Below are 70,339 nucleotides of genomic sequence, written 5' to 3' on the forward strand. Positions count from 1 at the left end.
TGCAGAGGGGGAAACGGAGGCCGAATCACAATGTGCTGGGTCAGAGGCTTTATGGTGTGGGGACAAGAAACCAGGCCTAGAGTGGAACCTGTCTCCTAGGGCCATCTCTGACTCCCACCAGCCACGAGGCCCTGCTATGCATGACTCTACACCTCAGTGTCCCCAGCTATAAAATGGAGACAAAGCTCTTGTTCCCTCCTGGGTACCATGAGCTTAAAATGAGGTAAACAGAGATAAAGGGCCTCATATAGAGCAGCTCCTGGGGAAGGGGGTTTGCTATCTGTAGGACGAGACCCCAACCTCAGCCCTGTCCAAGCCCCTCACTTTACAAACCCCATGCAACTTCAGACAGAACCTGAAGGAGCAGATGTTGGACATGTGTCTTTCTTGATGGCCAGGGGGAATTCAGGAGGGGCAATGTGAAAGGAGGCAGACATTCTTCAAGGGTGTTTGTGTGACGGTGGCTGGCTTTGCCAATGTCCTTGAACCCCAGTTTCCCTATCTGTAAATGAGAATCCCAATACCTCAGAGATGCGCGTAAGAGAAACTCACCAAGTTAGAAATGATTATTATTATTATTTTTAAAGATTTATTTACTTATTTGAGAAAGAGAGAGAGCATGTGCGCACATGGTGGAGGGTGGGAGGGGCAGAGGGAGAGAGAAACCCAAGCAGTGTCAGGTGCTGAGCGCAGGGCCTGATGTGGGGCTCGATCTCACCACCCCGAAATCATGATCTGAGCTGAAACCAAGTTAGATGCCTAACTGGCTGCACCACCCGGGTACCTCCAGAAACTATTATTAATTATTACTATTAGTTCCTTTTTATGGATGGGGAAGATGTGGGCAGGCATCCATGTCCCCATTTTACAGATGAGGAACATAGGCGATATTGGAACCCAGCGACAAACGGCTTCTCTCTGCCCATTCTCCTGGTAGGGAAGAGCGGGCTCCAGAGACTCGAAGGTGGGTCAGGGGAGGCCTGAGAACCAGGAACAGGACCAGCCTTCAATTCTGAAAATCAGACTGGGTCATGGGGGGACAGGGTGCTGGAGGAGACAAAAACAAGCCCAGGCCATTTCCTGATTGGGCACTGAAAGCCAACAGCAACGCTTTTTGCTCCATAAATAAATTTCGCATTTAAGTAAATGGTAATGACATGACATTTTTTCCCTTCTGCAAAACAAAAGAGCATTTATCCTGTCTCCAGAAGCTCATTCCTTATTTCCAGCTCCTCTCTGACATCACCCAGGGGCAGCATGGGAGGAATTTTCTCTTCTCATCCCTTGGGGGAGTCAGGTCGGGCGCCTTTGGGCAACGCTTGGTCCCCAAGCCACAGACAGGCTCTGTTCCCACAATTCTCCTAGAGATATTTGTTGGGAGCTCAGAGTGGATTTTCCCTCTGAAGCAACATTGTCCGTGGTTCTTTGGTTCCCAGCCTAGACCAGCAGCCCATTTTGGAGGCAGGGAGGAAAAAAGCAAGGGCTTTGGAGTCAGTTTACCTGGTGTAACCCACACTCTGCTACCTCCTAGCTGTGTGACCCTGGGGGAGCAACTCACCTTCTCTGAGCCTCTCTTCCCCCATCTGTCCATGTTGGGAGCCAGTTCTCCAGAGGGCCTCTGCAACTTCTGGGGGTCCTGTGATGGCATATGTCCTAGACTATCTTTTCAAGGATATTTTTTTTTAGCAAGTAGCTTTGGAAGATAAACATCGTGTCTCCCTCTAGGGCAGAGGGTAGATTGGTTTGTTGTCCAGGATAATAAAAACCACATCTCCCTCCAGGGCAAAGATTGGGTGGTTTTGCTAGAAGCCCCCTTCTAAGATTGGGGGTTTCCTAACTCAGGGTTCCTCCACTGTGACCCAACCCCACTGTGGGTGCAGCATCCACCTGGGCTCACCTCCCAGTTGACCCTTGAGACAAGAGTGCAAAGGGAACCAATGGGAACACAGAGCTCCTGTCACCTGTTTTGTCTGCAGTTTTAAGTCCTTTGTCTTGGTCCTGGAAGTCTTGTGTCTTCTGCCAGCATTCATGGAACTGGCAGGCAGACTGCTAGCTTGCAAGCAGAGTAAAATCTCAGACCCATCACGGTTCTTGGCAGTCCGTTGCCTGGCTCTGATGCCCACCCAGTTGCTGGGGGGTGGGTGCAGGCTGTGCCTGGCCCTTGGTGGCGAGTTAATAAACGGTGGTTGAAACAATGGTGGGAAGTTGGTTACTCACCAGCTACTCAGAATTCCCACCCAGGATGCCAGCAGTGCAGCATGGCCTTGGCCCTGGGAGTCGAAATTCCATCCTATCTGGGGAAGGCTGGCCGCGGGAACAGGCTTGCCGGACGAGGGGGCCAGGGTTCCAGCGGGGTGGAGTGTAAGTCCTTCTTGAGCACCCCTTCAATCGCCTCTCTCTTCAAAGACAGCCTTTATGAATCATTTGAAGTCTATCTTTCTAGACCTTCCCCTGTACATACATATGTTTAGAGAATGTATACTTTATGTTCACATAAATGATTTACACTGTATGTATTATCTTGCGATGTACATTTTTCACTTAAAAATACATCCCGCACACCTATCATTGTCAACCCACTTAGCTTTTGAGAACAGTTGGACAGTGTTCATAATATGACTGACCGCCATTTATTTCCCAGGAAGGCGCAGCCTACTAAGGTCAGGCCGGCAGAAGGACGTGACATTGAACACAACCAGAGTAGAATGAATTAGCAGTTCATCAACCATGTCCCGGGTGCTAACCTGCCAGGCTCTATCCCAATTTCTTTGTCCTGTTTTCTCCTAGCCTCCCAATAACCCTGTGCACCCAGGAACCTGTGAAGGTTCCTTTTTTTACAGATGGGGAAACAGGCCCAGAGAGGGTAAGAAACTTGGTCCAGGTCCCGCAGCTAGTAAATGAGGCACCCAGGACTCAAACCCGGGCCTGCCTAACTCGCATTCTGCTACCAAATGGTTCTTCACCGTTACAGAGTCACGGACCCCTTCGAGATTCTAATGAAAGCCCTGAGCTTTCTAATCAGAAAAGTGCCTGCAGTATAATTTTATTTTATTTTATTTTTTTAAATAATTTTTTATTGTTATGTTAATCACCATACATGACATCATTAGTTTTGGATGTAGTGTTCCATGATTCATTGTTTGTGTGTAACACCCAGTGCTCCACGCAGAGCGTGCCCTCTTTAATACCCATCACCAGGCTAACCCATCCCCCCACCCCTTCCCCTCTAGAACCCTCAGTTTGTTTTTCAGAGTCCATCGTCTCTCATGGTTCGTCTCCCCCTCCGACTTACTCCCCTTCATTCTTCCCCTCCTGCTATCTTCTTCCTCTTTTTTTTTCTTAACATATGTTGCATTATTTGTTTCAGAAGTACAGATCTGTGATTCAACAGTCTTGCACAATTCACAGCGCTCACCATAGCTCATACCCTCCCCAATGTCTATCACCCAGCCACCCCATCCCTCCCACCCCCCACCACTCCAGCAACCCTCAGTCTGTTTCCTGAGATTAAGAATTCCTCATATCAGTGAGGTCATATGATACATGTCTTTCTCTGATTGACTTATTTCACTCAGCATAACACCCTCCAGTTCCATCCACATCGTTGCAAATGGCAAGATCTCATTCCTTTTGATGGCTGCATAATATTCCATTGTGTATATATACCCCATCTTCTTTATCCATTCATCTGTCGATGGACAAAAGTGCCTGCAGTATAAACAGGCAACCCCTGCCCCCATGTGCACAGGGCCCATTTCCTGGGTGTGTGGCCTGTGTAGTGACACGGGGCCTGGGTTCAGAAGGAACTGTGCTTGGTTGAACGTTTTGCTGTTGCCATCATGAAATTCTTAAAACATTTTGAACAGAGTCCTACATTTTCCTTTTGCACTGGGCCCCACAAATTATGTCTTGATTGTGCCCGCCCCATACACACACACTACAATTTTGCAAACGACAAGATGTGCAGGAATCCCATGAGACTCTTCAAAGATTCCTCTGCTTTTTGGAAGGCTGTGCATGCGTCTGTGTATTTGCAGGTGTGTGTGTGTGTGTGTGTGTGCATGTGTGCATGAGTGTGTGTCTGTGGCAAGTTGGTCAGGTGTAACTGGGTGGCCGGTGGGGAGCGGGGCCAGTGAGCAGAGGAAGAGACCGTGGGGACGGTGGCTGTTTCCCCACGGTGTGTGAGAGCAACTCGTTCACCTCCGGGAGAGGAAGCCCGGTGCTGGGATACACAGCCCTGGTGCTAACCGTGTCCTTAAAAACCTGCCACGTCCAGACCCACATAAGGAGCCTTTGTTGGATATGGAGGCCTCACAGTAAATACAGGAAGACAACCAGCGGCAGATGCTCAGGCTCACTGTCTGGGCAGGATTTTCTTTGTGTGTGTGTGTGTGTGTTTGTCTGTTTTAAGGAAAAGTATTTATTATTTACACCACTGAAATAGTCCCAGAAGAACAATATACACCATGTGTATTTGAAAGGCGGGGCAGGGTTTTCTAAGTCAGGCACGGCATTGCCCTCAGAACGCCGCTTCCTCTTGCCAGCTGGAAGGTTCCCAGAGCCCACTCCAGAGATTGGAGACACCTCGGCAAGGGGTGGGCACAAAGGTGGCCTCACAAGTCCCTGAGGACAGAGAGCACAGAGAGCCTCAGAAATCCTGAGGGATCTGCTGGGGGTGGAGGAGAGAGGACTTTATACAATCCTCACTCTGATCTGTCACCTTGGGCAAGTGGCTTGACTTCTCTGTGACTCAGCTTTTCCATCCGTGAAGTGGGGGTAATAATATGACCAGCCCCCGAGGTTGTGAGTATTGAATTTAGTCGAATGTCCTTCCAAGCAAGCACAATAAATGATATTACTATTATGTGAAGCTAGATCAGAGCATAAGGCTAAAAGCATAACCGTTGTGCTTTTAGTTTTGGGTTTATTTTTGCTGTTTTTTCAGTCGGTTAAAGCCTGGGGTGGGGGTGGGGGGCCATCACTGCAGAAGGAAGGGAGGGATGGAAAGTGCCCTCAAGGGAGATGTAGGGCTGGGGCAAGGGTCATTCCTCAGGACAGGTTCTCAAGAGCCCTGGAGGGAAGTGACCGGCCCTGGGTCTGTGGCTGGTGCCCTCTGTGGGTGGCTTTGAACAAGGAGGTATTTTTTTTCTTTTCAATCAAAACAGCGAGGAGTTGTTTCTATGTCTTTGAGGGTGACAGGTGCCTGGGTTCCTGGCCTTCCTACCCCCCCAGCCCCCCACCTCCAGCCTCTCTCTGGGTCAGGTCACACTGAGGCTGTTCAGGGTGGGCAGCCTCCTGCCTCACCACAGGGCACGGTGTCCAGGGGCCAGACAAGGCTGGCGGTGGGGCCTGGAATGAGGGTCCCACACTGGGGTCCCCCACGGGCTCAGAGACTCCATCTGCCTGGGAGCTCGGGCCTGGGGACCTATGGGACTTGGGGGCAGGGGTGTCATCTAGTTGTCTCTGTGCACCCCAGCCAGCCCTTTTCAGGCTTTCCATGTGCCCAGCTCTCTCCCCGGTCCTTTGCCCGCACTATCTCATTAACTGTCATTAACTGTCACAGCATCCACGCAGCCCCAAGACTCGTGACAGATGAGGACATTGAGGCTAAGACAGGGACAGTCACCAGCCCAGGTGGCCCAGCCAGTGAACTATGGGGTGCACTTGGGGTGCAGCTCAGGGGAGGTCAAAACTATGTTCTTAATTGGGGTCGTCCCAGGTGGCCCATGCACCTTGGTGACAGAGGGAGTTCTCTGCACCTTTGCTGGCCTTTCAGGCAAAAAATCTGCGGGTTAGCTGAAGTGCCAGGCACTTGCTAAGTGCTGAATAACTGTCAGCTGGTATCCTGAGCTTCCGAATGCAAATGCACTTCCCAACCCCCTCCAAGGACAGCGCCTCAATCCTCCCTGCGACAAGGCCAGGCTGAGAGAGCCTGGATAATTTGCTTAACGCCACTCACTCGCTTGGTTCCTGCGACACCTCAACCCCTTACCCCTGCCCTCCTCGCCCCGGGAGAGTCATGGCAGGGGATAGAGTGGGAGAGGGGGGTGCGCAGGCGCGTTGGGGTGGGCGGGACAAGGAGAACAGGCCGGAACAGGGTTGTGCTCCGGTGGTTCTCATATTTTGCAGAGGGCAGCTGGGCTTAGCTTCTGAACCTCAGCCCTACCCTCGCTCCTGAGACCAGAGCCTCATCTGCCACACCCTGGTGCCTTGGAGGAGGCAGGGCACAGGCTTTGTTCAAATCCTGCCCTTCTGCTTAATAGCTGCAAGACCTTGATCAAGTGCTCCAAGCCTCCGTTGCTTCATCTGTGAAATGGGAATAATAAATCTCTGCCTTGCAGAGCTGATTTGAGATTGTTTTATGTCAAGGCCCAAACAGGACCTGGTACCTAGTAGGTGTTAAATAAATGATGGCTAGTATCATTATTTGGCTCTCATCCCTATCCTCAAAAAAAATGTTCTCCTGTTGACTCAGTTTTTCTTCTTTTATAAATTCTTACCCTAAACAATAAACAAACAAAAAACATCCAGGGACGCCTGGGTGGCTCAGTCGGTGAAGCATCCGCCTTCAGCTCAGGTCATGACCCCAGGGTCCCGGGGATGGAGTTTGCATCAGGCTCCCTGCACAGCGGGGAGCCTGCTTCTCCCTCTCCCTCTGCTGCTCCCCCTGCTTGTGCTCTCTCTCTCTGACAAATAAATAAATAAAATCTTTAAAAATAAATAAATAAAGTGCCTTAAAAAAAAATCCAGACATATTTCACCATCTCCCACCACCTTGAAGCATTAACTCCCTGCCATACCTCACCTGTTTGAGGGCTTTGGAGAAAATGCAGAGACCATGAAATGGGCATTCATATACTCAACTGGCAGGAATAAAATTTCAGAAAGTGACTTGGCAGGGTGTATTGAGGGATATTAAAATGTTGATTATGCTTTGACCCTGCAATTCCAACACCAGAAATCTATCCCAGGAAAATAATAAAATATATGAGCACGCCCCCCCACACACAGAGATTTAGATGGATTTTTTTGCAGAAAGAGGTTCACATTACACTATTTCGCGTAGCAAAAACTTGAAAGTTAATCTGAATGTCCCAGCTTCATGAATAGTTAAGTAGATGTGACACCTCTGATTCAGTTAGGATCGGATTCAACCTTGAGTGACAGAAACAAAAATTATCTGCTATCAACAAGATAGAAGATTTAGACTTAAACTCCATATAAAGTCCAGGGTGGGGCGCCTGGGTGGCTCAGTTGGTTAAGCGCCAGTCTCTTGATTTTGGCTCAGGTCATGATTTCAGGGATGTGAGATCCAGCCCCACGCTGAGCCCCGCATGGGGCTCTGCACTGGGCATGGAACCTGCTTAAGATCCTCTCTCTCTCCCTCTTCCTCTGCCCCTTCCCCCCTCCCCCTCTAAAATAATAATAATAATAATAATAATAATAATAAAAGTCCAGAGGCAAATTGTCTAGGCTAGTGTGACACCTCTGTGATTAGCAGGAATTCAGGCTACTTCTATCCAATTCTGCTATCCTCAGTGAGTAGCTTTCACCTCATGCTCTACTATGGCTGCTCGACCCTAGCCATCATGTCTGCATTTTAGCTACCACGAAGGAAGAAGAAGCAAAAAAGGTGCACTGTGAATTTACACCTGACATTTCCACTTACCTTCCATTGGCTAGAGCTGAACCATATAGCTATTCCCAGCTATAAGAGATTCCCAGAAAGACAAGAGAAATCTTTATCTCTGGGACGCCATGTGTCCCTTAAAAACTTTGGAATTATGCTACAAGGAAAGCGGGGGAGAAAGGTTATCACCACAACATTTATATAATGGCTTTTTAAATATATTTCAGCTTGGGGTGCCCAGGTGGCTCAGGCATTAAGCGTCTGCCTTCAGCTCAGGTCATGATCCCAGGGTCCTGGGATCGAGCCCCACATCAGGCTCGCTGCTCAGCGGGAAGCCTGCTTCTCCCTCTCCCTCTCCCCCTGCTTGTGTTCCCTTTCTTGCTGTGTCTCTCTCTGTCAAATAAATAAATAAAATCTTTTAAAAAAATAAATATATTTCAGCTTTTTAATATGGAAAATTACTAATGTATATATGAATGATATACAGAACTACCTTCTACCTATTACTCAGTCTCAAAAATTATCAACTCATGACCAATCTCATTCAATTTGCCCCCCTTCCATTCCCCCAATTATTTAGAAGAAAATCCCAGACTTTACATCATTTCATCTGTAAGTGTTTTATCATGTATCTTGAAAAGATCAGAACTCTTTTTCAAAAAATCGTAATACCAATATCCCACCTAGAATTTTAACTAAATCCTGAATATCCTTTTAACTATGTCTTAATATCATCGAATATCAAACCAGTGTTCACATTTCTCCATTCTCTCATAATCGTTGACTGTTAGTTCAAATCAAGAGCCAACTGAGGTCCATACAGTTCATTTTGATGAGGTCCAATTTATCAATTGTTCCTTTTATGGCTCATGATTTTGGTGTCAAGATTAAGAACTTCTTGCTTACTTATAGATCCTGAAGTTTTTCCAAGAGTTTTAGAGTTTTATGTTTTAAATTGAAGTTTATGATCCATTTTGAGTTAATTTTTGTGTAAGGTGCAAGGTTTAGTTCAATGTTCAAATTTTTCCTATATGGATGTCCAACTGCTCCAGCACTGCTTGTTGAAAAGTTTCTTTCCTCCATCAAATTGCTTCCATGCCTTTGTGAAAAAATCAGTTGGACGTATCTGTGTAGGTCTGTTTCTGGGTCGTCTATTCTGTTCCACTGATCTGTGAATCTCTCCCTCCACCAATACCATATAGTCTTTATTGCTGAAGCTATAGAGGAAGACCGAATATTGGAGAGAGTAATTCTTTCCACTTAATTTTTCTTTGTCAAGATTGTTTTAGTTATTCTGGGACCTGTGTCTTTGCATATAAACTTTAGAATAAGTTTGTCTATGTCTATAAAGATCTTATTTGGGATTTTGATAGGAAATGTAAACCTATAGGTCAGTTTGGGGAGAATTGACATTTTCACTATGTGAGTCTTCCAATTCATGAACATGGTATGTTTCTTCATTTACTTAGATCTTTTATTTCTTTCATCAGGATTTCGTAATTTTCTTTCCTTTTTTTTTAGAGAGGTTATTTATTTATTTATTTGACACAGAGAGACAGAGAGAGAGAGCACAAGCAGGGGGAGCAGCAGAGGGAGAGGGAGAAGCAGGCTCCCCACTGAGCAGGGATCCCGACATGGGGCTAGAACCCAGGAGCCTGGGATCATGACCTGAGCCAAAGGCAGATACTTGACAACTGAGCCACCCAGATGCCCCAGGATTTTGTAATTTTTAATAAAAATCCTACATATGTTTTGTTAAGTGAAAACCTAAGTATTTTATTTTCTCAAAGCTCCTGTGAATTGTATTGGATTTTTAAAATTTCAGTTCCTGCGTGTTTATTGTTAGTACATAGAAATGTTATTGATTTTTGTAGGTTGATCTTATATCCCACAAACTCGCTGAACTCACATGTGATGGAATATTATGCAGCCATTAAGTTGATGTTTATATTACCTATCTCTCTGCTCCATTCAGCGTGAATTTCTCTGAGCTAAACAGCTGCGTCCCAAAGGAGTGTATCCATTGAGTTCAATGACATATTTTTTACTTTAAAGATATTTTAAGAATTTATTGAGATATAATTGACATATAACATATAAGCTTAAGGTATACAATGTGCTGATGTGATACATTTATATACTGCATATGATTACCACTATAGTGTTTTTATTTTTTTTTTATTTTTATTTTTTTAAGTAGGCTCCATGCTCAGTGTGGAACCCAGTGCAGGGCTTGAACTCACAACACTGAGATCAAGAGCCAGCTGCTTAACCAACTGAGCCACCCAGGCGCCCCTACCACTGCAGTGTTAGCTAACACTTCTCTCATGTCACATAATTATCATTTCTTTTCTGTGGTGAGAACAATTCTGATCTAGTCTCTTAGCAACTTTGAAGTTTATAATGTGTTATTGACTACCATCACTATGGTGTTCATTAGATCTCTAGGACTTATTTATCTACAGGTTGCAAGTTTGTGCCCTTAACCAATAACTCACCAATTCCCACCCTCCAGCCCCTGGCAACTACCATTCTACTCTCCGTTTTTATAATTTTGGCTTTTTTACATTCCACATATAAGTGATATCATACAGATTTGTCTCTCTCTGTCAGACTTACCTCACTGAGCACTGACTGATCCGTGACAGCGAGCGCCTTTTCCTGTACCTGTTGGCCATCTGAATGTCTTCTTTGGAGAAGTATCTATTTACTTCTTCTGTCCACTTTTTAATTGGATTGTTTGAGCTTTTACTATTGAGTTGTAGGAGTTCTTTACATATTTTGAATGTTAACCCCTTACCCGATATATGGTGTGCAAATATTGTCTCCCATTTCATAGGTTGCCTTTTCATTTTGTTGATTTTTTTTCCTTGCTGTGCAGATTTTTAGTTTGATGTAATTCTACTTGTTGATTTTTTACAAATAAATATTTTTACATTCACTGTTCTTATTTCATTTCTTCCTACTTAGGCTTCATAATGGCTCATTCTTTTTTAAGAGTTGATTCCTGCATTGATCTCTAAGGAGCTCAAAGCTACTTCTTCTAAAGGAGATTTTCAAATTCATCTGCAATGAGTTTACTTCTTATTGTTGAGTCTGTCCGTTTTCTTAGCATTAAATTTCTCCGTGTGATTTGGAATGTTAGTTTCGAGGTCAATGGCAAGTGGAAAGTTGGTTCCTGTTTTTGTTTTCTGTCTTTCTCCTGTTCCCCGTGCCTGTCTCAGGCTTTGTTCTCAGAGCCCACAGTCTGGAATGGACCTGGGCATCTTGGGGGGCCCGCTATGCATTCATACTGGGGAGATCAGACGCGGGTTCCTGAGCAGAGAGGGGCCAGCTGTGAGTCTCGGTGGGGAACCCATACCTGTGTCCTGCTGCATGCTGTCCCCAAAGGGCAGCTTCTCACCAGCTTTGCTGGCTTCTGCCTCTCTCACAGCTTGAGGTTTTCATTTATGCGCCACAAAAATGTTTATCATGTTTTTGACTGTGACTTTGTCTTTTGGGGGGAGGGGGAGCTTTTTAATCTTTACAAATCTATTTTGCTTATTATTACTATATTTCTGGAACCATGGGGCCTCAAAGCATGAATGTACAGCTAACTTGACCGGAAGAAGCCTTCACGCCGCCCTCACTGCCTGCATTTTATATATGGTAAAACTGAGATTCAGAGAGGCAAGGGGGGAGGGGGCTCTAAGGGCCCGGTTATTAAATGACACATATGACTATGGACACCCAAACTGTAGAACCTTTGGATTGTTTCCTTCCCGTCTGGGCTAAGGTGAATCCTTCATCAATCCAACAGGAGACCCCCCTGAGGCCGGCTATGGGCGAAGATGGAGACTTACAAAAGTAAAGGTGGGGTCTGTGTGCTGTGGGCCTGGGAGGAATAATGGGTCGGAACCCAGGAGAGCGCGCAGAAAGTTATGTAAATTAGGTGGGCTGTGATGCCCAAGCGTTCCGTCGGGGCCACATCGCCATCCCGGTTGGTAAAGATGGGAAAGGCAGAGGGCACCCTCTAGACCAGGCCTGTGGGTGGGGCAGCAAAAGAGCCCCTACAGGGGCGCCTGGGTGGCTCAGATGGTTGGGCGTCTGCCTTCGGCTCGGGTCGTGATCCCGGGGTCCTGGGATCGAGTCCCGCATCGGGCTCCCTGCTCCTTGGGAGCCTGCTTCTCCCTCTGCTTCTCTCTCTCTCTCCGTCTCTCATGAATAAATGGATAAAATCTTTAAAAAAAAAAAAGAAAGAGCCCCTATAGCTGTTTGTCCTAAGGAGAACACCGCACCTCATTTGTGTGGAGGGAGTAAGAAGGGAGAGGAATTTTAATTTCTTGGAGTTTTCAACATCCCTGTTGAAGAGTTTAAATGGATTTCGTGTTTATAGAGTCAGGACAAGTGTAAGAGTGGTTTTATGAGGTCTGATCCCTGCCTCTGGGGACTGACAAGAATAACATGATTCATCTCATCACCAACGTGGCTCCAAACGTTTTACAGCCTTCCACCTCAAAGGAAGTCATTATTACCTCGGATGGAGAGTTAAACGAGGCAGACGGGGATTCGCGTGATTTCACTTATTGGCCACATGTGATCTTGAGCAGGGAGTGTGGGTTGACTCGTGTCCCCAAAAATTCACATGTGTAACTCCTAACTTCCAGGACGTCAGAATGAGATCTTATCTGGAAGTTGGGTTGTTACAGATGAGATGAATTGAGATCTTATTTGGAAGTTGGGTTGTCGCAGATGAAATGAATGAATACTGGAGTAGGGTGGGCCTGTAATGCAATATGGACTGGTGTCCTTATAAACAGGAGACATTTGGAGGCAGACACATGCAGGAAAAAGGCCATGTAAAGATGAAGGCAGAGAGTGGGGTGATAATTCTACAAGCCAAAGAACACCAAGGATGCCGGCAAACTGCCAGAAACGAGGAGAGAGGCAGGGAACAGAGTCTCCCTCAGAGTCTGCGGAAGGAACCAGCCCTGCCGACACCTTGACCTCAGGCTTCTGGCCTCCAAAACCATGGGACAACAAGCTTCTGTCGTTTGAACCTTCCAGTCAGTGAGGCTTTGTTGTGGCAGACCCAGCAAACTAATACAGCAAGTGACCTCACCTCTCCGTCTTCCTTTTCTTGTCAGTAAAATGGGAATGATAACAATGATGATGATGATGATGATGATGATGATGATGATACCTCCCTGTGGCAGTGATAGAGACGGTCACTACACATTGTATGTGTTCCCCTGCATTTCCAAGCCCCCTGCAATCTGGTAGGTGCCATGTGACTAGCACTTGCCAATGGCCTGTGGGCTGAAGTGACAAGAGTCACAGCAAGGCCAACACGTGACCCTCCCACCCTCTTTTCCTCTGCCTCAGCACCAAGGTGGACTCCTATTCAGTTGGCCAAGCCACAAGATCAAGACTACCTGGCCTGCTTGGTCACCGAGTGAAGGAAAGTTGCCCTGGAGAGTCACATGGACTCATAGCAGGCTTTGTGGAAGTGGGAAATAAGCCTCTGTCGTGTCAGTCCCTGAGACTCTGGGGACTGCCACAGCACCCCCTAGCCTGTGCTGCCTACCTCTAGGATCGCTGAGGGGATTGAATAGGTCAATATGTGTAAGACAACTGTGTAAAGCAGTGGCTGGCATACAGTAATGACTCAATAAATGTTAGCCAGCACACTAGCTGTGTGACTTTAGGCAGATGCTTGACATCCCTGAGCCTCTGTTTCCTCATCTCCGAAATAGGAGCAATGACAGCATCTTCCGTGGGGATAGTTGTAAGCTTAAATAAGATACTCCTTGTAAGCGCTTAGCCCAGGGGAAGCGGAGTGTGTTCATTCTCCTCCCTCTGTTCTTCCGGGCTGCCTGGGTCAATCTGCTGGCCTGGCTGTATCTCTTTGAGGCTCCTAGAGCAGGAATAGGCCAGCATCCACTGACCCTTCCCTTCCTGATGTGAGGATTACTGGGCTCCATTCTTCAGTGAAGTCATTGTTCAAAGCATCTGCTCTTTGTTTTGTAAATCTTCCCACAGCGGGGCTGGAGACCCACAGCTCCCCTCCTGCCTGGCCTCAGATGGGGATTTATGCCCTTGCAGACCAGGGATCAGACTGTCAGCTGCATGCTCAGCTGCTGCCTTCCCACAGCTGGGCCTCCCAGGCCGAGGATGTGGGCTCATGGAACCTAGGCTCTTCCACTGATCAAGGCAAGTCAGCTTTCCTTATCAGAAGGGGATCTCTGCACCAGATGCAAAGAGAGGAACATTTCTCTTGGAACGAAGCAAAGAGGGAGAGCATGAAGGCACCAAGGAACCTGCAAACTGAGAGCGAAGTTTGCAAGTGCTGATGGCAGCACTCAGCCAGAATCCGGAGCAAATCAGAGACAAGGCAGAAACGGCCTCTGGGAAGCTGCAGAAGGGCCAAGTCAGAGAAAGATGGCAAGATTTCTCTTTGATGTAAAAAAAAAAAAAAAAAAGGAACAGGAGTGAGATAAGGCCATGATTGAGAACCGCTGGATTGTCATTAGTCCTTAACTGATAACTGGATGTTTGTACTTATTTTTATAATGTGCTCTTGTAGTACAGCTCACCTTAATTGGCCCTGGAGGTGAAGGAGGTTCTCTTGGGATCCTCTGGGCACTTTTATTATTTATTTATTTATTTATTTATTTTTAAGTAAATCCTATACCCAGTGTGGGGCTCGAGCTCACGACCCTGAGATCAAGAGTTGCATGCTCTACCGACTGAGCCAGCCAGGTGCCCCACTCCGGGCACTTTTAAATAACACATGTCCAGACCCCGCTCCAGACCAGTTGCATCAGTCTCTGAGGACAGCGGAAGGGCAGTTGTTCTCAAAGTGTGGCCCAGGGACTAGCAGCCCTTCTCAGGCCCTACCAGTGCACTAAAACTGCAGTGTATTAAGACAGGCGACTGATGTCAACCTTCTGTGACCATCTCAGGTGACCTCAAGGAGAAGCCAGGCCAAGAAGAGCCAGAAAACCACTTTAGCAGAGGCATGTAGGCAACATGTTTTAACAATCAGGTATGATAGAAACATAACGTATTAAGATATATATGGAAAATCTATGTGACTATATGGAAATCAGTAAAACTTAATTTTTACACCTGAACAAATTATACCTTGTGATGCACAATGACACCTGGAGAATTGCTTGCAAGCACATAGAACCTCAGTAAGACCACAAATAAGGCATTACTAACTTATTTTAAGGTTGGCTTTTTTTTTTTTTTTTTTCAGTCGGCACACCCTGACCCACTGAGTCAGAAACTCTGAGGTTAGGGCCAGAAATCTGTGTTTTAGCAGGTCCTCCAGGAGATTCTGATGCATAGGAAAGTTTGAGAACAAGTGGGTGTTTTGTTTTTTTTTTTAAAGAGAGAGAGAGAGAACGTGGGGGAGGGACAGAGGAGAGAGAATCTTAAGCAGGCTCCATGCCCAGGGTGGAGCCTGACACAGGGCTCCATCTCACAACCTTGAGACCATGAACTGAGCTGAAATTGAGAGTCGGACACTTAACTGACTGAGCCACCTAGGCGCCCTGAGAACCGGTGGGTGATTCTAATGTGTGTCCAGCGTTGAAAACCACTGGGTTAGTTTAGGGAGCTCTATTTTTCTTGTTGTTAAAAAGTAGTAAAAGGGTGAGTGTTGATTTGAGTGGCTTCTTCCGACAGTGGCTTATCTCTTCCCTGCTGAGCCCTAGAGTTCAGGATGAAGGCATCTGGTCTCTACTCCCCAGAGGGGGAAGGGAAGGTGACCTGCCCATTCTTTGAACATCTTCTACACACGAGGGCGAACAAGGCAAAACTTACTGTCACAATTAATATTCCTGCCCAATCGTCTTATTACTAACAGGCCCCAAACCTGTTCAGGACATCCTTGACCAACAGTATTTTGAGACTTTACTGATATGCAGAGAAGTCAAGCACAGGCTCCCTTAGCTGCTTCTGCATGAGCTCCATTGAGCCAACTTTACGCCCTGTGAACATAAGGCCTTTTTCTTGTGTTTTGGCACATCCTTCACAATCGTAATCCTGGAGGAATTAATTTCTCATTTTGGAGTAATAGAATAGTTGTGGGAAGTGGGTGGAGTGGGAATTTCTAGGAATCACAGCTTTTTTAATGCACTTTCTCTCATTTCCAACCTAATGCTTCTGTTCGCCCTTCCCGATGCTGTACCCAGCAATGACAGGTACTCTGCTTTGTCCTGGCCCAACAAGAATGAGCACCCGCGACCTTCCAGGTTAAACGCGGAACACTGCAGCATCCTTCCAGGTTAAGCCAACTGGAAGATGGAATCTGGCTGGAAAACCCCATAACCTTTTTGCCTACCCCATCAAGAAGGAGGGGTGTGTGTGTGTGTGTGTGTGTGTGTGTGTTGGGGAACAACTACAAATGTCCCATGATCCTATTCTTCTCTCATGTCTGGAGAAATCTGTGACCATAGGAGCCAGCTGCTGCCTCGTGAGGGGCCACAGAAGCGGATAGAAACCAAGGGCAGGTGGAGGCTCGCCAGAGGCCGCTGTCGGCTCCAGTGCGCATGTCTCTCTTTGGCCTGTCCCTCCTGATTTCTAAATACACCGGTCACGTGGGTATGCCTCCCTCCAGAGGCATCCTGGTCCTCGCTAAGGCTGTGAACCACCCTCCTCATTCCTATCCATCTTCCCTTTCAGGGCTCCTGCTGGCAACACGGTGGGGTTTCTCTGTGGCTTCTTCCAAGTCTGCTGGGCTAGGGGAGATGTCTTGGATTTATTAAAATCAGCCCCATATTGGAGCCAGATGCTTCCCAGCAAATGATGTGGTCAGGATGGAGTGAAGAAACAAGCAGGACAAACAAGGAGGCTCCAGCGACGGATGACAGTCTCTTCCTAGGCCTTACTGAAAACTCTCCTTTCTTGCTCCTTCTCTCCTCCCAAATCAAACATTTGCTTGTGCATTTTTGTAAGCTTCCACGTCTCACTCTGGGACTAGCAGAGCAATGTTTGTTGGGCTGTTTCTTCCAAGCCCTCTCTGTGGCCAGGGGCAAGGAGGATGGAACATTGGAGTCCTGGAGAGTATGAGCGGAAGGCCTAGCGGGAGGTCAGAGAGCAACGGCCAGCCTTAGGGGGGTGGGCATGAGCTGGTGGGGATGGCTTTCTGGCTAGGTGGGCAGAGGAAGCAGGCAAACACGCAGGCTTTTCTCCTTCCTAATTGCAAGAGTTATACTGATAATTATAACAATAATTAGTCATGGTAATCATAGTAATGGTGATGACAAATCACTGCGAGACGTTGTCCTAGGGACTTCACACATACCGTCTCACTTAGAGCTTCCCAGCACCCCCTGAGCAGGTGCTTTGGCATGACTATTATTATCCCCACTTGTACTTGAATATGGAAACTCAGAGATGTCTCCATGAACCAGAGGTAGAACTGGGATTTGATGGGGTGCGTGGGTGGCTCAGTCGGTTCAGCGTCTCACTCTAGATTTCGGCTCAAGTCATGGTCTCAGGGTCATGGGATCAAGTCCCGAGTCAGCTCCCTGCTCAGCAGGGAGTCTGCTTGAGATTCTCTGCCCCTCTCCCTGTTCACTCTCTCTCTAAAATAAATAAATAGATCTTAAAAAAAAATTAGGATTTGAACTCAGGGAGCCTGACTCCACAGGCTACACTCTTAAATGCCAAGTGACAGATGCAAGGAATACATATTTGTTAAAGAAATTGTTGAAGGCTCAGATAAGTAATTTACTGTCAACAGTTTGGCTTATGTGTTTCCAATCATTTCTCTTTGCAAATGTATTCACAGTACAGAGAATATTTTCTGTAAACCAAGTCATATGGTACTTGCTGTTTTATAGATTACTTTTGTCATGTAATTGTCCTAAACATCTTTGTCATTAAAAAAGTCTTCTGCATGATCATTTTAATGGCTTCAGAGAATCCCATTATATGTGTAACCACAATTTATGTTCCCAGTTCTCTATTATTCAACACTTAAGTGGTTTTCTGCTTTTTCACTATTATAAGCAACATTCAAGTTCATCAACATTAAATCTTAGCATCGGCCACAGTTATTTCCTTAGGATAAACTCCTGTACTGGGTTTGCTGGGTGAAAATGTATGAAAAAAAATGTTAGTGTTTGATACATACCACAAAACTTTCCACCTTGGTTCGCCCATAAGATGAAAGGATGTTTCTCCACACCTTCGCCAGCAGGGGGGTTTACTATTTTAAAAAACTTTGTTGCCAATTTAAGAGGTCTTTGTTGTTTTGGTTCACATTTCTTGGCTCTCTGCTGAGTTTGAGCTTTATTCCTATGTTCATTATGGGTACGTGTCTTGAGGGCAACAGGTGACCTTTCCTCCAGGAGCCCTGCGCGTGATGTTTCCCTGCCTTAGCTCCACACCACTGTCATCGAAAGCCAAGTTCTAAAGAGAGTCTCTGGTCCCACTGCCTCTTTCTTGTCTGGGTCAGGATCCCAGGAGCACTGTTCGCAGAGGCAGACAACATCTGCAGGTATTGCCCAAGATCCCAGACCACCAGGCCAATGAATAAGTGCCTTTTGTTTGTCCTGTCACCAAGGAGAGGGACGAGGGTGCCAAAGTCCCGGAGCTCACAGATGTCCCCACAGTGGTCTGGCACAGCTATTCTGAGGTCGAACTCTGGAGGCAGCAAGACCTGGGTCTGCAACCTGGATGTGTTCTCGTTTCACCTCTGCAAGCCTTAGTTCCCTCAGTGGTAAAACGGGTGATAACCATGTGCCTGTGTCACAGATTGGGAGGACCATCCAGTGAGATCATGCATGAGAGGCACTGGGCACAGGACTAGCAGAGAGTATGTGCTCAACAGATCTTCCTCATTACGATTCTCACTCAGTTGTATCTGGAGGGCTTCAAGGGAGGTATTTTGAGTGAGAAACAATACGAATGTTCACTTGCTTGAAATGTTCATGGACACACTCTCGTCATCTTTGGAAAGAAAATTCATCAGAAGTCTATTTTATTCTCTTTATTACCACCTCTGACCAGGCTCTTAACATAATAGCTAACATTTATGAGCACTTACCATGTGCCTGGCCTCTTACATATATTACTGGACTTAGTCCTTGCAGTAACCCCCTGAGGTAGATACCATCTCTATCTCCATTCTACAGATGAGGAAGCTGCGGCACAGTTAGGTTCAATGCCTTGCCCAAGGTCACACAGCATGGATGTGGGAGGAGCCAGGACTTGAGAACAGGCAGGCTGGCTCCAGATTACACACTCTTGTCCACCAGGCTACACAGATGCTGATGTTTGCAAAGATGGTGGCACCTCTGTCTATTTGGGAAAAAAGTGCCCAATCTCACTTAAATTCCACTTCAGTGTATGCTCCAGGAGGTCACCGCCAGGACTCTGTGGGCAGCTCCCAGGACAGGCACTGAACTTCCTGCAGCATCTGAGAAAAGACACAAGGGGATGGGCTCTGAGCCCTCCAGGTCCTACCACTTTATGCCTCTCTGCTGGATCCTGCCCGGGAGGTTCAGTGACTAAAGTGTTGGCGGGGCCCTGCATGAGCCCGCTCCTGCTCATGTCCTCAGGACTCCATACTGTTCCCACAGCCACATGACCATAGGCCTCTCTAGGGGCAATGCTGAGAAATCATTGAGCCCACCACAGGCCTGTGGTCTGGTCCCTCTGCTTCTGTGTCTGAGATAAAGTGCACGGCAGGGTCGGTCCTGGACCTCACGAGGAGACCTATAAAGCTCCCTCGGGGAAGCTGTTGCTGCAGATGCAGACTGAACAACTTAGCACTGTCAAGGGCGGAAAGGAACTGGTGAGTTACACTTGAGCCAGGGAGGCCCCAGCCACTTGGGAATCTGGACATTCCCATCTGTCATAGGCAGGGAGGGACTGACACAGACACAGGGTATTGATGGTGGGTTTTATTTTTCCCTGATTGCGAATTTTTAGGTACAGATGGTTACAAAGTAAGTCGCATCAGAATCGTCAATGAATTTCTTGTATTGGGTATTGGAAAGTATAAAAATGAGTAATGCTGAGCCTGCCCTGAAAAGTCTGACATGGGATGTCTGTCCCCGCGCAGACGGGGACTGTGCTTGTAATTCTCTCCCCTGCAGCTCTGCATGGGGTCTGGCACATGGCAGGCACACAGCCAACGTTTGTTGGGCTCAACTATTTCTATTACTTTCTATCTCAGCAAGTTCCTGAGAGCCTCAGATCCTTTATCTGTGGAATGGGGAGATAATTTCCACCCAGCTGAGAGCAGTTCTGAGGGTTCAAGAGAGATAGTGAGCAAGTGCCCAGCATGGGGCCTGGGTCACAGGAGGTGTGCAGGAAATGTTTAGTAAACAAAACTGTTGCCAACAGATAGGAAGGACCTAAAGGGCCATCAACGGGTGAATGGGTAAATAAACCGGGGTCCATCCATACAATGGAATAGTATTTAGCCTTAAAAAGGAATGAAGTTCTGATACATCCTACATGGGCGAACCTTGGAAACACGATGCTCAGCAAAAGAAGCCAGACACAGAAGGTTACATATTGTATGGTTTCATTTACATGAAATGTCCAGAAGAGGCAAATCACTAGAGACAGAAAGCCGATCGGTGGTTGCCAGGGAATATGGGGCTTCCTTCTGGGGTGACGAAAATGTTCTGGAGCTAGAGAGTGGTGACAGCTGCGTATTACACATGTACTAAGTGTCCCTAATAGTACACCATTCATTCATTCATTCATTCATTCATTCATTCATTCATTCATGCAACCACCACTTGTGCCGTGTCAGGCACAGGGAGCCAATGTGAATGCTCAAGCCTTTCCCTGAGGCTCAATCACCCGTGAAGGAGAACGAGGAGGGGGCATTGACATCTAGCAGTAAATGTCAGGCGCATGCTCCTGTATTGGGTTCCTTGGATTCCTGCTTCCATGGGCAAGTCTTGACACATGTCTTCTCAACTGTTCCTCTGCTCCCCACCAAGCGGGACATGTGTCAGGAAGCAGTGGGCTCCAAGCCAAGTGTGAACATGTCTCTGTTTGGGGCCAGGGTGGTGGGGAGCAGCACCCATCAGGCAATGTTTTGAATGAATTGACCTCAGCCCAGATCTTCTTGGTCCCCCAGTGTCAGTCTCTCCACTCATACAGACGGAAGGCAGAGGGCATGTTCTCCCGGAAGGGATGCTGCTTAAAGAAATCACCATCAAGCCAGGGGAAAAGAGAATGTTAAAGAAGGGGAATTAATGGAAACTTACAAGGGGAAACAGGATTAGCTCCTGTTGACTTAGCCAAACTCTGGAGGAACTCCATGGGGCATCTCAGGTCTGTCCCTGAAGCTCAGTTCTGCTTTTCAGGATTTAGGACAAAGGGCAGCCTGACTGCCTGGGGCAGGTGCTGAGGGACCCATTCTCTTTGGCCCTGGGTTCCATTATAAGTTTTATTTGGGCCTCCCTTCCAGCCTTCAAAATATTTGTCAATTCACTGATTAACCGAGGGGCGTTCAGAGGAGGACGAGCAAAGACCTCAATCGAGTAAAGCAGTAGCTGTTCATTACGGGCTCATCATGAACCAGGCACACGGCATGTATCCCTGTCTTTCATGTTGATATTGTCCCCATTGTACACGAGAGCAGCCTAAGGCCCAGAGAGGACAATTCACCGGTCCAAGGTCACACAGCTAGGACACACTGATGTTATTCAAGCCTGGAGAAGAGCAGACTCAGGGGCAGACTTCCCAAAGTGGGCACTTAGAAGAGGGGTCGGGCTTGTTCTGTATGACCCTGAAGGGAAGCCTTTGGTTCTCCGCTTGTTCCTCCTTGGCATTTCCATGACCTGAGGGCTCTCAGCAGATCGAAGTGGGAGACTTGAGGCAAAGGATGGGACAGAAGGGTCTCTGAGGGTGGGAGACGTGGATTCACATCCTGACACTTGCTGGTCATGTCAGCTGCCTGGGCCTCACTCTTCTCGACTGTGAAATGGGATCCAGTGATCACAGCAGGCCACTCTGCTTCACTCTGCCTTTCAGTGGCTCCCTCGCTCGAAGGATCAAGTCCAGCCCCTTCCTAGTGTGGCTTAGAGACTCCTGAGCATTCAGGCCCAGCTCTGCTCTCCAGCTTCCTGTTTCCCCAGAAGCAAGCTGTTTCTCGGGCCACAAGCGCTCCCAGTCCTCTTTGTCGTCCAGGCCCTAGCACCTGCTGCCTCCTGGGGCCCTCTGTTGAGCTTTCCTGGGTGAGAGAGAACGGGGTGGCATTTGAACGCGGGCACTGGGGATTGCCACGCCGATCATTGCCAGAGCACGCCCAGGCGTCCTGTGTACCCCACAGGTGAGCATCACCCACTATGCACTTTCCAGGGAGGGCAGCTCTGGTATGGACTGGACACAGGCTGGCCCCATCCAGCCTCTAGGTGGGCAAGATCACCTGTCTTCTTTCTCACTGCTCATTCTGGCCCCCTGCTCAAGTAGGCAACAGCAGCTCTGGGGGCGGGGTGGGCAGGAGAAACCCAGGTGGGTGCAGATGGGGCAGTTAAGTTCAATGTTCTGACGAGGCAGAGGCAGAGGCCACGATTTCCAGACTAACCAGCTTATTCCTCAGATTTAAGTGTTAAGGACCCCGGGGTAGGACTTGCTGGGAAAGCCTACTCAGACCCCAGCATGCCACCAGGACTTCAAGCTGGAGGTTGAAAACGCAAAGGTCTCTGGGTCCTGGGGAGCCATTATAATGAATGGAGTCACAGCAGCAGCCCTCATGGACAGATGCAGATTCACAGAGATGTCTCAGTCGGAGGTAAAATATCAGTGCTGTGGTAAATGGTGCCTCAGTGTTGGAGAGCCCAGGGGAACGTGGGACCCAGCTCTTCTCCCCTTGGAGTGACTGCTGCCTTCCCCCAACTGCAGCCCATTGTCCCTGCGGGAATGCGAGCCCTGCACCACCCAGGAGCGGGTGCTGTCAGACCCCTCCCCTCCTTACACCTTGCTCTGCATACTTACGCTGCACTCTGGAAACTTCCAACTGCCTGCATCTCTGGGCCTGAAGGCTTGTTCCAGAATTCTGGAATGCTGTTCTGCCAGCAAGGCTGTGCTGGGGAATTAATATTCCCCTGAAGCAGCCTTCAGCCAAAGTCTGACAAGGATTGATGCAGGAATACTCCAGCCCGCCCCTTCCCCCTCGGGTAGAATAATTCCAAGGCACCGGCTTTATACCGTTTCCTGGAGGGCTTCTGCTCCAATTGCCCAAGGGGGCGGCTGGCTCACCAGTGCACCCTTCACGAGCTGTCTCGCTCCCCTCCCCCCCGCCCCCCCGCTGGCTCCCAAATAAACACTTTGCTCCCTAACCCTTATCTCACCATCAACCCCAGGTGTTACTCAAACCAAGACACCTGATGTTCTAGGGGAAGTGGAAAGCTGGTTTTCATATAAAACCCCTTATCTTTTAAGTGTCGGCCTCTAATGCCAATTGTTAAAGACGAAACCAGACACTGTGTGGGCCACACATCCACAGGGTAGATTCGATCCGTGGCCGGTGGTGTGCGGGGCTACGCGCGCCCTGGGCCCTGAGTGCTTGGACATTGCAGTCATGGCTGTCCTCGTGGGTGTTCTCTTTTAGCACCTTGGCTGACTTCCTCCCCGGCATCTCATGAGGATGCCCGCTCCTTGTTGTCACTGCCCCACCCCCCTTCCTTCCTCCCTTCTTTCTCATGGTCCGATTTTCCTGGGCAAGCCTCTCCCGCTGAGCCTTTACTACTTGCTTGTTCTTTCAATAAACCGCACAGCAGCGTTTAGCAAGGGGTTTACTAGCTACAAGAGGATTTTATCTCCAGGGAACCTGTTTACTGTTGGTAACCTTTGTCCGGCTGTTCCAGAAATGGCTCCTTTAAGAGTTACCTCCAAGCTCAGATCAATAGTGTCCTGTGGTGTTTATGCCTGGCCTGGTTCCCCAGGGTCCCCGCTCTCTGTGGGGGTCACCGTACCTTTTGGGTAATGCCGCAGAGGGCTCTGCAGGTGTGGGCTGAGTTAAGGAAGCCAAGAACCCAGGGTATCAGGTGACCAGGAGGTTTTACCACAGCAGCATGGATGCCTTGAGGTATGAACTTTGACCCCCAGTGCCCCTCAGGCTGCTACAATCTCCTCCGGCCAGCTCTTGCTCCTAGCCTGCGGCGCCTTGAGAATGGTGCAAAGGTGGGATGGGGCCCCGAATCTCCATCCTTAACTTTTTCTCCCCACCCCCTGCCAGGGAGCCAGGCAAACCTTCTTGTCTGCTTATCATGGCTTTTAGTCCCATATGCTTATATTTTCAGGTTTCTGATAGCTACAAAGTGATCTGTAGAATGCCAGAGTCTTGAAAATGTTGTTTGGCAAAAAAAAAAAAACAAAAAACAAAAAACACTTTTCATGATGAAAGAATTTTACCCATAAAAATGGTTCTGAGTGAATTCTGGTAAGCTGGGGCAAAGAAAAGCTGAACTTCTCAGAGCCTTTAATATACTAATGTGCGCTCTAACTTCCTAAGAGCAGTTGGGTGACCACAGTTCCTCCAGACACACTTGGGGACACACTGATGCAGACTCCAGTGCTGGGCCTGCCGTGAGCAAATGACACAGGTCCCAGGCCCCTGCTGGTGGTCACACTGCTTCCCAGTTGGATCCAGCGGACTGTCACTCCCTCAAGAGACCCTGGGGAGTATTTGGCTCCTTCCGAGGGTTGGGTAACTTGGGGTATAATGGAGGAAGATTCAGGAGTTCCACAAGGTCTGAGAGCAGAGAGGAGAGATGGCTCCAGTCTGGGCTGGTGACTGAGGGGGTAAGTGGGTGGGAAGGTTTCCCGGCTTCTCTGCTCTATGATTATGGCAATGTGTTTCTCCGGGAGGTCATTTGCGGTAGGAAACATAGCCCAGAAATTAAACTAAATATATCCAGTCCCCAGGAGAGTGGAGACAGCAGCGGCACCTGATTGGGGGTGGGGGGTGGGGGGTGGCAGAGTACTCAGGCTGGGATGTCACTGCACACGGCTGAATTTTTAAGGGTTGGGAGGAAAATGGTTTGAGTTCCCAAGGCCCAGCCTGGGCAGAGGTAGAGGTTTGAGTTTTGGGGGAGGGGTCCCATTCCTTCCTATCATGCCTCCCTCTGTTGTCACCCCCTCACTCCAGGTACTCAACTGCTCACCAGTGCGCAGCCCTTCTCTGCTTCTTCAAGGTTGCTACTGTCCCCATCTCACCTGGGTCCCCAAAGCCACAAAGCTTTACCAGCTCTGTCTTCTCCTGTTCCAAAATGAACCTTCTCCCTTCTCCCTGGGGAAACGCCTACTGCCTCCAGGTGGCTGTTTGGAGACAAAAGGGCCAAAATCTAATTCGCACTATAGTTATGAGGACTGATAAAGCCATATAACAACAACTTGAAAGGATTCCATTAAATTTCTTAGCCGAAAGGGTCTTTAGCAATCTCCTCATGTGGTTTTTGAGATTTTGTTGAAGGCCCAAGGAAATCTTAGGTGCCATTTCAACACGTGAAGCAGAAAATATACAGGTGCTCTGGGTGAGAGGCACTGCCTGCTTTTTCAGCTGACTTTGGAACCACTGATTACATGTTTCATTCTCAAGGAACCTCGGGCTCAGATAAGAGAAGTGACTTGTCCAAGGTCACAGGGCCAGACAGTGGCAAAGCTGGGACTTGTCCCCTGGTCCCCTGACCTCTAGCCAATGCTCCTGTCCCTGCCCTAGAACACCTGCGTATTCATGTCAGAACCACATTCTTGCAGCCGGCTCTAAGCACAGTTCCCACCAGCCATCCTGGTAACATAAACAACGATCATCACACCCCCCTGCACGTAGCCGCCCCTCCCTGTGTCTTTCACTTCTCAGGAGCTTTCCTCTGCCCTGCTTCGTGCTAGAAGTCACCCTTTTCCTACTGCTGCTCATTTTTGTTCTTGTTAATTTTTGGTTGCTGCCGAGAACAAATGCAAAAAGAAAGGCAGAGACACACTTCGGATTTTGCTCACTGCATGTTTTCATTTTTAATTAAATAAGTCAAGTAAGCCATCAAGTGATGGTTCACATTCTGTTCCACAAAGCAGACCCTGACCGGCGGTGGCCCTTGCATTTCCAGGAGACGGCAGATGGCAGCCATGGCAAGGACGTCTGGGACGTTTGATGGCAAGGTGGCTGAGCAGAAGGAGGTGCATGCTACACATACACATGTGTGGACACATATGTACACACATGACCACGAAGGGAGTGCCCCCTACCACGTGGCCATGAAACATGAAAACAGGGCCGAGATCTTGGCAAAAAGACAGAGTTTGCGGGATCCAGGAGGGAGCAGGGGAGCCAAGCAAACTTGGCCTAGAACATACAGACGAGATGGAGACTTCTGGGGCGCCCAGTTCAAGCCCAATGGCAGTGGACGCAGGGTATTTTCCCAAGTAAAATACCTGGTCTACATTATGAGCCGGGCCCATGGGGATGGCACCGCGTCCACATCCTTGGAAACCCACAACTCATTCGTCCCCCAGGCACAGTCATGGAATGACAGACGACACAGGACCAAAGGATCTCCAAGCTCTTAGGGCATCTGAATTTGCCAATTCTGCTTCAACCTTCTGAGGTAAAGGGCAGCTCCCACTGTTCCTGACCCTGGGCAGCCGAGAGGTGCTGTGGTTGCAATCAGGAAGCCTTCTGCCTCTCATCCGGCTGGACCATCTCCCCAGCAAACCCACCAACGTGGGACCCTCGGAGTTCCGTGGATGCTCCTTGTGCTTTTTGCAGATCGGCAAGACCTACTTGGCTTCTGCAGATGCATTTCCCCGTGCCCTGCCCCTTCTCTTCCTGACCCAGAATCAATCCCTTCAGGACATGCCTTTGCTTTCAGCCTTGGGGATGGGAGCAAGGGACTGCCTCGGGGACGCGGCCATCTGCTCTTCTGCTCCCATTCTTCATAATCCAGGGCCTAGCAAGGGGCAGGCCCTAGGGTCAAGACAGGCTCTAATGTGGGAAAGGACCACCGGGGCTGGAAGAGACCTCTGGAATCAGGACCCGACTATCTGATGCTTACCTCTCCAGGCCAAGCACCCATCTATTGGCACAGGGATCCCCTGACTTCCTGCTGGAACTTGCTCCATCATCAGACAGGACAGTGGTGGTGGGGAAAGATGCCACTGTAATGGGTTGGGTGGGCCCTCTGCTCTCCGGGGTCCTGTCAGCAGCTGCCCCGTTAGACCAGCCCCTGGCGGAGGGTACTGGCAGGGAGTAAATCTTCATTAAACATTTTTTTCCTATTCATTTAGTTATTTATTTTCAAGTGTATGTATCACATAAAGGGTGATTTTGTTCATGTCCTCAACCTTAGTAAGAACTTGGTGATAATCTGCAGCGGCGGGGGCAGGAGGGTGGGGTGGGGTAGAGGGGGAGTGCCACAGAGCTGCCAATCTGCGTATGTTTTTCTCTCTGTGGGGACTCAGGGACCCTGGTCCCCACCGACTGTTCCCAAAGACCCCCGCCCCCAACCTGGTGCCCTTAGCCCCTCCAAGGTTTACAAACAAGGCCAGAGGAGAAGCCAGGAAGAGGCGGCCACAGTGACAGCCTGTGGGTGTTAAGACACTGCCCTGTCTCACTAAGGCCTGGAATGTTCTGAACTATTTATATAGGCCAGGCTAAAGAGGTCTTCATCAAGAAAAAGAAAATGAGTAAACACTCATTGCTGAATGGGCCAAGCTGGCAGCCCCAGAGGCAAGGCCTCAACAGCTCCCTCCGCCTGTCGGCAGGTGGACTCTCTGCAGGCGGTGGGGGGGTGGGGGTGGGGGGGGGGTTCCCGTTAGAGCCAGCCAGAGCAGAAGAGAAGCCCGGGGTTGGCCTCGATGGAAGAGGCGGCACTCGCCCCAGATGGACCACCTTCCTCGACCCAGCTGCCTGCTGAAACCCCCCAGCGCATACCCCAACCAGGTCCCCCAGAGTGTAAAGTCAGTAGTTGCCCCTTCCCCAAACCCCGAGGGTTCCCAGGGCGCTGCTGAGCGCTCTCTTGAGTTGTGTCCTGTTTCAGACACCAGGGCAAAGGGAATACAGCAGAAAGGGCCTTCAATGTCACATCTTCCAAGCCGTAAGAAAAAAACCAAGGTACCTCCTTAAACACCACCCCAGGGCCCGTGCAACCCCCCGCCCTTGGGGTTTACTCTTCTCTTGTATTCTGAATCATCATCTTCCAGTGTCCTTGTGTGTATGGCGCAAGTCAACGGTTTCTATTACTATTTCGTCTTTCTTGATTTGGGTACAGCTTTGAGTCCCTGCAAATAATAAGGTATTTAATGTCTCTTTATCACAAAATCAATAAATTAAGTCAACTTGCAGTGTACAAATTGTCAATATCCTGAGAAATCCCAAAGGTCCATTTTTGGCACTGTCCTCAGAGCCTGGGGATGGAGACCTTGGCCCCAGAGGCACAGGAAAGAAGGAAGAAGTCTGCTATCCGCACCAGGGGGGCCCCAAGAAGAGCCCCAGAGGGAGGTGCCTTTGTCCCTGCCTCAGCCCCCACCAACCACAGGTGGGACACTGCAGGGAGCAGGGGGGCTGGGGAGGAAAAGCCAGCACTTCTGTGCTCGCCAGAAACATCCTGGTCTCGCTCTGCCCGGGGTCAAGTTTTCAGGGCTGGAGTCCCTTTGGACCCCAAATTTGAGCCAGCTCCCTGCACAACTTATTCTGGGACTGGAAAGCCAACACTGGAGACCACCTTGAATGGCTCTAGTCCATGGTGATGGAGACCCAGCAGCTCCAATGCAGTGATCAGAACAGACCCCACAAAATGGCTGCGGTCCTCACCATCTCAAAGAGCAACTTCTGGCCAGGACACACTCCCCATGGCAGCACCAGCTGGACTCAGATCCTCTATTTCCCTCGTGTCCGTATTACTCAAACCGAAACTCAGCCCTCTGGGTTTGACAACAGGACAGATCTGACAGAGGAGTTGTCCAGGAAATCAGAAACAGCCCTTGGGAACTCGTTGTGCAGCTCTTCAAGTTCTGAGGGGGACTGAGTTCTGCTCCCCAGTTTGGGGACATTTGCTGCTTGGCCATAGGCCCCTGACCCCCTAAGAAATGCATTCGGACCTGGAAGAGATGTTCAAATCTGGCCTCATCTCAGGGAGAGGGCGAGAGCTAATTTATGTTGCTTCTGGACCACACAGCAAAGAACCCTGGCGGTTTCTGAGATTCATTTCACACGGGGCTCAAACAGAAAAGCCCGCGGGGCACTGCAGACTGCCATGTGGCTGCCTAGGCTCTGATCCTTCCTCCCCCTCCTCTCCCTCAGGCAGGAGCCAGAGTGCTCCCTGCTGGTCCTCCCAGCCCCCTCACACCCAGACTGCTTCTGAGCTGCACTCCTGCAGAAAGAAAATCAAAAACAAAGCCACAAAACAAGATACCAAACTGTAAGTTTTTTTTAAAAAAACCCAAACAAAACACCCAGCCTATCCCAAGTTGAGCAACACTCTTCCCAGAGCCCTAAAAGTTGGAATTCCCAGACTCTAACCATGTAACCATGGTGACCAACCTCTGTCCCCTGTCTTCTCAGGGGAGGGGGTATCCTGATGTGACTTCTCCCCCAAGAGCGCTCCGCACTCTCTTCTGGGCCCTGCCCCGCACGAGGCCTGGCTGAAAATGGCAGGACTCATCTGCTGCCTTTTGCCTCCAGTCAGGCCCGAGGCAGCCTTCACACAGGGACATGCTCTGGGGGAGCCAGCCCAGCTGGGACGGGGCATTTGGGCTGTAGTCATGTGAGGGTTGGCCACACCATTTCAAAACATCCTGCCTGCCAGCAGGGAGGATGTGAATAGGCCAGAGGAGGTAGCCAGGAGAAACCAAGGCGGACAGGGGCCGCAGACTCAGCCCTTCTGTGTCTACCGTTCAGTTCCAAACCTGGTCGGGAACAGGGTCATGGTCTGTGACCATGTTTCCTTCCCCAACCCCAAATAATTCTAAAAATGTAATGAAAGTCTCCTCTTGAGGTGTGTGATAGTTAAATCCCGTGGGCATAAAGCAACAGGGAAGCTTGCCTGTGTATGTGTGTGTGGATTTGGGTTTCTACATTGTTTGGGTCTGTGTGTGGTATACGTAGAGGCCTTGTCTTTACACACGTATGTGTGTTTTACAGTTCTGTGCAGGGCTGATTTCATCAGTAACCAGCACGGCTCTTCCACTTTTGAAAATACTGAATCATTCTTGTTGAAAAGCCCCAACTGCCATCCTCGGACATTCTGGGCTATTCCAGTCCCTTCCCCAGGGACCCATGCGGATTCCACACTGGATTGCGAAGAAATCCAGAAACTGAAAGATGACCGCTGAGTACAGCAGGAGGTCGGCTGTGACTGGTCCCGGCCCACAGCCCCTTCTGGTTCAACACTGGGACTCTGGCCCACAGGGTCTGCAGGCATTTATGGGTATTTTGTGTGTGTGTGTGTGTGAGAGAGAGAGAGAGGCTTGTCGATAGTTCTGGGCCTGCGTGGGCCTGCTCTGGAGACGGCAGCCCCTTAGGTCCGGGCCTGGTGGCCCTCACGGGACAGGCGCCGTCCGGCGCTGGGTGACAGACCCCAGGCCCCAGGCTGCGGCGGGGGAGCTAGCTGGCCGGGGCGCCTACTGCTACTACCCCAGGCCGCCCGCCTGCCCGCCCTCCGCGGGAGCCAGCATCGCACGGCCCGGCGGGATGGCAAGGGTGGGCCCTTCACAAGGAGGGGTGCGCGCGGGTCCGGGGCCGCCTACGTGACCCAGAAGGTTCCGCGCTCCTCCAGCAGGCTGACGGAGCGGTTGGTGAGGGCGGCGGCATCCCGCGCCAGCCGGTAGCCGAAGAGGTGCATGGCGGGGCCGCAGGCGTCCTGCACCACCTGCGCCAGCTTGAAGGGCATGCTGAAGCGCCACTTCTCGAACTGCTCCGAGGAGTTCTTCTGCGTGGAGTAGATGCCGCTGCCGTCCTGGGCCGCCTGCGTGTTCCTCTGGATCCAGTCCTCCACCTGCGCCGTCAGGGGGATGCCGGCGAAGCGGTACATCTCGCGCGCCTTCTGCAGCGGCCAGCGCGCCACGTCCTCGTAGCGCACCAGCATGTAGCGGCCGCGCAGCCAGGCGGGCTGCCGGAGGCCCAGCTCCGCCGACAGCCGGATGCTCTCACAGTTGCCCCGCAGCCGCTGCACCTCCTCCTCCCCCAGCCGCCCCTGCCCCTCGGCCAGCCACTTCTTCCAGCCCTCGTACTTGCCGGCGAAGGCCACCATGCGGGAGGCCAGCACGGCCCGCGGGTCCCGCACCAGCTGGATGACGCGCAGGTCCAGCCGGGGGTCCTCGGCCAGCGGCTGCAGGAACTCCAGCTGCCGGATGCGCACGGCCTTGAGGGCCATGTGCTCCTTGCGGCGGCAGGCCTCGGCGGCCAGCGTCACGTTGAGGGGCCCGCAGCGGCGGTTCTTGCAGTGGTACTTCTCGAAGACCTTCTTGACGAAGGGCGTGCACACGGGCTCCTCGCACAGCGAGCGGCTGGAGCCGCGGCGGAACATGAACTGGGTCAGGTGGTCCTCGGGCAGGGGGCTGATGAAGTGCTCCAGCACGTACAGGTCGCACAGGAACAGCTGCTTGAGCACGTCGCGGTAGACCAGGGCCGAGCCGGCGGCGCTGGCGCCTCCCGACTCGAAGGACACCGTGCGCTCGATGTGCCACAGTGGCTCGAAGAGGTAGAAGATGTTGCCCTGCTGGTTGAAGAACTCGCCCACGAACGAGGAGCCGGTGCGGGTGGTGGCCATGAGGAGCACGTGGCGCCGCGGCGGCGGGGCCCCGGGGGGCGACGGTGGCACCTCTCCCCCGACCCCGGCCTCTGCCTCCGCCTCCGCCTCCGCCTCCGCCCCGGCCTCCCCTACTGCCTCAACACCCAGTTGCAGACTGAGGTTTCGCAGGCGGCCCTGCAGCTGGGTGAAGGCCGAATCGAGCTCACTCAGGGACAAGAGGGACGCATTGTCGGCCAAGAACAGGGCTGGGTCGGTGCCGTTGGCATCTAGCAGGGGTTGTGGGATCTGCTTCAGCTTGTCTGACACCCTAAGAGGACAAAGGGAAATCGGAATCAGTGAGTGACTGGGGACTCCATCCCTTGTGCACCCCCAGGCAGCCTCCCCGGGGTGATCTCCCAGAGCCTGTCTTAGCTGGGTTTCCCCAGAAGCTGACTTGGAGGCAAGGATCTGAGTGTTAAGTAGTTTATTTGGGACATGATCACAGGAAGAACTGGTAGAGAGGTAGGAAACGAGGTGGGGAGAAAAAGAGGTCTGTAAAGGGTGAGCAGGGTGTCCCTATGGGCAAACCAACCCCCCCCCCCCGGGGCATCCTGGTAGATAGTGTAGAACACACTGGAGGATTCTCTCGCCCAAGGGACAGGAAAGCTCCAGCTGGCCCTGGCTGAGGGCTGCTCCTGGAGGCATTTGCTCCCTGGATTCCTAGCTTGCCGGTGGGCAGGTCGAGAGAAAGCTCTCTGGTGGAGAGCTGCAGGGGCTAGTAGTAGAAGCCTGTGGGCACGAACTGGAACAGTCCATGCTGAGGAACCCAGGTGGGGCAGTGACACAGTGCCTGCTACACAGCCCAATTCCTAATCTATCCATGGTGGCTGCTTTCTTGCAGGGTGTTGCACTGGGAGAGCACGTCTAAAATCTTTTGTGTGTCTAGCAGGCTCACCAGCAGAGCCACTGCACACAATGGTACCTTGCCAATTTCAGGGGGCAGCATTCCCAGTGTAGCGGAGGTGAGTGTACACCCCTGGAATTTAGCAGTATACAACCTGGACAGCTGTACATGGAAGCCCTGCCCACCAGGGTACATGTACCAGGACCCTGCCTTTCCATGGGCTCACCCTCACCCATGGCTTCAGGCTGGTATAGCAGATGTGCTGTTAATGTGAGGCATCATCCTAGCCAAGAAATAAATTAATAATAATAGCCATGGTCAGTAAGTACTGGATACCAACTGCATGCCAGGCACTGAGCTAAATGTTTTACATTTCCTAATTTAATCTATAAGGAAAGCCCCATTGTTAGCCGTATTTTACAGAAGAGGAATTTGGGACACAGAAAAGTGAATTTGTCCAAGCTGTCACAGCTAACAAACGGCCGGAATCAAGATTCCACCCCAGGCTACCTGAGTCCAGAGGCCAAGTGTCACCCCTGTGCATTCCTGGGGGCGTGGGCCGGACCACTTCCCCGGGCACAGGAGGAGCCTCATGATTACTGGTTGAAGGACTGCCTTTGTAGGTCCACAAAGAGCCCTATAGCTACCCCTCTGCCCCACCCACCCCTCCCTGATAAGGAAGACTTTTGCGCTTGCATCCCTCACCTTGATATGATTTTATTTTCCTTTTCAATGAAGACAAAAACCACCACCACAAAAGCCAGGAAAAGGGCATATTTGCTCCTCATCCTCAGGCTGTGCAGAAAGTCCCGGCAGTCCTGGGGTAAAGCGAGTCCTTTCTCCATGGGGAAGGGTGGGGCCATGGGCCCTCAGCTCAGGAGCATCGCTCGGGACCTGGCTCGTTGTCTTCAGGTGGGGGACGCCCTCGTCCTGTGAAGAGACCGGTGGTGGTCAGGACACCCTTGTCTGGAGGTGAGGAATGAAGAGTTTTCCCACCCAACTTTTGAGGGTTGTGGCCCTGCTTAGCAGCCAGATTCCAGATCCACTCTCCCAACGGATGAGGTGAAATCAGGTCATTTAAAATGCTAATCAGCCCTTGGATTCATTCATCCCACTTCCATCAACTTATCCTTTGACCTCACATGTAACTCAAGGGCAAGTACATGGAAAAGAATGTTCCTTGCACTATAAATGTTTGCAATAGCAAAAGACTACAAATACCTAAACAAAAAATGATGGAGATGGATCTATAAGTGTTGATGTGAATAACCTAAATATATATATTAGATCCTAGGGAGGAGGCCTGCAGGGCCAGCTCCAGGGCAAGTGGAATATTCCTGCCCCTTCCTAATTCTTCTGGGCCTTTCTCCACATACTCATGAAACAGCTATTTCCTGAGAACTCACTCTGTGCCAGCGTCTGGTCTAGGCACTGAGGACACAGCAGTGAGCAAGCACAGCTGATCCATGCCGTCGTGGAGCTGACACTCGGATCGGAAGGGCCACCTGGAATGATCTGGTAGCTGAGATTTATTGAGTGCTTACTACTCTGTGCCAGGTGCCAGGTGCCATGCTAAGCACTTGATTTGCATTTCCTCAATCCGATCCTTACAGAAGTCCCATTAGGTGGCAGCTCTCTCATTTTACAGACCAGGAAACTGAGGTTGAGGGGTTAAATAACTTGTCCAAGTTTCCCCCAGCAGCAGCCCTCATCATCCCTCCAAGATCTAGGTCATTCGAGCCTCTCAGTGCTCCCCAGTCACCCCCACTGTAGCATATATGGTTGGGCTTTCCAGCTGATGGTCTGTCTTCCCTTCCCAGACCGTGAGCCCCCTGAAGTAGGGACTAGCGTCTAGAATGGCACCCAGCATATAACAGCTGCCCAACAAAACACGAGTGAGCAAACCTGTCAAAGCTGGTGCCTGGCTCAGTGCCTGGAGCCTCAGAGGCTGTCAGCATGAGTTTGCAGAATGATGGGCAGAGCCATGCTCCACACACCCTGTGGGGTGTGAGGCCATCTGTCTCTCTGGAAGGATGAGATTCAACGCTGAGTCTGCAGAGCAAAAGGGATTGAAATCCTGACTTTCTGCCCTCTTGTCTTTTGGCTGAGAGTTGCCTGTGTCTGATGATGTGAGGGAAGCAAAAGGAGCTGGGATCCTGGGTTCTAGTCCTTTCTGCATGTCTACCATGCTGTGTAACCTTGTAGGAGTGACTTAACTTCTCTGGGTCTCGGTTTCTTTACCTGCAGGATGAAAAACCTGCACGTAAGGTTGCTGTGAGGAATAGTATCTGGGACACGGTAAGTGTTCATTAACTACAAGAGAGGTGAAAAGGCAGGGGTGGGTGGGGGAAGTTGCCCTCACTGTCCTCTCCCTTCTGAGTCTTTAGTAAGATTAAAAGTTCGGCTGCCTCGATGATGAGCTCCTGCACCTTCTCCTCCCCTCCCTTGCAAGCACTGTTTCTATTTTTGAGTTGTCATCGCGGTCCGCTCCCCCGCCCTGAATAATACAGGGTTCCTAAGAACGTTCCCGGCACTGCCCTAAAAGGAAGAAGCGATGGTGAAAACTCTGACGTGAAACACCAGGCAGGCTGTTGGCACCTTCTCCCTTCCCAGCAGGCTGCCCTTGGCTTCAGCTCTGGAAGCCCAGCGGATGCTGGGCAGGCAGGTGAGGGAGGTTTAGAGGTCCCAGGGGGCATGTGGGAGGTCCTCAGACCCAGGAGGTGGGAGAGGGCCGTAGGGGCCAGGAGGTCACAGGGTCACCAGGGAGGAAGATGGGGTCAGGATGGGGGTCACCTGGCAAAGCTCCTGGCCGAGGCCCTCTGTAAGAAGTGGGTCTGTGACATCTGTCAGCACTAGTCAAACCTTTGTGCTACTCCCTCCCAAAACCCAGGGTGCACCCTTGCTTAGCTCATGGGAAGAATGAAACATAGTTTCCTTCTCTTGGCAGATGCTGCCTCCCAGGGGAGTGAGTACTCGATACATTTTCTCCCCTTCCATCCAGCAAGCGATGTGACAGCCAAAGGAAAAGGTGGGATGCCAGCCGAGGTCCCATTTCCAGGGCACCAAGGCCAATGGGGAAGAAGGCCAGAAGCACGGGCCAGCCCAGCTCTGCCGGGACGCAGCAGGGGTGGGACAGCTCCCCTTGGCCCAGTCATCCCCAGTGCTCAGCTCTGGAACCCTCCCCCGGAGCCCTGCCCTGACCACCAGCCTCACGCTGACCATCGCCCCTCCCCCATCACTTCCCTTCTTAGCATCCTGCTTTATTTCCTTCCGGGACGGAAATGTACTGGTTTCTTGCCTAATTCACCCACTGCTGTGTAGGTTCCATGAGAGGAGAGCTTCGTCCGTCTGTTCCACCTCAGGACTCTGTGCCCAGAATCCCCGAGCCCTCCTCTGTGTGTCCCAGGCACAGAGCAGGTGCTCCAGAATACTTGTGGAATGAATCGATGAATGCCTTTTCCAAAGCATCCAGCCCAGCGGGAGATGCTCACTCATTCTAAGTCGATGGGACATATGAAGAAGAAAAAGCGCTTGTTCCCTAGACGAGCAAATCACGTGTGTGCTATGATTGTGCCCTATGGGTGTGTGCTCTGAGTATATGCCCCAGGGTGTACTACAGACAAATACTACGAGTGCGTCCTATGGGCAAAACTTCACACTTGGGGCTTCACATACATCAGGCTCTCTCTTTTTTTTTTTTTTTAAAGATTTTATTTATTTACTTGACAGAGAGAGAGCAAGCACAAGGAGGGGGGCAGCAGAGGACAGGGAGAAGCAGTGGGGAGCCTGATGTGGGCCTCGATCCCAGGACCCCGGGACCACGACCCGAGCTGAAGGCAGACGCTTAACGACTGAGCCACCGGGGCGCCCCCACATACATCTGTCTCTTGAATTATCACTATCAATCTGGGATGTCATTTTGAGGATGAAGAAACGAAGCCCTGGGGCTTTCAGTCGAAGCCTCTACAGCGATGTGTTAATGATGGGAGGGCAGGAAACGGCCAAGGGTACCCCAGACAAATCTGAGTGAGGGAATACTGCAAAGAAAGCGGGCTGGGCTAAGGCCCCAACTCTAGGCACCAGCCTCCCTATGCTCCTCTCCCCTCGGGGGCCTTTCTAGCCAGGCCTCCCTCCTGTCCTGCGGGGGGTGGGGGGCTCACTAGACAACAGTTTTCTACTTGGATGCCTCCCAGCCTGCCCCTGCCTCCCCTAAGGGAAGGTGGGGTCCCAGAGTTTGCTGGGAACGGAGCTCTGATAAGGGACAGGCCCTGCCAGACATTGCATCAGGCAGCAAAACTCCACTCCCCTCACTTGCTGGGGCCCAGAGCACAGTGGGGGCTGGGCCTCGGCAGGAGTAGGCCCTGCTCCCACCGCTGTTCCATCGGAGGAAGAGCCACACCAAGAAGAGAAGCTGAGAGAGGACAGAAGTCCAGATGGGGGGGGGGGGCTCTGTGGAAGGCTCAGTGTCTGACAGAAGAGTAAATGCTTAGGGGCTGTTGGACAAACCAGTGAGGGAAGAAAAGAGTGAGGAAGTGAATGAGTATCTGGCTGATGGTCCCCTGCGGAGCTCAGGGCCGTCCTTATTCAAGCTTGCTCACATTCCAGCACTCCAGCTTCCTCTCCCAAGAACAAACCCCTCTAGGACCTCCTTACGGGCATGTGCCCAGCCTCAGCCAAGACAGAGACATTGGAGAAGCAGCCAAAGGTAAAGGTGTGTCTCACCTGAGCAGCAATGGACATCCAAGAGCTTGTGAGAAGTTATGGGCCACCGCCACGAGGTGGACCACAGGGCTGAGGGCCAGCCTGGTGGGGACAGGGCTGCCACAGACTCTCAGGGCATCAGCTCCGCCTGGGACAGACCCAGGCTGCCCCTCAGTCCTGTTTTGCTCTGTGGGGATGTGGGGGAACACACTCTCTACCCCCATTTGAGAGTCACTTTATCAGGGCTGGCTCAGTCCTATGAGCAAAACATCCTGTGTAAATCCCAGAGCCAACAGGTGCATGAAATACAGGGCCCCAGAGAACAGTCCTAGGCCTTCCTGTCAGCGAAGGCACTTCCAGCACCTCTCCCACCGAACCTGGGGCCCTCGGCCGGGTCGGAGCTGACCCCCACTCTGGGCTTTGCCCAGTCAGGGCCCGCAGTGGAAGCTGGTATCCAGGATGTCCAAAAGAAATGTGTCCTGTATACCACCTGGTGGGCCCTGAAAAAACATGGCTCTTGTCCTAACACTGCAGAATGTCAGCACTTGGAAATTTTCTTACCGACCCTTCCTCATTTTTTATCTATAGAAATGCAGGCTCCGAGACACCAAGGCATACCAGTGGATGGAGACAAAACTCCAACTACTACATGGGTCTCCTGTCTCCCAGGTTAGTGATGGCCCTGCCCCCCTTTATCACTCTGACTCTCACAGCTTAGCCCACTTAAGAAGCTTCATTACAGGGGGTGGCAAATACATGGTGCACACATCACCGCTCAGCAGTCCTGAGCCCGGAGCAGACATCCCTAATCAATCAATGGCCTCTCTTCAGCTGAGACTGGGATGTAGCCTCATAAACCTCATTGCAGCACCAATCCAGTAGCGTTGTCCTGTGAGATAAAACTGATTTGCCCTTCCAACTTTACAGGATCCTTCCTGGCTACCAAATGAAATTCCTCGCCACCTCTTAGTCTGACATTCTACAGCCTGACCTCACCCTGCGATGCCAGCCCAAACTCTTACATAAACCCTCCATTCAAGCACATGTGCCTTGTACACCCATCCTCCAAGCCTTTCATTTAGCCCATGAGGCCCTTTACTGAACAAAACACTGCAGATTGTAATTCATGGCAAAGGTTACTAAGAACTGTGAAAGCATCAAACATTGAGACCCCTCCCACCAAAATTGTGTTTTGAAAAGAACTGCAACTGACGCCAAGGTTCTTATAACCCCCCTCCCCCACGTGGCTTGTGCTTTCCTGAACGAGAGTGGAGGCGGAGTTACGGAGAGCTTAGGAAATTGCATAGAACCTCTGCCAATCCATTCCATACCACAGTTGGCAAAGATCTTTACACAGCTAATTTTATATTATTACTCACATGCCTTTATATATTTTTAGGAATAAGAGCCAAAACAAAAAAAAAGTCTCAGGGCTTCCCCACAAAATGTTTTTTTGGGGGCTCTGGCAAAATTTGGGTAAGCCCCCTGGAGTGTTTTGTTTTTTTTTTTTTTAAAGATTTTTTATTTATTTGACAGAGAGAGACACAGTGAGAGAGGGAACACAAGCAGGGGGAGTGGCAGAGGGAGAAGCAGGCTTCCCGTGGAGCAGGGAGCCCGATGCGGGGCTCGATCCCAGGACCCTGGGATCATGACCTGAGCCGAAGGCAGACGCTTAACGACTGAGCCACCCAGGCGCCCCCAGAGTGTGTCTTGAGTGTGAACATAATCTGCTATGGGTACCGTAGCAGAAGAAGGTTGAGGCCAGTTGCCTAAGGAAAGCGTATGAGGGTAAATCAAAATGATACATGATGCCCATTTCTTCACACATCAGATTGAAAGACAACATCTTCTGTGATCTTCTGTGCAGGTAATGTTAGGGAGAAACACCTGGCAGGCTGGCAAACACTCGGTGCTCATCAAGTGCCCGCATGCCCTCTGCCTTCCCCAGCCTGTGGAGGCATATGACCGGGAGCGGGTCAGTGAGATGTGGGTGGAAGTGACATGAGCCGCCTCGAGGCCTGGTCCTCCAGATGATCCCACACGTTCCTCAGGCCCTCTCTTCTCTTGTTGTGGCCGCACTGGAGACCATAGGTTCCAGCTGGCTCAGTCCAGATGCCGAGCTGCTGACAGGAGAGCCCCTCCAACCTGCGTCAGAGGTGGTTCGAGGGAAAAATAAGCCTTTTTTGGGCAAAGCTACTGAGATTTGGGGGTCTGTAACTGCAGCATGGCCTGTTCCATCCCTAACTAAAACACGGGATCCTCTTGTCATGCTGATGGGAGTGTCCTTTTTGAAGGACAGTTTGGCAAAACCATCCCAATTCTAAGTATGCATGCTCTTTAACCCAGCAATTGTAGATACACTAGCGAAGTCACAAGGCCACACACAACAGGAAACCATGCACGATTGCAAAAGGCCGAAAATAATCTTAATGTCTGTTAAGAGGCACAAACATAAAAACCCAAACAAAAACTCGTTAGATAAATGATGGTACATTTGTCAGTGCAGTACTCTGCAGTGGTTAAAAGAGGCAGCTCTGTATGGGCTGATGTGAAATGCTGTTCAAGGCATGAGTGATACAAACAAGGGACAAGAGTGTGCAAAGTCTACTAACATCTGTGTAAAATCAGGGTGGACACACACACATGCTGGTACACAGACTGCCTCGAGAGAGGAAAATAAGAAATTGGCAAGAGCGGTTGAGGGGAACTGGGAAACGGGGGTGGGAATGGGGACCCATTTTTCACATACCTTCTTGTATTGTTTGAATTTGTTACCATGTTTATTTAATACTCTTTCCAAAGAAAAGGAAGTGGTTATAGGGGCGCCTGGGTCACTCAGTCAGTTAAGCATCCAGTTCTTGGTTTCAGCTCAGGTCTGTGGGCTGTGGGATCCAGCCCCACATTGGGCTCTGTGCAGAGTGTGGAGCCTGCTTAAGATTCTCCCTCTGCCCCTCCCCTTGCTCACGCTCTCCCCATCTCAAATAAATAAATACATCTTTTTTTTTTTAAAGGAAGTGGTTATAAAGTAAACTACAATAAAAAGAGTATATGGAGTTGTGCTCTAATCCATTGCCCTGTATACAGTTAGTGCTTACTGTTTACTTGAATGACCAAGTCTGCCTAAGAAGCTTTGTGATAAACTTAACCCAGCACAAGAGGGAGCCTGACAAAGATGGTGACTGTACCAGGTTTCCAGCATCTTGACCCAAAGAATGCGCTTAAGCTACAGACAGCAAACAATCCTCAACCCATGAGCCAAAGCCAATAGATTGGTATTGACTGCCTAGAGCATTGTGAGAAGACTGAAATCAAACTTGTTTTCCGAGAGAAAGAATGTGGTGTTTGACTAGTGATGTCTGCCATGTATGTAGGATGGGAAAGGGTCAACACATGTGTCACGTATTGGCCACTCTTACTTTAGGAGGAGCAGCCTAAGAAGGCTAGGAATCTCTGGGCCATGGAATTCCTTCCTTCCCTCATTCCTCATGTGCCCTATTATTTCCATTTTGGTCATACTCTATTACAAAATTCTGTGCTCATTTGTGGGCTTGGGAGCTTTTGTTAGTTTGATTGATCTGCCACCATTCAACCAGAAATGTGCGTAAGTACGTATACATGCATACGGGTGCATCAGGGGTGAAAATGTTCAGGAGAAGCCCGTGGCAGCTGTGGGGGGACCGGGGGTGCCTTTCAATATGGTCACACAGCTTTCCCATCTTGTTCTGCACCTTTGTGAAGATGAGCTCTACTACAACATTTCTGGGATCGCTGGGTATGAAAAAGCTCTCAAGGTGTAAGCCCAGGATCCCCTTCCTGCTCTATCCTACTTACTAACCTTCCTCAGGAGATTTCACACCTTTCTGTCCTTGGAGTACTACACACAACTTGGATGAATGTCAGGGGTATTGAGTGAAAAAAGCCAGTCCCAAAGGTTATGGACTGCATGATCCCATTTATATAAAATTCTAGCAATGACAGAATTGTAAAGAGAAAAGCACAGATCAGTACTGTCAGGAGCTAAGGAAGGCGTGGGGGCGGGAGGGAAGTGGTTATAGCTATAAAAGGGCACCATGAGGGATCTCTGTGGTGCTCTATCTTGACTGTGTCAGTCAGTGTCAGTGCCCTGGCTGTGACCTTGGACCAGAGTTTTGTTAAGATGTTACCACAAGGGCAAAAACTAATGATGTAATATATGGTGATTAACATAACAATAAAAAAAATTTAAAAAAAAAAAAGATGTTACCACAAGGGGAACTGGGTAATGGGTGCATGGGGTCTTTCTGTATTATTTCCTAAAACTGCATGTGTATCTATAATTATCTCAAAACTGAAATTTAAAAATTGGGGATGACGGACTGCACTTGCCATGATGAGCACTGGGTGATGTATGGAATTATAGAATCACTATATTGTACCCCTGAAACGAATATAACACTGTATGTTAGCTCACTGGAATTAAAAGAAAAACTTAAAAAATGTACAAAGTTTAACTGAAAAGAGAAGGAAGGGATACTGGCTCTTACCACAGGGGTGGGGTTGAAAGAGGACTTTGGAAATACAGCTGGAGGTAAGGAGTAAGGCTGAGCAAAAATGGCCTTCCTGGGGCAGGAAGACTGAACTAGCTGAGTCCAAACTGGACCCGAGTTTGGCTTTTGGTAGAACCATGAACTGGCCATGCCCTTGGGGTCTATTCATGTGCAAGGATAAGCTTGGGGGCTTTTTGTGGGGGAGGCTGAGTGAGGATGAGGAAGGCCCATCCTCACAGCAGGGGAAAGAGAAAGGGGGACGGCACTTGACGGACCCACGTGGTTTGTGACGCCCCTCACCCCCATCAGCTGGAAGGCCTGGCATGGGCTCCAAGTAGGAGAGACGCTGGGAGTAGGCACAGGGTCCATGTCAGGCCACACAAGACTCGGTGTGCGAACAGTGCTGCCACCAGGCCCAGAGACCCCGGAGAGAGCTCAGCAGGTTGGCCAGGTGTGGCCTTGGCAATGGTGAGAACCTGGGACCTCTGGGTTATCTCTGAACTGCTCCTGGGACTTACCAAGGGGCAGAGCAAGCTTCAGGCTGCTTCTGGGCCACTGCACAGCTCCCAGGCAAGAAGGAGCAGGAGGGTTTGAACAAAGGGGGAACTAGTAAAAAGTTAAAGTCTGGGGAAAGTACCTAGTGAGCCTCTGGATGATAAAAGCTTATGCAGGACAAGTCAACTCATTTGCAGAGTACTTGCCCCGGGCCATGGAGGAACCGAGGCACTGGCAGCAGAGGGAGGGAGAGACACAGTCCCTACCCTAGGGGAGCTGAAAAATGACGAGCTAACAGTGACCACGATGAACGAGGCACTTCCAAGCACTTCACACACGTAAATGTTATTTGGTCCTCAACACAACCCAGTGAGGAAGGTGGGGCAGTACCCTCCTAGCTACTAACCACCACCCCCACCTAGGGCAAGGAGAGGCCAAACACCTGCCCTCAGGCACAAGGTAGAGCTGGGTTTTGAACCCGGGCAGTCGGCTCCACGGTTCAGGAACACAACTACTATGTTGTATCAGTAAGCAAGCAGGTTTAACCAAAGCCTGGGAGCCCCACGGCAGCGGGCAGCTCAGAGTTCTGGCCGGGAACTCGTCGGACAACTCTCTAGACCTCTGCTTGTCTCACACGCCTCAAAGAGAGGCGCACGTGACCTCACTCAAACACAAGGTTCTTGGCATCCTGGAAGAAACATCCTCTGAAGGCACAAGGCCACTGCTGGCCTCCCAGGAAATGGGAGCTTGCTGGCTGGCCCAGATAAACAGCTGCTGCTGGCTGCGGGTGACAGTGAGCAGAACGCTGCTCCTGCCCAAGCCTGTGGCTGGCATGTGGCCGTGGGCCAGATCCCAGGGGCAGAGTGGCCCCGAGAGCATGACGACAGGCGGCAGAGGAGATGGGGGACAGTGCCCGTGGGCTCCGCTCTTCCAGAATCGCGTTCAAATGTGGCATTCCACCTGGGGACAACCCGGCCCACCCTAGCTTTCCTCCACCTGCCCAGCCCACCCCCACATCCTCCCCTCTCCGCCGAATGGGCCCCACCATTAACAAAGGACACAGGAAAAGAAGGCGGCAGGGCGGGGGCGGGGGGGCGGGTAGGGCGCTTCGGACCTACGTCTGTCTGTCTGTCAGCTGCGAGGAGGGGCAGTGCGGTGAGGTGGAGGGGCACACCGAGTGAGGGATTCTTCCTGCTCCAGCTCTGCCACTCACTAGCTGTGTGACCCCAGCTGACTGCCTCACCTCTCTGTGCTGCATCTGTAAAGCAGAGTTAGCAACAGCCCTGTAGCCGTGGTAACACACCACCATCAACTCAGTGGCTTAAAACAACACGTATTTATTACCTGAAGAGTTCTGAAAGTCAGAAGTCCAAGATCAGTTTGGACTAAAATCGAGGTGTCCACAGGCTTGCGCTCCTTCTAGAGGCCCTAGGGGGAGAATCTGCTTCCTTGACTTGCAGCTTAGCTTCTAGAGGCTGCCTGCTTTCCATGGCTCGTAGCCCCCTCATCCGTCTTCCAAGCTAGCAATGGCTGGTTGAGTCTCTTCTTCAGGCATCGCTCTTCCCCTTCTGTCGTCAAACAATCCTTAACTTAGTTCCACTGCAAAGTCCCTTGACCTTGGGAAGTGACACATCCACAGGTGTGGGGGGTGCGTGTGTAGACATCTTCGGGGAGCCATTATTCAGCCTCCCACAAGCACCTCCCTCATTAAATGGAGACTTACCATTTCCGTGCTCAGCAAGCGCAGTGTCTAACCAATAGGAGACCCGGGATGCTTAACACCCCAGTGCGAATGAGAATCCCTTTGAGAGCTTTTACAAAGTATCAGGGCCTGCGGTTCACTCCCCCAATAGATGTTTGTTGAGCTACACGGAACCGAAGCACTCCTGGGGCCTCGAACTGCCCCTGGGATGGGGCAGGAGGGGTGAGTGGGTTTCTCACTGTTGTTTCAGGGCCTGAAGAATGAGGTTCTGTGGGCAGAGGCCGAGGGCTGGGATCAACTTCACACCCAGAAATGGCTGCCTGGGGGAAGGGGGGCTTGGAGTCCTTCCTCCTCCCGTAAGTCCAGTCAAGGGGGCCACCCTGGGCAGAATCCAGTCATCAACGGGCCATTGTTAGTGGAACAGAGGGGCTCTGTGCCCATTTAACACTTCCCTCCCTCATGAGGCTGCTCCCAGCTGAGGGTTGGCTTCTAGAGGACTGCAAGGCTGGGGAGGGGGCCCCACGGCTATGAAGGGGGAGGATTAGGAGTGGGGGCTGGGAGTTCCCTGGTTGGAGGAACAGAGGCAGCTGAAAACATAGGCGAGCCCGGGTGCTGCTGCATGCACTCAGCTGCCATGCCGGGAAGAGGTTCCAGGGAAAGCTGGGGATCCAGGGACAACAAATGAAACCCAGCGGACCCCAACCAGAGTGAGGGAAACAGCTTTCCCCACGGGGTGGTCATGCCTGACTTGCCTTCTTTCCTTTAAAAAACCAGAATTGGTGAAATCTCCATGGTAAATGGCACCTTTCATTGCCTATAGAGGAACGGTGTTTTCCAAAAGGCTGGGAGGGTTTTATGTTCTGTGGGTTTGGGATTTAAGAGGCAGGTAATTCAACCAGGGCTGGGCATAATGTCCCTTTGCTTCACAGACCTTTCCTGCGTTCAGCACTGGATATATAGTGTGAACTGGATTTCAGGAGAGTGGTGTTTAAGGTCCTGAAGATAGTGCCTGACCGGCGCCCTCAAAATGTCAAGAGACCCAAATTCTTGTGTTAGCCATCAGCGATTCTCATCTGTTGAATAAAGCAAATCCTCTGGAAGTCTCTGGCAGGAAGTACAGTGCTTTAAAAAACAACCTAGGGAAGGTTGGATCTCAGAGTGAGGTCCGGGGCCAGCAGCAGGCAGGAGCACCTGGGAGCTTGGTGGAAATGCACATTCTCGGGCCCCTCCGCAGACCTCTTCAACCAGAATCTCAGGGGGGTGACAGCAAGCTGTTCCATTAAGCTCTCCAGGTGAGTCTGGTGTAAAGTTTGAAAATCAGTCTTCTAGAGCGATATTTTTCAAACTCCAGCTTGCATTCAATTTGGTAGGTCGACAAGCTTTTTTTTTTTTTTTTTAAAAGCTCAACAGAATGGTGTAGAACTGAAAATATCAGAGTGTGTCATGTGTGATGAAGATACATAGGGCTTCATAAGACTTTTGTTAGTTCCGGGTGTGTATCTTTTGAGTGTTTTGGTCCAAAGATTGAAAACCACTGTTCTGGAGCTGGTATGTACCGACTTCAACCGGCTCCCCTTTTGTAATTGGTCTGTATCAGGAGGTTTTAAAGAGCAGAGTGTATGGGTCCTCCCCCCACCACAATGCCCTCATGGACACGGGGAACAAATGAGAGGGGCTGCTTTGGGGCACACAACCTCCTTAGAACGCTGGCCTAAAAGTTAAACTCAACTGTGCGTTTTCCCATGTTTATAAAACTTTCTGCCTCTCTACTGCCCCTTCTTCTATGTATATATGTGCACGAAATAACTAACTGGTTACATCTGGGCGGTGGAACTGAGGGGTGAGTTGTTGCTTTCTTCTCTGTATTTGTCCATTTTACTTGAATTTTGCATAGTAAGCATCTATCACTATTATAAAACTATAAAGTCATTACTTTAAAAAAAAATACAAAGCTGAGGGTCCATTTCTGGGTGGAAATAGAAGAAAAGGCCATTTCGACAGGAGGGCAGGCAGCCATTAGCCCAGGGGCCAAGCCGCCTAAGAGGCCATCGGGCCTGGCCGACGTCTGCCCTAAGGCTGAGCCCAAACCCCACGTGTCCCCAGAGCCCTCCCTGATCCAGCCCAAGGCCATAACCAGTCTCCCAGAGGAACAGCACTGCCCACCTCCCCCCCACACACACACATCTGTCGCCCTTTCCTCCTCAGGAAGCCCTTTTGCTCCTCCTCGTCCTCAGGTCAGCCCTGTGCCCAGCCTGGCTTCTTACCACCACCATCACCTTCATTCTCCAGATGAGAGAGTAAGGTTCAGGGAAGCTAAGCAACCTGCCCAAGGTCACCCAGTTGGAGACGCAAGGCCAAGATGTGAAGGGCAGGGTTTGCTGACACCAAATCTCCAGCACATTGCTCTCCTGGCACTATTTATTTCTCTGACTTGCCCCATTCTTAGGAATTAGAGTTACCATTTGCTATACAGCACCACATACATATGTCAGGAAAAAAGGAGGGAAGAAGGGAAAGATGCAGAGGAAGGGAGGGGAGGGGGGGAGGAGGGGAGGCCCACACTCAGTCTCACCGGGAAAGGCAGTGGAGAAGGGTGGACCTGTCTGTGTGAACCCCCACACCTAGCAGACTGTGAACCTGCAGTCGGTCTGGCCAAGAGGCAGTATGTCCGGTCAGATCACCAGCGTGGGGCCCTGGCCCCATAGGCCACAGTTGCAGGCCCCAGCCCAGCCAGACAAGAGGGGAAAATGGAGAAAATGCAGGAGAATGCCACCCTTGGAAGCTGATGCTGAGGGGCCATGCTGGGGCTGCAGGGGCTGAGAGACGTGGGGGCCTTTGTGTCTCGTGGGTGGAGTCCAAGGTGACTGCTGAGGGGGCTGGGATGTGGCAGCCAGCACAGCCTGGGAGGGAGCACTCACCGGCTTAGCAATGACCCCAGGCAGGGGTCACACTGACTGTCCGGGGCAGCTACTCTCCAGCTTGTGCCTTTTACCTTAGATCCGTTTGTACCTTTCTAATTGTGTACCATGGGCATGTATTACTTAATTTATACAATCTAGTCAAACTAAAAAAAAAAAAAAAAAATTAAAAGCGGGTATCAGTTTTCTAACCTATAGAAGTAGAGGTAAAGTTCTTTTGAGGTGAGAGACTCCTTTTGGAAGTCATTTTAACAGGCCTTTGAATTTAAGCTGAGGCAAAGCCACAAAGGAAAATCTGGAAGCAGTGAGAAGCAAAACTGCCCCTACAGTCACACTAACAGTCTACTTTCCCTGCAAGAAAAGCAACAACTCTCCAGAAATTATTCCTGTAGTGGTTGAGGGGAGTAACTGGTTTGGGTCCCCTCCCTTCTGGGTGCGGGGGGATGGCCACCCCTGAAGCCTGGGGGCTTCTGTGGGCTAAGGGGGGACAAGGTCAGGAGGAGCCACCCTGCAGACTGTGGAACCCTGGGGGATCCCCACATATCTGTGGAGAGGGCACCTGGAGTTGGGCTAACCTGGGGCTTGGGCACTAAAAAGGGGACGAGGGACCCCTGAGAATCCGGCACCTGTCCATTGAGTCACATGCCAGGTAATCACCTAAGCCAGGTATCTCGCGGAGGCCCTTTGTTTCCAGGCCAGGCCCACCAAGGTGGGGCTGGCTCTCTGGTGGAGAAGGGCCCAACCCAGAAGCCTGAGGAGGGCCCCTACGGCTTCAAAAGTGCTCCTGGAAAAATGGTAACTCAGCCCAAGGGAAATCAGAGCTTTTCTGTCACCCCAGAGGGTCATTCTCACGGCAACACGGAGACCCAGTGACTGCAGAATGAATCGGAAACGCAAGCCTGAGAACAGAGCTGGCCTGTACCCAGTGTCAGAGGGGAGACTAGCTTCTCCCTCCTCCTGTCCTCGCAGAGAGAAGACTTAACACTCTTGGTTTCTCTCCCCTTTCAGGCCAAAGGAGTTCAGGTGAGCCAGAAAAACCCCGATAAGCCTCAGTGTCCTCACCTGGAAGATGGGACTAACCATGCCTCCCTCGTGAGGTTGTGGAGGCTGAGGGAACCATTCAGCACAGGGCTGGGCCCTGGCCCCTCCTCCCGGCTGGGGCAGGTGGAGCTGGCATCCGGCGCCTGCAGACGGGGCTGAGGAAGCTGGCACTTGGCCCCTCTCTTGACTCACACTCCTTTTTCCAGGTCTGGCCCACCAAAAATAGAAGGGGCGCCCCCCCAAGCCCCTGTGCTCCTTCCGGAGAGGTGAGTTTCACCCCAAATGGCCACATCAGCAGGGTCTGCATGGCCAAGAAGCTGGGGGCTCTCTGCCACCTCCTTGGAGATCCACCATCTCCAAGAAACTCTGGGGAGTGATTCACATTGAAAGATGAAAACTCTCCTGGCACTTCCTGTCTGCACCACACCATTTGGCAGGCATAGGTTCATACACCCTAGCTCCTATGACTCTCTGGGGGCTTCATTTTGCAGCTGGATCATGGAGTGGCTAAGAGCGTAGGCACAGCTGAAGTTGGACAGCTGAGGATTTGAATCTGGCTGTGTGACCTTGGACAAGTCATCTAACCTCTCTGGGCCTCAGTGTTGGCGTCTGTAAAATGGGGCTACCTTATGCAATCAGACTGATGCAAATTCATCACCCAGCCTGAGGACGCTTAGTACATAAAGAGCTCTCAGGTACTCAACTGTACCTACCAGGAAGGCAGAGGCCTTTGGGACCTGGCATAGTGCTGGGCACATAGCTCATCCAGGCTTTACTTTTTCAAAGTGATTCCAACACTGGAATGCCCAGAATTCCAATCAGAGGCCTGGCAAGGATGTACCTTTGGAAGTTCTTCATGCCTATCACCACTTCCAGAAGCTCTGTCACAGCTGAGCTTATTGAGTAAGGGGTGTGGTGGGGAGCCCAGGCAGGCAAGGGAACTCTGGAAAGCAGGAAACAGCAGCTGGGAAGGAGAAGCCAGGACAGGAAGCCAGAAAGCTGCCGTGGCCCTGCTCCCCGGGGTGGACGGGGGCGTCCCTAGCAGGACTTTGGGCACACGGTCACCGGAGGCCCACAGAGGGCACACCGGCAGGTAGGCAGCAGACAGTGAGGCTCAGTGATGTCAGGCTTTCCCAGAATGACTCAGTGGTGCGCCTGGCTGTGAATGGTGAGCTGTGCGCTGCGGCCTCAAGGGCTCCCTGTCTCCGTGCCCTCCGGGCTGGCAGGGTATCTCTCCTTCCCTGTCCCCTCCTGCCCTCCCTGCCCCAGGGGCCCATGACACAGCATCCGGGTGCCGCTCCAGGCTGTGACCCCCATGCTACTGTCATGTCTCTCCAATCTCCACACGGACAGACCGAACTGCCAGAGAGACTTGGATTTCATTACTGCCCCCCACTCCTCCTGGCTGAGTGATCCGGGGTGGGTTAACCTGCCTCTCTGAACCTCAGTTTCCTCATCTGGAAAATGGACACATGGCTAACAACCTTGCTGGGCTGTATGGGGCTTCGTGACACGGTCTGTAACTACTTGGCACACAGCAGGCGCTTAGCAAATGGAAAATATGGCATTCAAGAGCCTCGATATGACCTCAACTGACGTTTCTAGCTTCGTTTATTTAAAAAATAAGAATAGCAGCTCATTCTTCTTGATGCTTACGGTACATGAGGCACCGCTCCGAACACTTGTATAGGGAAACATTTTCTTCTTCTATCACCCCCATGTGGTGGGTACTGTTAGCATCTCCATTTTACAGATGAGGAAACTGAGGCACAAGGGGATGAAGCACCTTGGCCACGGTCACACAGCAGGTGAGGAGCAGGGCTCCCTTTCCTTGCAAGCAGACCACCTCTAGAGCCTGCACACTGCAACCACAGCTCCATCCTGCCTCATCTCCGGTCTTCATGCACCCCACAAATCACACTTCGCCCTTCTCTGCATTCCAGCTGAGCTTTCCCACCCTGTGCCTTTGCCCAGTCTCCCTCCCTGCACCTGCATGCCCACCTCGTCCATGAAGCCCTCCCCCAGTCCTCCCTCATGTCCACCTGTGTGGGCTCATCACAGTTGGACTCAAAGGTAGTTATCTGTGCCCAAGTCTCCTCTCCCTTTCTAGCCTGGGGGCACCTTCTGCTACCCCTAGGACACCCTGTGCAGTGTCAGGCATGAGCAGGCATGCAGTCCCTGGACAGGCGAGGCCCAGGCTGAAGCACCTGATGTGTGCTCCCTGGGTGGTGTGGAGGACAATCTAGCACTCGCGGGCCCCACTACTTCTGCAAGAACGGCTCAAGGGCTGTAGCTAGAACCGGCCCCGGGAGGCAGCCTGCCAGCTGGGCTTCCTTCTCTCTGCTCCGGGGAAAGGACTCGGCCACGGGAGGCCTGCACTGCCTGGGGGGCAGGTCTGAACCCTGGAGGGGCTGGACGGGCTGGACAGACATCCTTCCATAAGGGGACAGGACTGAGAACCACTTGCTGATGGGGTTGAGCAGTAGGGCCCAGAGTGCAACCAACCCCCCCCCCAGCCCACCTAATTCAAAGGGGCCTCTCAGAAGGTTTCAGGCCCATTGTCAGGACCCCAGCCCAGTGCATAGGATAATGACTGAGACAGGTCACGTGCCCAGGGTCCCACTCTCCTGTTGCCACTCAGTCCCACACAAAGCCTCTGGTCCACATCAGCCGCCACAACTCACCACGACTGCCCCCCCCCCCCCCCCCCCCCCCCGCCCACACTCTGACCGCTCCCTAACGGGAGCATCCCGTCCTGGGAGGATGGACACTGTCCTATCCTGCGTGGCGAAGCTTCATGTCACATCCATCACTCTCAGTTCCATAGTCAGGTGGGGACTCACTGGGCGTGTGGAAGCGCTGGGGACACCAAGGGGAGCAAGGCAGATGCTGTCCTGCCTCACAGAGCTCACTACCCACAGGAGCCCACAGACCACGAAAGCAGCAACGGCCATGCAGCGCGGTGAAGTGTGACGAGGGGGACGTGCAGGCAGCCACAGGGAGGGCTGCTGACCTAGGCTTCCAGAGGGGACACCTAAGCGGAGGCCGGAGGCTGAATGCGAGCTGGCCACAAGAAAAGCAGGAAGGAGGGCGCCTGGGTGGCTCAGATGGTTAAGCGTCTGCCTTTGGCTCAGGTCATGATCCCAGGCTCCTGGGATCGAGTCCCGCATCGGGCTCCCAGCTCAGTGGGGAGGCCTGCTTCTCCCTCTGCTTCTCTCTCTCTCTGTCTCTCATGAATAAATAAATAAAATCTTAAAAAAAAAAAAAAAAGAAAAGCAGGAAGGAGAGGCTCGAGAGGCTACAGAGAGCTGGATGCCTGTGTCTGAGGAATGAGGACAGCCTGGACCAGGGTTCACAGCGAGGACAAGATGAGGGCTGGGGAAGGGGAGGCTGGGCCATACGATCCACCTGGAAGATCACAGGGCCCATGGAAGCCACCGGCATCCCGAGCAGCTGGGCACCATCCCCAGGGTGGGGCTTCTGTCTTGCTGGAACACCCGATCTGCTAGCTCCTCTTTGCAAGTTTAAAACCCTTCTCCTGGCATAGCTGCCATAGACTGGCAGCCCAGGTCACTGCCAAGGGGAAGCAGCGATGGACACACGGGCGGCCTCGCACAACAGGCTGTCCTACCATCAGGAATGCCGTGTGCAGGTCAGCCTGGGGGCGGGCCAGGGGCTCGAACCTCCACCCGCAGTGCCCTCACAGGGCTGTGGCGACCCCCAAAGCCAGCCTCCCCAGAGCCGCCGAGCCACAAAGCAGCGGCCCGGCCCGGCCAGTGATGAAGGGACTGTCCTCTTGGGCCTCAGCCACGGCCGCTCGCACTCGCACAGGGCAGGGCCCCCAGGGCGCGACTGGGCTCTGCACGCCAGGAGCTGCTCCGGGCCGCGGGCAACCTCTCCTGCCTGTCGGCTTCGGTGTGCGGTACAGTCCCCGCTCGTGCTTCCTGCGTACCTGACCGGGGCGGGGGGGGGGGGGGCACCTGCACCACGCGCAGACGCAGGAGGAACCGTGCGGGGAGAAAAACAGCTCCTCTCAGAATAAAAACAAGACAGGGCGCCCGGCCTTCCGGGTCAGGGGTGTTTCGGTTCTTCATTACGCCACCCCCAGCCCCCAGGGGGCTGACTTCCCCTTCCTCACAGGTGCTAGGTTTCTATCTCGGGCCTCTTCAGGTACCTCTGTCCTTGACCCTGCAGCGATGGGCCCCAGGCCGTGTCCAGAGCAGAGGCAGGTGCCGGCGGCCAGGCCCATGTGCCCTAGGCGTGATGTGAGTTGTGAAATGTCTTGCTGAAAATTGGTGCAGCCCCACTTGGGGGGGGAGGGGCGGGGAGCAGTTTGTTTTCAAAATTATTTCCTCAGATAGCGCTGCTTTGGCTCCGACCCCCTAGCACTTTCCAGAATCCTGCAGATGGTGAGGCAGCTGGAGGGGAAGGGAGAAGAGGGAAGTGGGGAAAGAGTCGGGGAGGCCCGGGGCCACACGTCAGGTGGCTGCGTGGGCTCGCGCTGGCGCTAGGCATGTGTGAACAGGCATGAACGCACACAGAAGGGAAGCAGGTCCGCCAGGAGAGGGGGGCTTTCAAAGGGCGAAGCTGTGGAGCCTTCTGAACCAGAACTTCCCTCAGAAGCCCGATGTGTACAACAGACAAGGAGGGGAGAGGCCCGGAGCCTCCTCCCATCAGGCCTCTGAGGGGTCCCCATTGAACTCTGGGGCTCCATGGAACCTAGTTTGAAAACCGCTGCTGCTAAAGGAATTCCCGCCCTTCCTTGCGGGGGAGGGGGGGAGGAACAACACTGTTTTAAAATAATGAGCTTTCTGGGGGAAGATGAAATTATTTTCCTAATAAATTCTAATTTGGGTCTAGTACAGCAAATGGCATACATTCTGAGAATCCGGGCTCAGAAAGTACAAAGTGACTGATTCCACTCACTGACAAGTTTGTGGGTGGCCTCTCTGAGAAGTCTTGTGAACCTGAGTCTGACTATCTGGGGCAGAGGGTATGTGGTGAATAATACTTGTAACACTGGCCTAGTTCTATGTATAGGCACATTTCTAAACTCCTCACAGATATTACTTCACTGACAGCCCTCTTACCTATGACCTATTACAATTAAGAAACGAAGGCCCAGAGAGGTTAAGTAACTTGCCCAAGGTCACACAGCTACTAAGCAGGACTGCGAGCATTCCGGCTTCAGGATATGTGCTCTTAACCATGACATAATTTGCCTTTTGGAATGAGTGTGTCCCTGTGCTTGTGTATCTGTGTGTGCACGCACGCACTCGTGCCTACAAATGTTTTGGTATATAATGTGCCCAGCTGTTTACTGAAATATCTGTGTGGGGGGGACATATCTGAGTGTGAGTGTGTGTGTGTGTGTGTGTGTGTGTGTGTGTGTGTGTATTTCAGCCTATGATGATGTGATGGTCTCTGAGTAGGTGGGTATGCAGCCTCTCTCTCTCCAGGGCTGCAAGTTATGGAGCCCACCCCCAAGTTCTCTCTCGGCAGCCTGGCAGCAGCATGACAAACAGGCTCCCTGGCCAGGGGCAGGACCCACAGCCTCCCGGCAGTGCCTGCTCCCCAGATGACAGAGGTTTCAGTTTGCCCACCCAGCTCGGTACAGTCACATACAATGGAGAGGCCCCTCAGCCACTCTCTGGGTCCCAGTCAGGAACTGCCCCCACCCAGAGCTCTGTTTCTCCCTTCTCACTAGGCACTGCTGGGTTTTAGAGGGGCTCAACTAAATGCACTGAAGTTATTAAGCTATCATGAATTTGCTTCCTACCCTATAGACATAGCAACTCTCAACAGTGCCAGAGCTCCCTGAAACCTTCAGTGTCAACTTACACCACCAGCACCCTAAGCTGACATGGCCTAATCTGATATGTATGACTCCGGCCCAAAGCAAAGAACCTTGACATTCTAGTTATTCCCGAGAGCTCTTCAAGGTAAATGTACAGGTTTTGAGGGTTTCTTCACATGTGAGCCCCACCTTGTATGTGGGGAGGGGGACACGAAAGGGAAAATTAACTTTGGTTCATCCACTCTAAATGGACGTTTAAGACGCAAAACTTCATCAGGTGCCACAAAACTGGAAAAAGCCCCACCATTACTCCACCATCAAAGTCCAACTCACCAACTGGGAGACCACCCTCTGCCTCGCTGAGTGGGGCCAAGGCTGGGAGGCTTGCTCAGGTGCAGCAGGGCTGAGCCGGCACTCCAGGCGGACTTTCCTCCCTCATGTTGCTCCTGGGCCCAGCAGCCAGCGTGCCAACCTCCTGCAGCACAAGGACAGGCCAGCAGTCTGGCCCTGTGTGTTCCCTGACTTTTGAGGCTCTCAAAGTCAAGGAGGAGGGGTTGGACAGGGGAGAGGGAGGGGAGAGGGGAGGGAGGGGGGAGCCAGTAAAAGCAGCCAGTGAGCCAGGTGTAACCATGGGAGGTCAACACAGAGCTTCCCAGGCGGGCCTCAGGGATGGCTGTTTACTTGTGGTATTCAGGAGAAGCTCAACTGGGAACTGGCTTATTTATTTTCCACACTTTCCTCCAAATCCTTTTCAGAGAGTCCTCTAGAACCCCAGTGATAAATTTCTCAGGGCCCAGAGAAACCCACAGTCCTTTAGCACACAGCCATCTTTGTGGAGCGGGAGGGGGGGCGGGGGAAATGTGGAGGGGAGAGTCAAGACGGGGTGCAGTTGCTGGTGGCCCGGGTCTCCCGTGGCCTGCCTGCCCCCTCTCTCCATGGTGGTGGATAAGGGTGGGGGGAGCAACCAGCCAGATTTGGGGCAATGGGGCCAAAGACTGAGCGTGTCCACCTCTAAGCACAGAACAAACTGTCCAGCTGGCCAGGGACCGCCCCACACCCAGCCGTGGAAGCCACATGCTCAGGCAGAATAAGCAGCATTCTATCATCTATTTAGTCATCAGAGAAGAGATGACATTTATTACTTCTCTTGAAGGAATGAAACGCAGAGCTGTTTTCCTCCTGCATGACTTCATGACAGGGCAGAGACCTCTGTGAGCGTTTCCTCATGGCTAGGATTCCCTTGGCTCCCCTGCTTTATGACTTCCCAGCAGAGGCGCTCGCCCGAGGCCCCTCCCCGGGCTTCACCCATCACCTGACGACGGTCCCAAGTACTTCCATGTCTCAGACGCTGGGATGGAGCCAGGGTGCAAAGATGAGCAGCCCCTATCCCTCGGGTGGAGCAGCTTCTCCCCAAACCCAGTCTCCCAACTTCCATCCTGGACAGCACGCCCACTCCGCAGCGGAGGCAAGAGAGGGTTCCAATACCTACAGCTCAGCTGTCAAGGCTCTCGAAACTCACCCACATGGGCTTCCTGGGGAAGGTGGGCAGGGGCTAGCCAGGTAGTGCTCATCCTCTGCTCCTTATTTAAGACTGCCGGTTTTTCCTGTATATGGACATCTTGGGCAGAGATGGGGGTGGGCAGAGCTGTGAGAAGCACCCCTCTCAGCCTTTATGGGGTATAGACCACCAACGAGACTGAGAACACAGCTGCCCCTAAGTGCCTGCAGGGGTGCCTGGAGGCAGCATATAGCCTGCAGTTCCCTAGCTTCGTGACCTTGGGCATCCACCGCACCTCTCTGAGGCCCCTGTTCTCCTCTGCAAAGTAGGGACGATAACCACTGTCCCTCTGTGGGGCATGTGGGGGAAAGTACTCGCTAGGGACCACCAGGTGAGCCATGTGTCATCTTCCCCCACTCCAGCTCTGCCCACCCATCTCTCTTGGGGACCAGAAACCACCCCAGGGCACCTGGCAGGTGTGGGAAGGACAGCCACCAGGCAGGAGGTGGCAGGGGAGGGCTGATTATCCTGTGTGACAGATTTCCACTCAGGTGAGGGCCGAAGAAAGAAAGGAAGAGAGTAATCCATTTGACAATGTTTGCCTGGCCATTTCTCCCAAACCCAAACTTATGACTTGTATGGTCGCAAGTGGCAGCTTTGTCCCCACTTCTCGGACAAGCAGTGAATCATCTCTCACTGGAATCACTGCAGTATCTCCCCTCAATCACTTCCAAATCTCCATCATTTCCCGACTCCAGTACTACATGGAAGGTTCTCGCAGCCTGGAGCCACCCAGACTTTGATTTCCCATGGCCCATGGTGTAACCCAGTCTGGGCAGAGTGTGTGGAAAAAGGACTGCAGTCAGAGGCCCCAGGACCATGTTAGTAAGTAGCTTCTTTGTTGCCGTGGAGAACCAGTGGGGACCGTAGAGACAGCCTGGCATGGTGGAGACAGCATGAGTTCCAGAGTCAGACTGTCCACGTTCAAATCCCCAGCTTTGTTCCTCCTTAGCTGTGTGGCTTTGGAAAAGTTACTTAACTTTTCTGAGCGTCAGTTTCCTAATCTGCAAAAGAGCGATAAAACGCTAACTTCATAGGGATGTAGGGCTTAATGAGATAATGTACGTAAAGCTCTTGATTCACCGAAGACACAGGGTGGGAAGGTGATATGGGGAAGGGACTGGCTGCAGCAGTCCCCCCTTGAAATTAGAGATGGCCAAGTCCGGGTCACTCCCTCTTTCATCTGGGGCCACAGTTCTGGTGCTGCCCATATACTTTGCTAATTTCAGCACTGAGACCATTTTGAAGCTTGAAATGCAGACTGAACCTAGTCACAAAGGGGCAGGGGAATGACACATTTCCTTGTGATTCCATGGTCAGGTTGTCCCCTATCCTTGCACGCTCTCAATCCCATGCCAACAGGGAATCGCTCCCAAAACTGCTTCTAATCCCAGTTCCAGGAACATGAGATGTTTCAGCTCCTCTGGGAAACTCATGCCAGCTGACACAGAGGAAACCACCTGATGCTCAGTACAGGGACTGCGGCTACCCCTCCACCTGCTGCCACTACAGAGCCAAGCCCCTGCTGGAGGACACAGCCCCTAGACCCTTCATGAGACCCATTTCCAGCCAGGCCAACAGGAGCCAGAAGAAACACCCAACACCATCCCTTGCTTAGCCAAATGTAGAAATGGGAGACTTTCCTGCTGCCCCCCTTAGGGGAGCATAGGCCAATGATGAGATATCAAGTCCCCAGTGCCAGCCCACACGGCGGCCTAGAACATGCTGCTTGGGCCACTTCTCCAGACAAATCACGCAGGGCTCCCTGGAACCACTCAGGGCCCCCTCTGCAGGAAGACCAATTCCAACCCAGCTGAGGCCACCAGGCTTGGCTCATAGTAAGTCCTTACCAAATATTAATTATTGGTATCCTTAATCATCAAACGACTACTTACTGAGTACCCACCAGGTGCCAAGCACTGGGCTAGGTCCAGGACAATCCCTGAAACATCCTGGGGCCCCAGCACACCAGTGCATCTGAAAGCAAACACAGCTTCAGGGGCAGTGAAAATAAATAGGGCTCCCGCACCGCCCTCGTTTCTTCCTGACCTCGGGAGTCTTAAACATCCCCCACCCCGGTGAACACACACACATCCAGGGCGGGAATCTCCTCCGCTGGTCCTCCTGGAAGTCCCTCTGAGGAAACACATCCGCTGGGTGGGGGGGGGGGGGGGATGGCGGGGTAAGGGTTTGTGTGCTTTCCTCCAGGCCCTGTCACTGCCATCACACAGCTGTTCCGCGCAGCGCAGCACCGGCCTGCAGCCTTTTCTACTCTGCTCACAGAGCCCAGCACGCCGGGTCCGAGTTTATGAATCACTCCCTCCAATCTCCCGGCCTCGCCTCCGGAAGAGCTGCGCACACCCAGACACATCACCAAGACACCGAGTTTTCCACACCAGACTCGCTCCTGATGAACCCCGAGATCCGACTGCAGTATTCGCTTTCCCCTCCCCACTTCTAGCCTCGGGGTGCCGGCCACGACTTTCAAAGACAGCCATTCCCCGGCCCATCGCGCTTTGGGGGCTCCTCACTGGGGGGCTGCAGGGGCAGCAAAGACCGTGGATTTATTTGAGGGCAGGAGGGCATGCTTGGTCTAAAGATCCAAACCCCCGCACCCCCGGAACTGTAAATTTTGGCCTGCAGCTTGTGCGGGGTCGGCGTGGCTGTGCTCCCGGCGAGCGCGCGGTGTGTCTGTGGCTTGAATGATGATGAGCTGCGAGTACCTGGCAGCTGTGAATCTGAGCGCGGGTTGCGTCTGGGGGTCGCGGGTGCCTGCGTAGAGTTTTCCCTGGGCGGGGAACTCCCTCTCCCACGCTCCGTTTCTCCCCCTCTTCCTCCAAAGTTTGGCAGGCCGCCCGTACAGGGGAGGTTGGGGGGCTCACGGCTGGGCGGCCTCGCCCGGGCCTCGGAGGCGGTTCCGGGACGCCGGCGCCCTACTTACCCCGGCCGCCGAGCCTCCTCCGGCGGGGGCGGATCCGACTGTCCGCGGCTGGGGTCCGGCGCCTGCAGCATCCGCTCGCAACTTTGCCGTCTGCGCAGATCGGCGGCTCCGATCCCTTGCGGCCCGGGCTCTGCGCCCTCCCCGGAGGCGGCGGCGGCGGCGGCGGCGGCGGCGGGGAGGAGGGAGGGAGGCGCGGCCCGGCCCGGCCGGTTCGCACGCCGAGCGGGAAGCGGCGCCAGGCGGGCGCCGTCCTGCGCAGCGAGCGAGCGAGCGAGCGGTCCTGCCTGGCGCCCTCCCCGCTCGGGCCCGAGCCGGCGAGCGGCCGGCGGCGGCGGCGGATTCCTGAATCGCGTCCAAGGCGCCCGGGGAGCCTTCCTCCTCCTCCTCTCCTTCTTCACCCCACCCAGCTCCCAGCCCAGCGCGCCCGGCAACTTGGGAACCGTTGGCGAAGTTGGGGCAGCTTGGGCTGCGCGCCGGCCGGGCCTCTGGGTGGAAGGAGGGAAGGAGAGGGAGGAGCTGAGGGGGGAGGGAGGGGAGGAGGGAGGGAGGGAGGGAGGGAGGGAGGTGGCCCGCCCCCGCCCCGGGGGAGCCGCGCGCTCCAGGACCCCTCTGTGGGTCTTTGTTCCGGGCGCTGCACCTCCGCCCGCCTCCCCGGGGGACTCGCTGGGGGGGCCTCTCGGATCCCCCACCCCTCCAGAGTGGCTGGGAGGAGCTCCCGGCCCCGGGGTCGGTAGGTGGGGGGAGAGGCGGCGTGATCCTCGCGGCCTCGCCCTGCCAGAGCCTCCCAAGGCATTACCGGCTTGCCATCCTCTCTCTCCCCCGAGAGATCCCTCTCGCTGCGCTGGTCCTCGGCCCCGGGGCGGGGTGGGGGTCCAAATGATGGTCCTCTGGGCTTTCAAAGACCACAGCACACCCTCTCTGGGCGGTCACAGGTCACCTACCCACCTTACCGCCTTCTCGCGCCTCCAGTCAAGAGTTCCCTCAGTGCGACACCCGGGAAGCCAGAAGGAAGTGGGGTCCCCGCGCACCAGCCAGGGCGGCTTCGCGTTATCTTCCCACCCTCTGGGCAGCTGGCGTCTCTGGCTGAGGGTGCGGTGGGTGCTGCCAGCCGACGAGTGGGGACCGGTTGCCTCCCACACGTGGGGCAGCGCCCAGCTAGGCAGCGCCGGCTCATGGGTGCAAGGCCAACTTCACCAGGAGTGTGGTGAAGTGCTGGGAGTTGAAAGACAGAGACTCCCTGTTCGCTGCCCCGAATTCTGTGGTGTCCTGGGCTCCAGGGCTTTTGATTCGGGCTTGAGGCTTTTCTTCTCAGTCTTCTCAGCACTTAGCGCCATGAGCTAATCCGGGCCTCTTGAAGACAGTGGTCCTGGCATTTAACGGGATAGTACAGGGTTCAGAACAACAAGTCATTTCCCCGAAAAGGAGAAACAGGAAAGCCCCAAAAGGCAAAAACGCTAACATCTGCACTTGCCTCCATTGTCATTTTCAACATTTGTAGAAAAGAAACCCAAGCAGGACAGAGCATGGTCCAGGCCTTCCCCAGGGGTGAGTCCTCACAGGTGGGGGAAGTCAGAGGTCCTTGTTCATTATCTGGGGAGGGACCAGCCCAAGCTGCCCCCGGGACTGTGGACTGGAGGGGACATGAGCAAAGTGCTCCAGATTGTGAAGTGAGACCTCAGTGTCTCTTTTGGCAGAAAAACCCAACTGGGTGCTTCAGTTCTATTGTTAACAGTTCTGTGACCTGCTCCAAGGGACGAGAAATTTGGTGGGAACAGAGATCGAAAGTCACCTCCTGGTTAAGCATCCTGAGGCCCTCTCCACATCTCCTGCAGCCTTGGCTGCCTTGGGCCTCATCCACAGGTTGCAGGCCTCTGCTCTAGAATCAGTCTGCGTGCCCTCTAGCCAGTTTCCAAAACAGGCGGGTTTCTCCAGACCCCATCATCTCTTCTCTGAAGGGAGGGCCTCTTTGGAACCTCACAAATCTGTCAAGAAGCTACATTTAACTGCACCTGCTGGCCTTATAAGGGAGGTCTTCTGGTCAACCACATGGAATCTGGGATTTTATTGCCAGAACTTTGTAAGCACCTCAGGGGATGCAAAGGCTGAAATCTAGGACTGTGTCACCCCCAGATTATAGAGGGGTACAGTGCTCCTGAGGTAGGGGTGGGAGGAGGAGCACAAGCAGCCACTGCAAAATTCCTGTGTTCACCCAATACTTCTGGAGCACGTATTGGATACGGGGACCCAGAGAGGTAGACAAGCCCTGGTCTCACCTTCTGTCCAGAGAAGACAGATCTATATCTTGATAAATTCTAGTGATCCTGTGTGCTATGTGAGGGGAGGCTGGGCCCGGGGGCAAGGGGGTGGGTGTCTCCAGAACAAGATCACAGGCTTTGCACAGCTCCGGGGGCCCCTGGAGTTGTTCAGTGCTGTAGCCTTATTCTTGGAGCTGAAGACCCCAGGCCTGGGCTTCAGAGATGGACTGGAGTTCTGCAGGCCGACCAGAAGGCAGGGATGGAACAGGGCTTTCTAGATGAAGGCACTAGCAATTGAAAGAAACAGGTTCCTTTGGGCTGGCATGACAGCCAATCCCTGGGCCTTCGGTTGAGGGTATCTTGGTTGCAAATGAGAGGGGGAGGGTAAAGTTCTGACAGGACATTGGGGATTTTCATCCTAAAAGAGTTTGCAGGCTCAAATTCTTCCCACAATTGCTCTGTCAAGAGATTTGGTCTCATTTTGTCTTGTTTTGTTTTGTACTGTTTTGTTTACTCTGTTTGAAAAATTGAAAAATTTTACCCTGTTGAGAAAAGAACTTTCCAGGCCAGAGGCAGAATGGCATAGTGGGTAAGAATGTGGCAGCCTGAGTACCATTTTAACTTATCCAAGTTAAGATTACTAATCATGGGACACGCCAGCATCATGTGTCTCCCGATATGCTACACTGGGAAGGTTACAATGTTGAGTATGAAGTATTCCTGCCAAAGATGATGTACCACCTGAATCTAATCATGAGGACACAGCGGACAAACCCAAACTGAGCGACATTGACAAAACAGCTGGCTTGTGATATTTTAAAATGTCAAAGACAAAGAAAACAAGTAAACCACCCCAGATTAGAAGAGACAAGAGGGATGTGAGCACTGTGGTAAGCAGGCTTCTCAGATGGCCTCCAAGGACCCCACCTCCTGGCCTTCACTCCCTTGTGCAGCCCCCTCTCCTCGAGTGCGCCCAGACCTGGCGACTTGCTTCTAATGAATACAATAGAGCAAAGGTGAGGGAATGTCATTTCTGGATTACGAAAGACCATAATTTAGGTTATAAGAGACTGTGACTTCTGTCTTGCTACATCCTCTCTGGTTCTTCTCAGCCTGCTTGAATTCAGAGCTGCCCTGTGGAGAGTCCCATGTGGCAATGCACTGAGGCCCTCGGGCCAACCGAGTGCTACCACCTAAATCCTGCCAACACCTGCTGAATGAGCCTTGGAGCAGATCCCATCCCTGTGGAACCCTGAGATCACAGGAACCCTGGCTGACACCTTGACTGAGGGACCCTGAGCAAAAGAGCTAAGCTACATCCAGATTCTTGACCCACAGAAACTGTGGGATGATCAAAATGGTTGTTTTAAGCCATGAAGCTTTGGAGTGACTTGTTACGCAGCTACATATAACTGATACAGCCACTAAGTATGATGTGTAATCCTGAACCCGATCCTGGAGCTGAAAAAAAAAAAAATGCTATGAAAGACATGGTTTAAGGGATAATTGAGAAAGTATGAGTAGGGGCCAAGCGATTGCTAATATTGTGTCAGTGGTGTATTTCCTGCATTTGATAACTGCACTGTTCTGTAAGATGATGTGTGGTTCTTTAGAGATACACACCTGAGTATTTATTTAGGGTCATGATTTCTGCCGCTTCCTCTCAAATGGCTCAGAAAAACTAATAAAAATAAACATTGGGGGGGGGCACCTGGATGGCTCAGTCTTGGTTTTGGCTCAGGTCCTGGTCTCAGGGTTGTGAGATGGAGCCCTGCATCAGGCTCCAGGCTCAGCAAGGAGGCTGCTTGTCCCTCTCCCTCTCCCTCTGCTCTCTCTCTCTCAAATAAATAAATAAAATCTTAAAAACAAACAAACAAACATTAGGGGTGCCTGGCAGGCTCAGCTGATGGAGCATGCGACTCTCAATCTCAGGGTTGTAAGTTCTAGTCCCACGCTGGGTGTAGAGATTACTTAAAAATAAAATCTTTTAAGGAAAAGTCAACATTATACACATTGTACATAAAATATGTATTATAGAGAAAGAGTTTCATTTATCTATTAATTTATCTGCTGTATAACAAACCATCTCTAAACTTAATGACTTAAAACAGCAAAAAGGTATTATTCCTCACAAATTTGTGGATTGACAGGACACATCTGGAAGGCTCCTCTCTTCCATATGGCATCAGGTGAGGCTAGGCGTTCTGCTGCCTTCAGCTGGCAGGGGCGCTGGGCTGGGCTGGAAAGCCCAAGAAGGCTTCCCTCCAAAGTGTGGCACCTCAGTGCTCCTCCACACAGCCTGTGTCTCTCTCCCCATGTGGCCAGCTCAGTGTCCTCACAGCATGGTCGTTTCAGAGGAGACAGACTTCTTACACAGCAGCTCCCTTCTGAGAAGAAGTATAAGCTGCCTGTCTTCATAAGGCAGCCCAGTCACATGCTGGGCCAGGGCATTGCCGAACCATTCTTTGGATCTGGGGCAAATCTTCCTCTCTGGGTCAGGAAGAGCAAGTTGGCAGTGACTCAAGGAAGAATGCTGGGAGCAAAGGAAGAGGGGAGGAAGAAGGCTCTAAAGGGGTTCCCCACCTGGAGTTAAAGGGCCCAGAGGCTCAGGAACCACGAGTAAGCTCTCCCCTCTCCCCACCACCCTACCCCATCTCAGCCTCCTCTACTTCCTGATCATTTTCACCAAAGAGCTCACTTCAAGATGGTGAGAGCAGAGATGGAGGAAGAAAATGTCAGTTGTTGAACACAAAGTGCCAGGAGCTTTCCCCAGAGTATCTCATTATGCTCACAGCAACCCCGCAAAGAAACTATTACTATGTCCTTTGCAAAGAAGAGGTAGCAAAGGTTTCAGGTGGTGCGGTGACTTGAGCCAACTCACATTGCAAAGGTATCGGATCAAAGAATGTCTTTGCTTCTTTAGTCAACGGTTTTTGGCCTAGGACCGCACTGGGCTTGGGAACGCGGGGATGAATGATGTCTTAGTCAGGTATTGTTGCAATGATGCTACAAAACAAACCTCCTCCAAATCTCAGTGGCTTACGACAAGTGCGGATTTTCTTCATTCATGGGTAGGTCAACAATTGAACAGGGATTTCTGTTGTAGGCCACGGGTTGGCTGGGCGTGGGGCCAGGTCTGCTGTTCATGCCCCCACATTCTCGTTGGTCCAGTGACTACCCGTGACACATTCTTCTCGAGATGGAAGAGACAAGGCAAACCACCTAAGCGCATTTGAAGCCTCTGCTGACATCACTGGCCAAAGCAAATCCCATGCCCAAACCTAAAGGCATTAAGGCAGAGAAGTCTGTTTTACCCACTGTGAAGCCCCGGTGATAACAGAGAGGTCTCTGACAAGGGGAATGAGAATTGAGAGCAGAAATCCAGTCTGTCACAGGTGACCAAGCCCAGGTCTTGCCCTCAGGGAGCTCACAGTCTAGTGGGAGTACTCACCGAGGCACAACTACAATGCGGTGAGGTAGGTGCAAGGAGGAGGTGTAGGTGGGTGGCAGGGCAGTGTGTGTGTGTGTGTGTGTGTGTGTGTGTGTGTGTGTGTGTGAATGTACACACGTGCTATGAAAGCATGGAGTTGGGTCCCTGCTAGCAGGTAGACATTTAGGAAGATATTGTAGAAGAGAAGATGCCCGAGGTAAACGCGACAGGAGAAAATAAATAGGAGCTCTCAGCTGAAATAAAGAGAAGTGGGCAGGGAAGTAGGGAGGGCGTCCTGGGCAGTCATGCTGTGCGAACAAAGTCAAAGAGGACAGAAACAGGATGGGGTGTTCAGGGATACCGAGAGGCAGTTTGCTGTCTCCAGAGCACCTGGGGAAAATAGTGGGTGTCAGGAGTTGAGGAGAGGGGGACATAGGTGAGGCCCAGCCATGGAGGGCCTTCGCTAGGTGCTGGGCACCTTCCCTTTGCTGCCAAGAGCACTGCCCACCCTTCCGCAGCCCACTCTCTGTCCTGGGGGACTGGCCTGTATGGACCGTGGCCAAAGAAAGCCTCTCTTCTTCTGGGATAATGGCAGAATGTAGAATGTCTTGGTGGTGCCGGGGTGGCTTAGTCGTTGAATGTCTGCCTTCGGCTCAGGTCATGGTCCCAGGGTCCTGGGATCGAGCCCCGCATCGGGCCCCCTGCTCCGCGGGAAGCCTGCTTCTCCCTCTCCCATTCCCCCTGCTTGTGTTCCCTCTCTCACTGTGTCTCTCTCTGTCAAATAAATAAACAAAATCTTAAAAAAAAAAGAATGTAGAATATCTTTTCCCAAATTCCCCATTATGGACAGAAACCTGTTCTCCCCCAGATACCTATGTTGAAGTCCTAACCCCACTATATTCGGAGACAGGGCCTTTAAGATGTAGTTAAGGTTAAAGGAAGTCATAAGGGTAGGGCTCTAATCAGACAGGGCTTGTGTCTATGGAAGAAGGGGAAGAGACAGCAGATCTCTCTCTCTCTCCTCACAGAGGAAAAACCCTGTGAGGACACAGTGAGGAGGCAGCTGTCTATGAGGAAGAAAGCAACGCTGGTAGCACCTTGATCTTGGGCTTCTAGCTTCCAAAACTGTGAGGAAATAATTTTCTGTCATTTGAGTCACCCAACTTGTTGTGTTTTATTATGACAGCTCTAACAGACTAACACACCGACCCCCCCTTTTATAAAAAAAATGAAAAACTAGGTTAAAAAAATCAGAAGACCCACAGACAGTATCTATCAAAAAAAAAAAAAAAAACTAAGTTAAACCCACAAGCCCAAAATACAGGGGGGCTGGGAACAAGCCAGAGGCAGTTAGGAGCCCCATGGATACCGGTGTCTGTGTGAGAGGAAGCAGAAGGAAGAAAATTGGGCTTCTCGTGGTCCCAGGAACAGGTAAACCCTCAGATCACCAAGTGGTGCTCAAAAGTACGACAGACCTGTTCAGCAGTAGCTGAAACTGGAAAACAATCTCGCAGAATCCAGTTCACGTGGGAGTGCCAGGGGCCCACTGCACAATGAGGTATAATGGTGCTGGAGCTACCTGGGCCCTGTAAACTCGCTCTTGCTCCCCCTATAAACTCTTGGAACTAATAGACTGGAGTTCTTCCGTGATAAAGTCCCTCACTGGGACTTTGAGAGTAGAATCCAAACTGATCAGGATAGGCCCACTAAGCGACAAAGAAAGAGAAGCTCCAGGGGAGATTGGGATTGGAGGGTGGAGGGTTGAGGAACCTCAGAAAGTACAAAGCCATGAGATAGAGAGAGACAGGGAGGGAGGGAGGGAGGGAAAGTGTGTGTGTGTGTGTGTAATCACTGAGGCAGATTTTATTTTCCAAAAATGGCTGCAAAGATTATCTCCTCATCCCACATGCTCTTTTACAATGGGACCTTGACATTCATCTCATTAAATGGTGGGATCTATGCACCTGGTTGGAACTCTGTGACTAGCTTGACCAACAGAGTCCAGTGGACATAAAGACCATGTGACTTCCAAGACTGTTCAAATATCATGCATGTCTACCTTTTTTCTTAAGATGGTTGCTCTTGGAAATCAACTGCCATGCTGTGAGGAAGCCCAACAAGGCACACGTAGGTATTCTACTAGACAGCCAGCCTCCACCACCAGACATATGAGTGAGGAGCACTCAGATGGCCCCAGCCCCAAGCTGTCATGTCACCTCCACACCGTTGTCTCCCAGCTGAGCCACCAAGCATCAGGATACAGAGACACGCCATCCTCACCATACGTTTTCTGACTGTCTGACCCCAGAATCTGGGAATACAATAAAATGGTTATTGTTTGATACAGTACATTTGGGGTGGTGTGTTATGCAGCAGTAGTAATTAGAGCAAACATGTTGCTCATGTTCAAACTCAACAGAATTTGAAGCTCAAGAGCCATGAAGGTAGAAAACTATCCTTACTCACCCATGTTTCCTAAAAGTGCTGGGAAAATCAATCTAGTTTAAAAAGGAGCATTGGGAAAGCACCAAGGTTGACTCGTGTGTAAAATTATAAGAACAAGGAGAAGAAGCAAAATAATATTCCTGCAAATAATAAAAGCATGCCAGAAAAACACGTCCACAAAAGAGGTAGAAATGGTAACTTAATATTTCAAAACCAAATTAGAGAAATTTTTAAAAAGTGATAGAAGTTATGAAATGACATAAATAATTGAAATTAGAGAAACTCAGAAGTAAGAGGAAAAAAGAAAACAGTGGGAAAAAGTAATTATAAAAGTCAGAAAATAACTAAATATAAAATAAGAAACTATTTCAGAAATGAAGACGAAAAGAGAAAAAACAGGAGAAGAAACACAGTAGATAATATTCTAAGAGAAAAGTGAGATAGAAAGGAAGGCATTTTATTTTTTAAAGATTTTATTTATTTGACAGAGAGAGACCCAGCAAGAGAGGGAACACAAGCAGGGGGAGTGGGAGAGGGAGAGGGAGAAGCAGGCTTCCCACCGAGCAGGGAGCCCGACGCGGGGCTCGATCCCAGGACCCTGGGATCATGACCTGAGCTGAAGGCAGACGCTTAACGACTGAGCCACCCAGGCGCCCCTATTTTTTAAAAAGATTTTATTTGTAAGTAATCTCCGTCCAACGTGGGGCTTGAACTCACAACCCCAAGATCAAGAGTAACATGCTCTACTGACTGAGCCAGCCAGACAACCTGAGGGGAAGGTATTTTAACATATAAAAATAAAACCAAGGGACGAAAGAGATAAAAGAGGGGTAACTGATAGATCCAGCACAGAGAAAAGGAAGATCCACCATCCATATAGTAGAAATCCACAAAGAACCTTAAAGAAAACCAAAACAATGGAATAGAACAAATACCAAAAGTTATAATTCAAAAAACTGTTCCTCACAGAGAGCATGGCCTGAAATTTCATATTGAGGAGGCGTGCAGGACATCTGTGCTAAACAACCCTGAGACTCAAGTCTAGGAAGATGGCTGGGCTTTAAAGAAAGGAAAAAGGGGCACCTGGCTGGTTCAGTCTGGGGAGCATGCGACTCTTGATCTCGGGGGGGGTGGGTTCGAGCCCCGCGTAGGGTGTAGAGATTACTTAAAAATAAAATCTTAAAAAAAGAAAAAGAAAAAGAAAGAAAGAAAAAAATAGAGGGAATCCAAGCAAACAGATCTCACCACTGATGAAGGAAAAACAAACTGTCATCTGACTTTCTACAGCAATGCTTTATGCCAGAAGACAATGTAATGTTTAATATAAGACAATACAGTATTTCAGGACATGTGACCCACAGATTTAACACTGAGTGAAAGTGACCATCAAGTACATGAGTCAAACTGTTTCGAACATGGAAGAGCCCGAGGAATACTGGATAATCCACTAGAGAACAGATGCCGGAAAATCAAAAAGATTGGTGAATCATTGGCATTAGGTCTTGTGAAATATCCCAGCTGTGGGAACCAGACTAATCCTTGGACAAATCCTCCGTGATAACCTTGCTGTGACCTGAAACCTACTTGAGCTCAGCCCCCCCTCCCACATTCTCTACTTTTGTTTAACCACACCTTTAAGCACACAGGGGTGGGGGGGGGGTGGCTGTCTCTGTCCTTGATCTGCCCTGGAGATATGACTATGACTCACGCCTATTCTTAAAAACATTCTTCTTTCGGGTAGTCTTAAGGGAGGTGGGGTTGTGAGAGATCTACTCCTCCTGCCGCCGCCCCCTTAATAAACCGTTTCTTGTCAAGCTGGACTTCTTGGCCCTTTTCTTTGGTCTTAAGGCTCTTTTGGCCTTTGGAGGTCATTTTGCACATACCTCCTTTTCCAGAACACCAGCTAATAATTAAAGAAGGAATCAAAGAATCAAAATAGCACCATTTTGTATCCCTAAAGAGTTAAAGAATCTGGGCATTGATCATCTATGGCTGCTAATATTGAGGAAGGATAGTTGGAAGGCAAGCAGGCAGGGACAAGCCTCCCCACCCCCCCCAAGAGGAAGCCACCCTGAAAAGGATTTTACACCTCCCAGGAAGGAGCCCTCCTCCCTTTCCCATGTGATAGATAGGTGGCAAAAGCCTGATTGGATAACAGACACAGGGAAAGTTAATCAGATTAAAACAGCCCACCAAAAAGCCCATTAAAAACCCCTAGACTCAGAAACTTCTGGGGCAACCCTCTCAGGTCCCCTCCCTCTCTGGGAGCTTTGCACTATCGCTCAATAAACTTTGCTTTGCTGCCCACCACTCTGTCTAGTCTACCTCTTCATTCTTCAAAGTGGCACGACTAAGAACCCTAGGCACCAAGGGAGAAAAAAAATCCTGTAACAATATCACAAAAAGAAAGATCACCAGACATTCGGCATCTCCAGATGGAAGGACAAAATATGACCTATTAAATAGTTTTGACAAAAAGAAGCAGAAGAAGAGGAAGAAGAGGAGAAGAAATAAACTTGAATCTGATCAAGCCTATAATCTAACAACAAACTTAAGGAAATACAAGGGACAAAGGAACATTGCTAAAATGATACCATCAAGATTGACAGAATCCAGAGTTTGGAAATTTCTACAATGGGAGACCCAAGTTTTTCAACAACAACTGAGTAAAACATTGCAAGAAAAAAAAAAGAGTTGGAGGGGAAACTTATAAATTAAAAGAAATTGAATTAAAAACATGAAATCGAAGAGGCACATGAATCAAGTACATGTATGGACTATATGAACTCTGATAACGTATTTGATGATTTAAGGAACTATCGTTAAGTTTTAGAGATGTGATAATGGTGTTGTGGTGCTGTTCTTGTAAGAGAATCCTTATCTTATATAGAGGAACCCAGTGAAACAGTTACAAATAACCTGATATGCATGATGTGTGGGGTTTTCTTCCAGATAATCTGAAGAGGAGGAAGGAGTGGTGGGGGAGTACAGAAGCAGCATGATTGGCCATGTAGTAAGCATTGTTCAAGCTGGAGGCTGGGTACATTGGGCTCATTATACTATTCTACTTTGGACCTATTTGAACTTTTCTTCAGTAAAAAGTTCCGTGAAAGGCTCCCTCTTTCTGCGGATACTTGATGTCAGCCAGAAGAAGAGGGAAGCAGGACAGGAGAGACTCTCCCAGGAAGACAATGCAGGTGAAGAGCTGAAGGGAAGAGAGAGCTGCTTGGAACAGAGGTGGGGTGTGGGAGTGGTCCCGGGGCGGGGGAGCCTGGAGAGTCAGTCTTGGGTCTCCTTACACTAAGGAGCTTAACCAGTTTTGAGGAGCAATGGGGAGAAATGGCAGGATTTCAAGCAGAAGAGTGGCACAACCAGATTTTTACTTTAGGGAGGTCACTGCAGATGCAAAGCAGAGGAGGGCTGAGCAGGGGAAGGCTGCATTAGCACCCAGTTTGGGTCCAGGCAAAGGACTGATGGTGGCTTGGACAAGAGAGTGGCTGTGGGGATGGAGAGAGGTGGGTTTTGTCAAGTTACTTTAGGAGGTGGAGTGAGTGGAGCCTCGTGATTGACCAGACATGGGGAGGGGAGCAAGGGGGGGACCCCAGCAATGGTGAGAGAGAAGGCCCACTAGTAGCAGATCGTCATCTAAGCCCTTCACGTTAACGAGCTAATTTCACCTTCTCACAAACTCTTAGAGGAAGATAATGGTTGTCTCGCCTGGATTCTTATCATGCAAAGCCTGAGAAGCCAAAGGCTGATGCCTCCTGCTTTGCTGGGAGTGGCCACAGGGAGCAGGAGGGAGGGACAAAGAGTGGAGCAGGCTAGGAGGCAGAGTTGATAATAAAGGTGTGTGATCCAACTCACTACCTCTAGAGCAAATGAATGAATGTCCTATCCCCTGGGAATATCCTTCAAGAAGGCACATAAAATGCACTTCAGGACAGTTGGACCAGGGTAAAAAGGAGGCAGAATTTATCCACTAGCTCCTGGCTCCCATTGGCAATGTCTACTCCAACGGGCTTCCCCCACTAAGCAAACACTTCTTGGTTACGCAGGAGTAGACACCAAGCAGAGCCCTGTGGCATCCCATGCTTTGTTGGCCTCGGAGAAGCCCCAGCACAGGAGGCCAGAGCATGCAGCATGGACGTGAGACCAGGGGCTGTCAGCTTGCCCCCAAGCGAGGCTGTTCACAGTCCATGCAGAGCTAGTTGCCACCGCACTGGTTAGAATGAATAATAGCAGAGGCCAAGTCATCTGAAGTCACCCCTAAGAGGTGTCTGATACACCTTCATCATTAATATCATCA

The 70,339-nt window shown here is 51.3% G+C and overlaps 1 protein-coding gene and 1 long non-coding RNA gene across 6 annotated transcripts; one reads left to right on the forward strand and one right to left on the reverse strand.

Annotated features, from left to right (window-relative positions):
* Nucleotides 1-25,584: 25,584 nt before the first annotated feature.
* On the reverse strand, nt 25,585-58,397 carry CHST3 (carbohydrate sulfotransferase 3). 3 transcript variants are annotated; one of them, XR_003204068.2, is made up of 4 exons: nt 57,904-58,397; nt 32,930-33,154; nt 29,133-31,648; nt 25,585-27,871 (listed from the first exon to the last, which is right to left on the reverse strand). XR_003204068.2 is itself a non-coding variant. In XM_025850159.2 (3 exons), exons 2-3 carry the CDS (start codon nt 33,085-33,087, stop codon nt 30,334-30,336), a joined length of 1,473 nt encoding a protein of 490 aa, XP_025705944.1. In that variant the 5' UTR covers nt 33,088-33,154; nt 57,904-58,397; the 3' UTR covers nt 25,585-30,333. The 3 variants fall into 3 exon arrangements, 2 of the variants coding, with proteins under 2 accessions (XP_025705944.1, XP_073734957.1); XM_025850159.2 differs by having other exon boundaries at nt 25,585-31,648; XM_073878856.1 differs by lacking the exon at nt 57,904-58,397 and adding an exon at nt 57,686-57,879 and having other exon boundaries at nt 25,585-31,648.
* LOC112807352 (uncharacterized) lies at nt 33,136-35,775 on the forward strand. Of its 3 annotated transcripts, none has more exons than XR_003204071.2 (4): nt 33,136-33,196; nt 34,472-34,522; nt 34,735-34,889; nt 35,172-35,775. It is a non-coding gene; the product is annotated as an uncharacterized lncRNA (long non-coding RNA). The 3 variants fall into 3 exon arrangements; XR_003204069.2 differs by lacking the exon at nt 33,136-33,196 and adding an exon at nt 34,067-34,353; XR_003204070.2 differs by lacking the exon at nt 33,136-33,196 and adding an exon at nt 34,073-34,353 and having other exon boundaries at nt 34,770-34,889.
* Nucleotides 58,398-70,339: the final 11,942 nt, after the last annotated feature.

Source organism: Callorhinus ursinus, unplaced genomic scaffold, assembly GCF_003265705.2.
Source record: "Callorhinus ursinus isolate GAN/ISIS: 27379988/994484 unplaced genomic scaffold, GSC_fseal_2.0 scaffold31, whole genome shotgun sequence".
NCBI lineage: Eukaryota > Metazoa > Chordata > Mammalia > Carnivora > Otariidae > Callorhinus > Callorhinus ursinus.

Bases quoted from the DNA above. Each gene is read 5' to 3' on its own strand.
- CHST3 (XM_025850159.2), bottom strand. From the start codon at position 33,087: ATGGCCCCACCCTTCCCCATGGAGAAAGGACTCGCTTTACCCCAGGAC. The intron at 31,649-32,929 runs GTGAGGGATGCA...TTGTCCTCTTAG, and splicing joins GAAAATAAAATCATATCAAG to GGTGTCAGACAAGCTGAAGC.